Source organism: Phascolarctos cinereus, unplaced genomic scaffold (assembly GCF_003287225.1).
Source record: "Phascolarctos cinereus isolate Bilbo 61053 unplaced genomic scaffold, phaCin_HiC Scaffold_7;HRSCAF=346, whole genome shotgun sequence".
Taxonomy (NCBI): domain Eukaryota; kingdom Metazoa; phylum Chordata; class Mammalia; order Diprotodontia; family Phascolarctidae; genus Phascolarctos; species Phascolarctos cinereus.
The window spans coordinates 87,737,565-87,809,653 of NW_027556180.1; the positions used below are offsets into that span (position 1 = coordinate 87,737,565).

General features: G+C 39.4%; 1 protein-coding gene across 1 annotated transcript; it reads right to left on the reverse strand.

Moving 5' to 3' along the window:
* Positions 1-6,901: 6,901 nt before the first annotated feature.
* On the reverse strand, positions 6,902-42,878 carry CBY2 (chibby family member 2). The gene is given in 3 exon segments (XM_020971278.1): positions 6,902-7,653; positions 7,656-8,316; positions 42,783-42,878. Coding segments are annotated over 3 exon segments (1,278 nt in total). The 5' UTR covers positions 42,801-42,878; the 3' UTR covers positions 6,902-7,054.
* Between the last annotated feature and the right edge of the window lie 29,211 nt (positions 42,879-72,089).

Here is a 72,089-nt window from a genome sequence, read left to right on the forward strand (position 1 = left end):
GGTTCCTGTAGGAAGTGGACTCTAATTGTGACTTAAAAGAAGCCAAGGAAGTCAGTAGTTGGAATGAAAGAGGGAAAGCATTCCAGGCATGAGGGACAGGCAGCCCTGCAAAAAAAAATTTTTGAGGGGTGGGGGGAGAGAAATTGAGTCTCTGAAGTTTCTTCCAGTGCTAGATTTACGATCCTATGGTATCTTTGGACTGGTTGCCTTGTGTATCATCCCAGCTCTCATGGCTTAAAGACAAAGGTATATTGGTAAATGTTTAACAACCAGCTTTCTGGGAGAAAATGTACCCTTGACATAGTTTTAAATTTAATCTGCATTATGAAAATGTTTTCATCTCTTTCTTAAATCAACAAAATAATATATTAAACTCTGATTAACAACATTTACTCATTTCTGAGGCCTCTGATGAACAGCATTTGCTCAATTCTGAGGTATAAATGCTCACAGTGACAACTTAACTAGTAGGATCTGGCTCTAACGTACCCCTGCTAAAAGCCGATAATTTCTGAGGATGATGTATCAGGGTGTTGTATTGTTGCTCTTTCTTTATGACCAGACCTTTTGGCTGTTTGACATAATAAATATCAGTATATAAATCATCCTTTTTTTGTGAAATGCGACACATTACCACCTACATTGCAAAGGGGACAGGAGTCTAAATAACCCTCCTTTATGGTGTGAGAGATAGTATGGTACAGTGGAAAGAAAATCTGAATTTGGATCAAAGGACCTCGGTTCACTCTCCACATCTCCCACTTGGTACCTGTATACCATTGGGCAAGTCCCATAACCTCTCTGGTACTCAGTTTCATCCTTTATAAAATAAGAAGGTTGGACTAGATGATCTCAGAAGCTCTTTATGGCTCTAAATTAGTGATGTCGGCAGTATTGCTCTAGTGAATTTCCACTTGAGTTATGGTGAGCAGCTATTTGGTCTACTCTTTAAATATGGCATGTATGAGTCTAAACATACTTTTGATAGTTCAACAGACTTGCATTTTTTTTCAGTGGAGGAAATTACTTCATCAGTGTAGACACGTCCTCTGCTAGTATAGATTGTGGCCCCTCTCTGCCCTAGCAGGTCATCTCTGTGTGTTGTCAAAGTGAAGAAAGTAAAGTATTTGGTGGTCCAGCTAGTGATGAGTTATGTTATCACCATTTATTTAGGCTAATCTTCACATGACAGTCTGTTGTAGGAGTTGCTAGAACTTTTCTTGTGCTGTCATAGCTCTAGAGAATGTAGGCTCAGCTCCTTCCTCCCCCCCCAACCCCCCACCATTGGAGCAGGAGTTTCATAGAGGTGAATGTGAGAACTTTAAAAGATGGTTTTGTTTTAGAAATTCACTTTCTGGGGTACAGAAGTCTATCCTGCCCTACAGGAAAATAGAAGGGGAAGGGGATAGGAGAAGGGGGGAGAGATAGAAGAGAGGACAGACTAGGGGAAGGGATATTCAGAATGCATGCCATCTTGGGGTAGGGGTAGGGGTGAGATGGGGTGAAAATTTGGAACTCAAAAACTTGTGGAAGTGAATGTTGAAAACTAAAAATAAATAAATTTATATTTTAAAAAGTTCTACATAATTAAAAAAAAAAGAAGTTCACTTTCTGGACTATGTTAGGGGGCAACTTTCATTTTGCCATTCCTCTAAATTTTTCAATTCAAAGCCACCAAGTTCAGGACCCAGAGAAACTTTGCTCTGGGTGCTAGACCCCTTATCTTGAGCACTGAAAATTAAGTATATTGTTTACCCCCCTCCCTTCTTCTCCCCCCCCCATGCTCTTGAACATCTAATGGGGGTGGGGAACCTGCAGCCTCGAGGCTACATGTGGCCATCTAGGTCCTTGGGTGTGACCTTTTGGCTGAATCCAAGTTTTACAGAACAAATCCTTTTATTCAGGGGATTTGTTTTGTGAAGTTTGGACTCAGTCAAAAAACTGCACCCAAGGATCTAGAGGGCCACATGTGGCCTTGAGGCCACAGGTTCCCTACAGCTGATCTAGAATATAGCATGCCCATTTTTAAAAGGATGAAAATTCTCTGTCCTGCCTCCCCCCACAATTTACCCTGGGCAGAGCAAAGCATAACTTCTTCTTTGAAAGATGGTCTAAAAGAGATTCAGTCAACTCTGTAGGCAAAGGTGATTTATTCCAACACCATCCAGAAACCAGAGGACGTCAGAGCAGGCTAGATGGCAGAAACTATCATCCACCCAGACCTCAGTAGCACAAAACTCTAGGGGAAAGTAGAGTTGAGAGGCGTGCACAGCTACATGGTTTGGAAAGAAAGTTGGCGGGCAGGAGATTTAAAAAGGGTGAGTTCGAATGTGGGTAATTAAACTGGGAAAATGGTATTCTGCTTGCAGGAGCTGGTAACTTTCCCCTTTCTGGTCGCCTTGAATGGACTATAATAGCCGTGCAACTTGCATCCTGTAGTTGGGGAAAATCCCTCTCATTTTAGTCTTATTTAAAATAGAGACACAAATTAGATTGTGCACCTGGTAGGTATGTGGGGCTTGGGAAGTGGAGACATGGCCTTGTGACAGTGAAACCTTGGTGTTATAGGAAAGGCCAGCAGCATCATCCTGATACAAATACCTACATCCACATTTTATTTAGAATGCTAGAAATGAATCAAAGTAGGTTAACAAAAATGCACCCATCACGTCTGTTCACTGTCATGTGGTCAGCAGTATCGAGTCTCAGGAGCTGGCAACCCAGAATCCCAGAAGCACCCTGCACTGATTTACCACAGAGGTTTTGGCATGAGCAAAAAGTCCTGAGCAAACATCCTTTATTGCTCCCCACTGGGAATGATGAGGACAATTGAACTCCAGTGATTCTGGCTTAACAGGTACTGGGGATGAATGCTATTGTTCATGGACTGGGGAATACATACACTTTGGTACTTGGGTCGACCTGCTTTGATTCATTTCTACCATTCTAAGTAAAATTTATATAGAAAATGCCTTGTACCTTAAAGAAATCACAGTAAAGGAATAAAGAGAGGAGTCAGATAAATAAGAACCCACAAAAGGGTGGAATCAGTGGGTGTGGGGCAGCCAGCTGGTCTGAGAGCTGGAGAGAGGCACAAGGGATTTGTTATGAATTATAGGTGGACGTGAATGACAGATTGATAGCCAGATGCCTGGGACTACCCTTCTAAATAGGGCCAAGTACTGCTCCCAGCTCCCCTCCTCCTCCCAATCAGTCTCATGAAGATAAACTGGCCATGTATCCAGTCAACATCCTCCCTGTTTCTGGATAAAACTCTGTGGGAGACTGATATATTTGATCGGGGGAGGGGAGAGATGGAGAACTTTAAAAATGGAGATCATTCACAATGGAAAGATCCACTTTAAAAAAGAAAGAGAAATTTCACTGTGTCCTACAAAAGGTTAGCAACTCCTCTCCCTCCTCTCATGCCAAAGGTAACTAATGTATACACGTTGTACCATACAATAAGAGATTGTTTTGAAATAAATCCACCTAGTCCATAAGGGTGACATTTATGGTTTATCTTGCTAATTTTTCACCTGCTTAGATACTGCCTGACAAAGAAAGTTGACACTGTGAAATAGGAGTCCCATCTCTGAGCTCCCAAGGCTGGCTGAGAAAGTGTCTGGCTGCTATTATGTAGATTAATTTGAGTTAGATAAATATTTGTAGCACCAATTTCAGGATATTGAGTCTTCCGTCTGCTCAGCTGTCTGGAAAACACTGAAGTCAATTTGCTTTCATCACAAAACTGGGCAAACCTACATCCCTGGGGTGGCTAAAATGCCTTAAATAGAGGTGTTCGTATTGCAGTGACATTTTGAACCGGGGGCATTTACCAAATTTGGGAAAGAAAACCCTGGAAAGGGACAGCAACCTGCTAGCAGCAAACTGGAATTAATCCTATTTGTTCAGATTGCCAGAGCAATGGGGAAACAAATGACTGGGACCCTGTGTGCACATCAGTCACCCCCCCACACCTGTGGCAAGAGTAAATGGACCTAAAGGGGAGATTTTTCTTTTAGAGTCATGGACTTGCCAAGAGAAATGATCCCCTTTCAGCTTGCTATTCCTCATTCAGAGCCACAAGGCTGGCTCTGGATCAGACCTGACAAGCTCAGAAAGGAGGCAACCAGGATAGTGATCTGTGGACAGGACTTTCTGTGGAGCAGAGAAGAAGCAGGCAGTGTGACTGCTTGGAGCAGTTACCTCTCAAATAAAATGCTTTCTGAGCTCAACAGCATTTGTTCACATCCAAAGATGCTATCTCAAAATGCTTGCATTTTCTATCAGGCACTGAAACCTTTTTGCCTTTTGGAAAGGTGTTTCTTTGACATGGCTGTCTGAGTTTTTCACTTACCACGTTAACATAACATGGGCTAATAGGAAATCAGAGGGGGCTAAAAAGAGAGAGAGCTGGGGCAATGGACTTTGTTCCCTAGGGAAAGTGTGATCACTGGCCATTCTCCTTGCGGGTTACTGTCCAACAGAGGCTTTGAGAAACTTCATTACAACCTATGTGACGACTTCTGGCAAAATCATTACCTACAAAAAACAGGGAGAGATTTTCTGGCATTTAAAAATACATACATTTATAAAAAGTAACACTTAACCCTACACATTGCACCTTAAAGGGTAATTGCCTACTTTATCTACCATTAGTGTTGGCGCTGAACTAAGAGTAAGGATACCTGGATTTCAGTCTCACCTCTGTTACTTGGTTTCTCCATTTGTAAAATGGAAATGAGGTACAGTGGAGTTCAAGGACCTAAATTCCCAATCCTAGCTCTGCCATTTACTGACCTATGTGATCTTGGGCCAATCAGTTAACCTCTCTGGGCCTCTGTTGCCTTATGTATAAAATGGAGAGGTTGGCATCTGTGATTCCAGAAGACTGATGGTGAAGCATGCAACCTACTTTTATGAAAGAGAGGTAATGAACTCAAGATGCAGAAGAAGACATATTTTGTATTTGTAGACACAGCCAATGTGGGAATTTGTTTTGCTTGACTATAAATATTTATTTCGAGGGCTTTGTTTTTCTTTTTTTTTCCTATAGGGAGAGGGAAAGGAGGGATAGGAAGAAAGGGGAAAAAAGAAGGAAAGAAGGAAGGGAGGGAGGGAAGATGAAAACAGAAAGAAAAAAAGAACAGAAAGGGAGGGAGGTAGGAAGGAAGAAAGAAAGAAAGAAAGAAAGAAAGAAAGAAAGAAAGAAAGAAAGAAAGGAAGAAAGAAAGGAAGGAAGGAAGGAAGGAAGGAAGGAAGAAGAAAGAAAGAAAAGAAAGAAAGAAAGAAAGAAAGAAGAAAAGAAAGAAGGAAAGGAAGGAAGGAAGGAAGGAAGGAAGGAAGGAAGGAAGGAAGGAAGGAAGGAAGGAAGGAAGGAAGAAAGGAAGGAAGGAAGGAAGGAAGGGTCATTGAGCCTTTTTTTTTTTTAATTCAGAGAAGAGCAAAAGAAAGGCCAGAACTTGGAGCAAAGAAGACATGAGTTCAAATAAAGCCCCAGATACTTACCAGTTTGGTGACTCTGGATAAGTCACTTAACCTCTTTGTGACTCTGTTTTCTTATTGGTAAAATAGGGATAATAATAGCAGCTATTATATGGAGTTTCCAAGATCAAATGAACTAACATTCAAAAAGCTTTGCAGACCTTAAAGCACTGTATAAATGCTAACTATCACCATTATTACTCTTAAGAAGCACAGACAGGCAGAACAGCTTTGAAGGCTACAGGCTGAGCATGTTAAATACGTCAAGAAAGAAGCAAATTGTCCATAACAGAGACCTGCAGTTTCATGCACAATCCTCTTATTCTGTTCTGTTCTGCATATGGAAATGCCCATTTTATTTGGTGTTTGTTAAGTTCTGAATTTTTTAAAATAAACAAATGGGGATTAGATGGCCTCTCTGAGGTCTCTTCTAGATCGAAATCTATGCTCCTCTATTTCTAATAATCTCTGCTACCACTGGCCATCTGCTTATTCCCATCACTTGATGGAACTAGGAATAAGAAATTTAGGTTTTGCCTTTTTCTTCATGAACCCTCAGGGGTGTCTCCCAATTTATGGGGTCCTATAATTTCTATGTCTGTAAAATGGGAATAATAGCTCAAATTTATATAGGGCCTTAGGATGTGCACAAGTGCTTCATGTAAGTTGTCTTATTCAATCCCTCACAACAAAATCGAGGTAGATGCTGTTATCCCCATTTTACACAGGAGCAAACTGAGGGTCAGAGGGAAGTGACACATCCAAACTCAAACAGCTAACAAGCATCAAAGGTGAGATTTGAGTGCAAGGTATTCCTGATTCCAAGCCCAGCACTTAATTTCTGTAAATTCTTTTGTTTGCTGAACTGTGCTTCCAGGCATCTTCCAGTCAGCTTGATTGCTTGTTTATTCCAAGGATTGCACCCTCCCAGCCATCAGGAAGATGCCCTGAGTTGACAATGAAGACGACCTGCATCGGGGGCTAGTGCTAAGAGGAGGACAAGATAGGACAAGAGAAAGGAGGTGAACATGTGTGAATGACTAGCAGAGTTCTAACTAAGTCAGGGCAACTGGGGCTCCGGAGGGAGCTGCCAAGACCCTCGGCAGCACAAAAATGGCTGAGTTTAGCACCTAGCTGGCAAGAATAATTATAAAATAAGAAGCTTCATAGTGGCTCATTTCCTACCGTTGGCTGCTCTCTCCTAGGTGAGGCTCATCTTTCCATCTCCCCCGCCTCCTCTCTACAGAGCATGGGGGGGGGGGAGAGGGTGTACCTCTGTATTCCCGTTTCTTCCTCCCCCAACTAAATTGTCTTTAAAATTTGTGACATTTTGTGAAGCTCGCCCCAGGTAAGGAAAATGGTAGTTACAACTCTAATCGTGAAATAACTCTCTCAGGCCAGTCTCCCCAGCTCTTCCTCATGCCTTTTATTACTTCTCTGACATCAGGGGGGCCAATAATGCTGCTCTTTCCATAGGCACCAAGGCGTCAGGGGGAAGGGGCCGGGGAAAGGAGAGGAAGTTTCCAAATGAAGCTCTATAGCTGGGCCCCCCCCAAGCTCTGGGCCTTCAGACCCTGCCGGGCTTCTTCAGCTCCTTGTTCTTGGGGGGCATGTGGCCATGTAACTCTTCCACCAACACCCTCATCCTCGCGGTGATTTCCGTCACCGTCTCGATCACCAGCTGCTGCTGCAGCTTCAGCTTGTTGTTCTCCCACAGGACCTTGTTCTCCTCCTGGCAGGCCCAATGCTCCTCTCTTAGGAGCTCCAGGGCCCGGTTCTCCTCGTGAAGAATCCGGTTCTCCTCTCTCAGGGCGCGCAAGCTCTGGTTCTCCTCCCGCAAGGCTTGCAGGGCTTGGTTCATTTCCCGAAGCACCTGCAGAGACTGGGCCTCTTCCTGGAGGCCTGGCACGGCCTTGACGTCCTCGAGAGGGATGGACAGGTTGTTGACCATCTCCCGGAGGGACTGAAGGGCTTTACTGGCCTCGTGGAGGGTCGCAGGCGCTCTGGGTTCTTCGCACGGAGGGATGGTGCTCTCCCCCGACTGCCTTAAAGCGCTGCGGACGCAGTCTGGAGGGGTTGGGAGGCCTTTACATTCATCATGGGGACGTGCGTTTTGCTCGGGACGGGGCCAATGGGCCTCTCTCTGCTCTAAAAGGATCTGGAGGGCCGATTCTCCTCCCGGAGAAACTGCAGGGTGGCGCTTTCCTTCCTGGGCGTCTGCAGCGCTGTGCTGTCCTTCTTCGGGACCTGGAGGGCTGAGTTGTCCTTTGGGATCAGCACCGAGGAAGCCGCGCCGGCCGCTCTCCCCAGCTCCCCTTTGTTCTCTTCCTTGTTCTCCTCCCAGAAGGCCTGGAGAATTTTGTTCTCCTTGCTCAAGATGCGGTTGTCCTCCCGAAGGGCCTTGTTTTCTTCGCGAAGGGCCTTGTTTTCTTCGCGAAGGGTCTTGTTCGCCTCGCGAAGGGACTTATTCTCCTCTTGCAAGATGTATTCCTTGGCCAGCCTCTTGTGATGCAGCTTATGATGGAAAGAAGAGGCAGGGGAGAAGTGCTGGGATTGCAAGCGGCAATTCTCATTCACCCATCTCCCGTCCTGGAAGACGAACATCTCATCGCTCAGCTGAACCCGGGGAAGGTTATAGTCCAGCTCCAGCTCTGCCTGTGATGGGGGATGCTCCATGGTGTCACAGATGGGCACAGAGGAGAGTCGGTTCAGTGGGTGTGAGTGTTGACTTACAGTTCTTCGGTTTAGTCTTGGCAGGGAAGCCTGTACAGGGCACCTTGGCACGGAGTGCAGATTATGGATCTGGAGACAAGGCTCAACTGAGCCCCGCTGTGGAAGAGAATAGGGGGACATATAAAGCATTGGTAAGGACATCTGACCCACCCAGAACTGACATAGAGATAAATCAGGATACCCAGATATAGGAGTACAGAGGAGAAAAAAAATGCTAGACTAAGACTGGAGATCTGGGATTTCGGTCCCGGCTCTGACTCTTGGGATTGTAGGATTTAGCTCTGGAAGGGTCATTTGAGGTTGTTTAGTGCAATGTACTCCTTTAACAAATGAGGAAACTGAATGCAAGTACTTGGTCCTACCCAATGCTTCCTCATCCTCTTCCTCAACAGGCAACCGAGCCACTTCAAACTAAATCCAGGATGTCCAAAGGAGCAGGAACGGAGCCTTGGCCAGGGGATACTCACCTTTTGCATTGCATTCCCTGTGGCATTTAGCAAGGTGTTGGGGATTTGAAGCCCCATATAGTAGAGTTCCATTTTACTTCTCAGACTTACATCCATCACTGCACTCCCTTCTCAACATTCTGTATTCTAGGAAATGGAACTCTTCACCTATCCCTGACCTCATTCTTCCATTTCCCACGATCGTGATTTTGCTCTCCCCCATTTTTGGAGTGAATTCTCTCCACATATCTGTTGAAATCCTTCTCTTCCTTTAAGGCTTGACTCAAGTGCTAATTTCTTCATGAAAACCTCCCTAATCTCCTTACCTAAGGGGACCCCTCCCCCCTTGAATATTTAATGACTTGGTTTCACTTCTATGCACTTTCAAAAAAATCATTCTAATTTGTATTATAATTATTAGTGATTGTGGTTCACCAACCACCACTACCCCATTATTCTGAGCTCCTTGAAGGCAGGGACTTGCCTAGCACAATGTCCTGTACACAGTAGGAAGTAAATGAATCCTTCGGTAGTAAGTAAACTTTTTGAAGGTAAGGACGGCTAGAGGGTTTTGTCTTTGCATCTCCAGTGCCTAGCATGTTCCTCGCATGTAGCAGGTACTTAATAAATGCTTTTTGAGTAGAACAGAATTTAGTTCAGTCAACCAATGTTATGTGTCAAGCACTGAACTGAATCCTGAGGATGCAAAGACAAAAGTTAAACAGTCCCTACCCTCAAGGAGCTTATATTCTCATATAGAAAATAACATTAACATACATACATATACATACACAACATATTATATATAAAATGACATCAGACAGGGCTTTGCTGCATGTTGAGATTACCTTTGATGGAAGCACTTACATTGGAGACTCCAGCACCTGTTTCCATTTCACAACCATATGACTTTAGTGAGAGTAACCCTTTTCTATTGGCCACAGAGCTAGTCTGTCTGTCTGTCTGTCTGTCTGTCTGTCTGTCTGTCTGTCTGTCTCTCTCTCTCTCTCTCTCTCTCTCTCTCTCTCTCTCTCTCTCTCTGTCTCTCTCTCTCTGTCTCTGTCTCTCTGTCTCTCTCTCTCTGTCTCTTTCTCTGTGTCTCTGTCTCTGTCTTTCTCTGTCTCTCTGTCTCTTTTTCTCCCCCCTACCCAGTGGTATCCAGGAGTAAAGGTTTTGGTCTTATTCACCTGCAGCACGAACACATGCTGAGTTGGGTAGAGGTAAGGGTCACCTTTCCCTTCCTTTTAGACTCTGTGGTGGCAAGAAATGAATTTGAGATTTGGGTTTGTTTCATTTGTTCTTTTCAGGTCTAGCTACAGGGACTGGAATCCCCAGATCCGTGAGGTCGGACTGTTGTGAAAGTATATACAAATCATCATATGCAGATGGGAGGCATTTACAATTACAGGGATCAGAAAAAGCTTTCTGCAGGAGGTGGCACTTGATCTTAATGAGTTTTGAAAGAAACCAGGAATTTTCAGAGGCATAAATGAGGAGAGAGAGAAAGAGCATTCCTAGCATGGAGAATGAAAATTGCAAAGTCTCAGACATGGGCAATGGAGTGTCATGGTTGAGGAGCAGCAAATACACCAAGTATAGCTGGATTGTAGAGTGCATGGAAGGGGGTACCATGTAAGAAGGCTGGAAACACAGGGAGGTTCCAACTTGTGAAGAGCTTTAAATGCCAAACATAAGAGTTTACATTTGATCCTAAAGATAATAGGGAATTGTTGGAATTTATTGATGGGGATGGGAGGCAATCAATATAGTCAGATCTACACTTTGGGAAAAATCATTTTGGCAGATAAATAGAGGATGGTTTGAGGGGAGAAGAGACTTGTGGCAGCAAGTCCAATTGCAAAGCTATTGCCATAGTGCAGGTGAGAGGTGACAAGAAACAGAACTAGCAAGATGGCTGCATGAATGGAGGAAAGGGGATGTTATACTGTGGACAAAGAAACTGTAATATCTACCACTGATTAGGTATAGGGGGTGTGTGAAAGTGAAATGTCAAAGATGACACTGAGATTTGGATCCTAGGTGATTGGAAGGATGGTCATGGATGGTTCTTCAGCAGAACTAGGGAAATCCAGAAGAGAAGAGAAAATAGGGAATTCAGAAGAAGTGGATTTTAGAGAAAAGATAATAAATTCTCTTTTGGAAATCTTCAACTTAAGATGCTTAAGATTTTCTAGTTCAAAATATCTGATATGTAACTGGTAATATGGGGCTAGAGCTCAGGAGACTAGGGCTAAATATATAGATCTGGGAGTCATCTGCATAGAGATGGCCATTGGATCTATGGGAGCTAATAATATCTCTAAGCTAGATAGTATAGAGTAAAAAGAGGAAGCCCAGGACACAGCCTTGGGTGACAACCAGTGAGTGGGCTTGACATAAATGAAGATGCATCAAAGAAGCTTGATAGTGATCTAACAGGTAGGAGGCATGAAAAACTCAGAGGGGAGAGAGTAGCCAGGGGGAAAAGTCAGTCATCAGTGTCAAAGACTGCAGAGAGGTCAAAAAGTATGAAGATTGAGAAGACGCAGCTTGATTTGGCAATTAAGAAATCATTGCTTGCTTTAGAGAGAGAAGTTTCAGTTGAATGATGAAGTCAAAAGCAAGATTGCAGAGTTTAGATGAGAGTGAAAGAAAATGGAGGCACAGAATGTAGATAGATTTTCCAAGGACTTTAGCTGAGAAGAGAGGAGAGATATAGAATGAAAGTTATTGGGGGAGAAAGGGAGCCAGGTCTTGGTAAATTCCAGAAAGTAAGAGGAGCAATAGAAGTGCTATATGAAGTCTGTTGATTATGGTGCAGGAGCTCCAGAGACTACTGTAGAAAGAGCAGCTAGATCTGGAGTAGGACTTCAGGGAGGGTTGAGGTAGGATGAGAACAAGGGAACTGGCAGCTGGGATTAGGGAGGGGGATGTATTCTTGAGAAAGTCAGAGGTTTGGTTTCACTGGGTTGAGAAGAGAATAAAAGGAACAGGAATGCTGTCACCATTGGAGATTGAGATCAGGCAGAGTATCAGTGAGGTCTCTCATGAACCTGGTGGTTAGAAGGCTCAAGGTCAGCTCTCTGACTTCTGCACAGCCCTGTCCTAGGAGACATCTACACATTTACTTCACAGCAGGAATGACTAGGTGATGATATGTTCTGGTAGTGCAATGGCCCTACCACTGGTGGGGGGGGGGATAGGGAAGGATTCTTAGGAAGCCTATTAAGAAGGCAGGATTCCTACTCTTGCTCATGCTAGTCCTGAACAGAGTCTGGCTGAGTTGTAGTCCTTAGGTTTTAGAAGCCTAGAGATGAGGCAGGAAAAGTCAGCTGCAAGAAAGGCCTGGTCTCATTGATAGAGTTTATATGTGATCCTAGAGGTAATAGAAAGTCAGTGGTGTTTATTGAGAAAGGGAGTAACGGGTCAGACACACATATTATGAAAAACACATTGGCAATTGTTTCGAAGATGGATTGGGAGTAGGAAATGATTTGAAGCAGAAAAATCAAACAGAAGGTCATTGCAGTAATCTAGGCCAGTGGTGTTATAAGGAGAATTCTGGGTCATGTGCCCAACAATATGGAGGACAAGACACTTTTTTCCATCCTTACAACCTTTCAAACCTCTTAAAAATAGGAATTCTGTATAATTCTTCTCCATAGTCTAAGACATCAAGAAACCCAAGGAGGTAACATCCCAGTGAACTAACAGTAGAGAATGCTAATCCCTAAACCCAAAGACACTCCCTGACTCACCAGCAACCTCACTGGCAGAGCTGCACCAGGTAACTCATTGCTTGCAACCGAACTCAGTTCTGCCCCAGTCCTCATCTTTGTGCTGCAGAAAGCCAAAAGCCGGAAGCTTGCTTTGGCTGGAATGGCAGTATGGCAATGTTTTGTGCTGTACCAGTACTCACCGAGAGAACTGAGGAACAAAAGGGATTAGAGCAAAATGCCAGTGGGGGTATCACTCCACTAAACCCAGCCAGGACCAGTTCTGTACCTACAAAAGTCACTTGTTACAGAGCCTGAAGCTGGTAAAATATGAATTCTCCAGCATGGGAGAAGGCTCAGATAGTTTTGAGATCCATCCTCTGGAGATACTGCCATCAAGGGGAAGGAGTCAGAAAGTGAGTGAAGGGGGATAAATTACTAAAGATCTCAGGAGGAAGAAGGAAGAAAACTCAGTTAAAGACCTTAAACATAAATAGATAAACTTACAGAGAAGATGTGAATAAGAAAGGAATATGACCGCCAAATCAGGTAAATGAGTTAAAAGAATCTGTGAATAAATATTATAAGATGAAATAAGAAAGGAAAGAAGGAAGGAAAGAGGGAAGGAAATAAGGAAAGGATGCAAGCATTTATTAAAAGCCTACTATGTACCAGGCACTATGCTAAGGCATTTTATAAATACCATTTCATTTTATCCTCTTACTACAACCCTGTGAGGTAGGTGCTATTATTGTTCCTATTTTACAGTTGAGGATACTGAGGCAGTTGGCGGTTAAGTGACTTACCCAGGGTCACGTAGTTTGTGAGTGTCTGAGATGGGATTTGAACTCCAGGTCTATCCTGACTCTAGACCCAGTACATTAGCCACTGCACCACCTACTTGACTCTTTCTTGAAAGAAAATGAATCAACACCTAATGAAGTAAAGGATATCAGATTCCAAAGAGAGCATGGAACCCAAGACGAATGTTCCTAAATGTTTTTTAAAAGAAATAATAATTGTAAAAGCAGTATTTATGGCCTTTAGAGACGAAATAATCAGCATAAGAGAAAAGTTTGAATTAATGATGACAAGCCTTACAAAAGAGACAAAGGAAAGAACACCTGGTTTGTGTTGCAAATACATAAAAGTGAAGAATAGTTTGGAAGAAGAAAAGTGTAAAGTAGCAATTTTAAAAGAAAACATGATCTCCATGTGAGCAAAAAATATTGATCTAGAAAGCAGGATACATAGACACAAAAAACACCATAATGGAAGAAATAATGAGAAAACTGCCCAGAACTTCCAAACAAAGAAAACAAAGTGCCAATGAAAAGAATCCACAGATTACCTTCAGAAAATAAAAAAACAATTAACAATAATAAATATAATATATAACAAAACATACTATAATATGTTAAGTATAATAAGTAAAAAAATAAAATAATAAAATAATAAAAATGAAAAACCTTCTGTGGTGCAGTCTCCAAGATGGTGGTTAAATTGGACAAAACAAAAAATTCTACAAACAACCCAGAGAAAGAAATCCAGATATGCAGGACAGGAAATTTGAATGACGCAAGATTAATCTTCACCCACCAGAGACTACAGGAGAGAAAGTATTAATGAGTCACTAACAGCAAGAGCAATTTACAATCTACGGTGGCACCTTGAGCTTAGTCATTGATGGAAAAAAATGGATGCCCTATAAAAAGAGATATCTGAAGCATTCTTAACAAAGAAAACCAGATGTGAGCAAACACTCCCAACAACAAAAATACAAGAAGGGAAAAGAAATGCAAAAGCCAAGGAAGACACAAAGAACAAAATTAATTATCCCAGGGGGGAAAAAAGAGAAAAAAAACTGAAAAAAGAAAGACATATACAAGGTTAATGAGAACAATACAAACAAGAACAAAGCAACAACACAAAGATAATTGAGAGATTTCCTTCCAGCAGAATATGAAGGAGACCAGAGTGAAAGTGGAAGTCAAATAGAAGTGGCAGTGAAGGAACAAGACTAAACCATCATAGACTAAACTTCACACCTACAACACACTGACCTACAAGTGAATCAATGTTTATAGAGGGACTAAATTGTAGAATGGGAGGGCATATAAAAGGAGAGAGGAGAAGAAGATCCCAGAAAAGAATATGTGGTGTAACCTAATTAAGTCAAAGGTAAACAATGAAGGGAAATTCACTCCCGTATTCTCTCATGAAGAAGAGAGTTGATAGGAGAATGGGTGAGGAGGCAAAGAGTTGGATTGGAAAACAGAAGAAAAGAAACAGAGAAATCTTTTTTCAGTGGCAGGAGGGGGTCCCACCAAAAAATGCTCCCATGGGAGAGCAAAGATAGTCTATAAATGGACCATGGAATTGATATAATTTGCTTAGTAAGACCTCTGTCTAAGACCTGTCTCAGGAGAAGAGGAATCAGAGCCTCTGGGGGCAACTGACACCCAGAAAAGTGGGAAGGAATTGATCAGAGAGGAAATTTCATGATATATATGTGAAGGGAGGGAAATGATCATGGGGGAGGGAAAAGCTAGAAAAGCACAATTAGGCACATGGGAAAATTCCTAACATGGGGCAGTATTTCTGTCCTTTATTCTGGTTGAGTCATTCAGTAATGTCCAACTCTTCATGACCCCAGTTGGCAAAGATACTGGAGTGGTTTGCCATATCCTTCCCCAGTTCATTTTACAGATGAGGAAACTGAGGCAAACGGGGTTAAGTGACTTGCTCAGTCAGGGTCACACAGCTAGTAAGTATCTGAGGCCAGATTTGAACTCATGAAGACAAGTCTTCCTGACTCTAGGCACTCTATCCACTCCACCACCTAGCTGCCCCATCCTCCATGTCAGAGACATCAAAGACACGCCCATTGACCTAAACCAATTAAAATATAACTGGGAAATATTTAACAAAATAAATAAATATATAATAGAACATAATGTTAACATGTGATTTTCTAAGTAAATATGTGGTCTGTAGGGATTCTTATGTATAGTTTAGCGAGTCCCATTTTTATTTGAGTTTGACACTGCTGCTCTAAATCACCTGCAGGAATTGATTTTTCTAAGAGTGAATCACAAGAGAAAAAGGCAACCGGAGGCCAAAACTATTTAGAAGAGAGAACTCAAAACAGGTACCTTAGAAGCTTTAATTCCACAGAGAATACAAGACTAATGAAGGAATAAATAAGTTTAAGGGTCATTAATCAAAGAATAAAAATCTAAAATAAATTGAAAAGTTAATACAAATAATGAAGAGGAAAAGGGAAAGAAATCCTTTTTAGGAAAAAAAAGTACAGAAAATGAAAGTGAAGAACTAATAAAACAAATTGAAAGGGGAAAGAGGCAAAAGAATTTTACTTAACTAAGAGGGGAAAAAAAGAGGGAAGGAATTAAATAACTAGATCAAAGGAAGAAGGGGAAAAGGAACTAATAAGGAACTCTGAAAACTAGGGGAAAGGGTAACAAATGGGAGAAGGAGAAGCATTAGGGGAAGAGCCATTGGGAATAAGGTTACCTTAAAGTAGATTAGGTTAAAATAACTGAAGAGACAAGGTACTATCTTTATAAAGGAAAAGAGGAAAAACACTAACTTGAGGGGAGAAACAATATTAGAGAAAAATGGAGGGAAATCTAAATCTAACTCATAAGTTTAAATGTGAATGGCTTAAACAATCTAATTAAATTTAAAAAAGTAACAGATTGAATAGAAAACCCAAAACCTCGCAATCTGCTGCTTATAAGAAATACATCTAAAAAGCAAAGACATATACAAAATAAAAATGAGATCCAAGAACAAAATTTACTATGCATCAGATGAATCCAAAAGAAGCAAGAGTTCTAATTATGTTATCAAAGTAAAAAATAATAACAACAATTCATAACATAGAAAGAGATAAATAAGTAAACAATGTTATGCTGAAAGGAACCCTAGACAATAAGTCAATATAAGTATTTAGCTTATGTGTTCCAAATTCCTTAAATTCATAGAGGAAAAATTAACTGAATTACACAAAGACATAGACAATAATAAAAGAGTGGTATTTAAGGTCCTTCTCTGTTTTGGACAAAACTAATAGAAAGGTAAAAAAATCCAAAAATATGGAATTGGGCGAATGGTGGGAGAAATTAAAGCTAAAACAATTATGGTATCTTCTGAGTGAGACTGCTTAAACATATGTATATATATTGGGTAGCTATACATATATATGTATATATTCTCAACACTACATGGAACTTTTACAAAAAATGACCATGTATTAGGGCACAGAGATATTGCAAATAAATGTTAAAAGACAGAAATAGTAAATATATCCTATAGACACCATAACACAATAAAAAGAGTAGTCAGCAGTTCAAGGAACAAAAACAAAAGACACAGACCCAAAAGGAGACTTAGCAATGTAATACTGAATAATTAGTGGGTGAATAAAAAAAATCATTAAAAACAATAATTATGTGGGAAAATGATAATGATTAAACAACACACCAAAATTTTTGAGTTGCAGCTAAAGCAGTCTTCAGAGTAAAAATTATATTCATAAAAACATGCATTTAAAAAGGAAAATATTAATAAATTAAATGTGCAATATAAAAATTTAGAAACCCAACAAATAAGCAAACCTAAAATAAGCACAAAGGAAGAGATACTAAAAATTAGAAAAATAGATATACTAGAAACCTCCCCCAAAAAAACAACCTGTAGAGATGATTATTAAAACTAAAAATTGGTTTTTTGAAAAGACCAAAAAAAGATGAACCTTTAGCTGATAAAAAAGAGGATAGAAAATAAAATCAACAAAAGAGCAAACCAACAAAGTGAAATAACAACAAAACCAGAAGAAATGAAAAAGAGTTATCAGAACCAGCTGCCGACAATTACATACTACCAAAATTGAGAACATGAAAGAAATAGAGAAATGCTTTCAAAGATACAAAATACTGGGGCAGCTTGGTGGCGCAGTGGATAGAGCACCAGCTCTGAAGTCAGGAGGACCTGAGTTCAAATCTAGCCTGAGACACATAATATTTACTAGCTGTGTGACCCTGGGCAAGTCACTTAATCCCAATTGCAAAAAAAAAAATGATACAAAATACTAACAGAAAATCAGAGATCTTAAATTATACAATCTCAAAAAAAGAAATAGAACTAGCTTGTAAAGAACTACCAAAGAGGGGGGCGGAGCCAAGATGGCAGAGTGAAAGCAGTGACTTGCTTTAGCTCTCCCTCAAACCCCTCCAAATACCTACAAAAATGGCTCTGAACAAATTCTAAATCAGCAGAACCCACAAAAAGACAGAGTGAAGCAAATTTCCAGCCCTAGACAACCTGGATGATTGATCAGAAAGGTATATTGCACCAGGCCATAAGAGGAGCACAGTGTGGCGTGGGTGTGCAGCCTGCAGCGAATCCTGGAGCTGGCCTCAGAGGACTGAATTGCCAGCAGCTGTGGTGGATTCCACACGTCTCAACCCAGCAACACCAAAAACAACTTAGAAGGTCAGTGGGAAAAGTCAGTTTCTGCAGTACTGAGAAAGAAGTGCAGGGTCTCAGCTCCATTCCCCAAGCATGGCCTGGGATTGGGGATGCCTCCTGAGCTTCTGACCCATGGACTGAGAGGGAATCCAGTGGCTGATCAGAGGAGGATTGCAGAGATCTCTTTGCCAGTTCTGACACAGGAATCTCTTGCTTTGCCCATGCTTGGATCTGGGTCACAGTTCTGGGCGGTGGTCCTGGGGGCGAGGAGGAGCACTGGTATGGTGGAGCTTGTAGTGGCAGAAGAGAAAAAACCCTCCTCATAGTTCCAGGAGAGAAAGGAGTGCTTGTGGTCACTCATAGACCAGAGCACAGGCCAGGAAAGCAGTAAACACCTCTCCCCTTTTCATACAACCTTGGAAGAACTGAAAATTTACAGGTCCCTACAAGTATCTCTGAAAACAGCTATACAAACCCCTGAAGCTTGGGATAGTACATTCTCTACATTGGAAGCACACTCTTACCTTAACAAACAGTTTAAAATTCAAGTAGTTGGCTGGGATCATGAGCAAACCTAGCAAAAAGAGTCAGACTATATTATCTTACTTTGGTGACAAAGAAGATCAAAACATACAACCAGAAGAAGACAACAAAGTCAAAGCTCCTACATCCAAAGCCTCCAAGAAAAATATGAATCAGTCCCGGGCCTTGGAAGAGCTCAAAAGAGATTTTGAGAAGCAAGTAAGAGAAGTAGAGGAAAACTGGACCAGAGAAATGAGAGTGATGCAAGAAAATCATGAAAAACAAGTCAACAGCTTGCTAAAGGAGTTCCAAAAAAATACTGAAGAAAATAACACCTTAAAAAATAGCCTAACCCAAATGGCAAAAGAGGTCCAAAAAGCCAATGAGGAGAAGAATGCCCTAAAAAGAAAAATTGGCCAAATGGAAAAGGAAGTCCAAAAGATTACTGAAGAAAATACTTCCTTAAAAATTAGAATAGAGCAATTGGAAGCTAGTGACTTTATGAGAAATCAAGACACTGTAAAACAAATCCAAAAGAATGAAAAATTAGAAACAATGTGAAATATCTCATTGGAAAAACAACTGACCTGGAAAATAGATCCAGGAGAGAGAATTTAAAAATTATTGGACTATCTGAAAGCCATGATCAAAAAAAGAGCCTAGACATCATCTTTCAAGAAATTATCAAGGAAAACTGCCCTGATATTTTAGAACCAGAGGGCAAAATAGAAATTGAAAGAATCCACAGATCTCCTCCTGAAAGAGATCCCCAAAGGAAAACTCCTAGGAATATTGTAGCCAAATTCCAGAGTTCCCAGGTCAAGGAGAAAATATTACAAGCTGCCAGAAAGAAACAATTCAAGTATTGTGGAAACACAATCAGGATAACACAAGATTTAGCAGCTTCTACATTAAAGGACCGCAGGGCATGGAATATAATATTCCGGAGAGCAAAGGAGATAGGATTACAACCAAGAATCACCTACCCAGCAAAACTGAGTATAATCCTTCAGGGGAAAAATGGTCATTCAGTGAAATAGAGGACTTTCAAGCATTCTTGATGAAAAGACCAGAGCTGAATAGAAAATTTGACTTTCAAATACAAGACTCAAGTGGAACATGAAGAGATAAACAGGAAAGAGAAATCATAAGAGACTTATTAAGGTTGAACTGTTTACATTCCTGCATAGAAAGATGATATTTATAACTCATGAGACCTTTTTCGGTATTAGGGTAGTTGGAGGGAAAAATATATGTATGTATATGTAGATAGATAGATAGATAGATAGTATAGATAGATAGATAGATAGAGGCACAGGGTGAGTTGAAGATTAAGGGTCATATCTGGAGAATAAAATTAAGGATGAGAGAGGATTATACTAGGAGAAGAAGAAAGGGAGAGGTAGAATGGGGTAAATTATCTCAAAAAAAACAAAAGAAAAGGTCTTACAGTGAGGGGAAAGGGGAAGGTGAGAGGGAATGAGTGAATCTTATTCTCATAGGATTTGGCTTAAGGAGGGAATAACATACACATTCAATTGGGTATGGAAATCTGTCTTACCCTACAGGAAAATAGGGGGAGAAGGGGACAAGAGAGCAGGGGATGATAGAGAGGAGGGCAGATTGGGAAAGGGTAATCAGAAGCAAATACTTCTGAGGAGGACGGGGTCAAAAGAAAGAATAGAATAAATGGGGGGCAGGATAGGATTAAGGGAAATAGAGTTAGTTTTTCACAACATGTCTACTATGGAAGTGTTTTGCATAACTGCACACGTATAACCTATATTGAGTTGCTTGCCTTTTCAATGAGGGTAGGTGGGGAGGGAGGAAGGGAGAAAGTTTGGAACTCAAAGTTTTTAAAACATACGTTTAAAAAAATGTTTTCACATGCAACTAGGAAATAAGAAATACAGGAAATGGGGTACAGAAGTCTATCCTGCCCTACAGGAAAATAGAAGGGGAAGGGGATAAGAGAGGGGAGGAGAGAAGAAGAAGGGCAGACTAAGGGAAGGGATATTCAGAATGCATGCCATCTTGGGGTGGAGGGAGGGGCAAGATGGGGTGAAAATTTGGAACTCAAAATTTTGTGGAAGTAAATGTTGAAAACTAAAAATAAATAAATTTGTATTTAACAACAACAACAAAAAAAAGAACTACCAAAGAGGTGATAAAGGCCTGAATTTAAGTAATGGCTGCATGAGTGGAGAAAATTGGTTGTATGTAAGACATAAATGCTGTAAAGATAGAAAGGACAAAATTTGGTGACTTGATTGGATATGTGGTAAGGAAAAGGGAGGAACTGAGGAATGACACAGAGGTAGCAAACCTGGGTAACTGGAAAAATAGTAATTACCTGGACAGTATTAGAAAAGTTCAGAAAGGGGTACAGAAAGATAATGAGTTCTATTTTGGACATGTTGAGCTTGAGATGCTGATGGGACAATGTATAATTTTAAGTGTCCAATAGGCAGTTCATGATGTCTACATATCAAGAAAAAGACTAAACAAAAATATTTATATCAGCTCTTTTTGTGGTGGAAAAGAGTTGGAAATTGAGGAGATGCCTATTAATTGGGGAATGGCTGAACGAGTTGTGTGGCATCTGACTGTGATGGAATACTATCATGCTATGTAAGAAATGATGAGAAAAATGGTTTCAGAAAAACCTGGAAAGACTTATATGAACTGATGCAAAGTAAAGTGAGCAGAACCAGAAGACTATTATACATAGTAACAGCAATATTGTAACAATGATCAACTTTTAAAGACTTAGCAACTATAGGGAATACAATGATCTACCTCCAGAGAGAGAGAATTGATAAATTCTGAGTGCAGAATGAAGCATGCTTTTTTCACTTTATTTTTCCTTTTTTTCAACATTAGTAATATGGAAATATTTTACATGACTTCACATTTATAGTTGATATCATATTGCTTACCTTCTCAGTGGGTGAGGGAAGAACAAAAGAGAGAAGAGAATATGGAATTTAAAATGTTAAAAAAAAAGTTTAAAACAAATATTGTTTTTTAAAAAGAGACTAAACCTGGATATAAAGATCTGGGAGCCATATGCATAGACATGATAATTGAATCTGTGAGAATAGGTGAGGATCACCAAATGAGAGAGAGTAGAGAGAAAAAGGACCAGAATACAGCCATGAGATACATGCATGGTCATTGGGCAGGACATGGACACTGATCCAGCAAAATAGAATGAAGAGAAACAGTAGTCATACAGGTAGAAGGAAAACCAAGAGAAAGCAGTGTCATGGAAATCCAAAGAGGCAAATCCAGAAGAATGTTAACAAGAGTGTCACCTGTTATAGATAAATCAATAAGGATAAGGATTAAGAAAAGGCATTGTGCATGAATGAGATTTAAGTGAGGTAGAATTGCACAAAGTTGCAGTCTCACTCTCTGTTCCAAAGTCATTGAAGTCCAGTGGCAAGACAAAGTCAAGACAAATGGTGGTGACCCAGGATGCAGTGGATGACCTTGGCATCTTTGGTGTCTGACCAAGCTCTAAGCACTCAACAGTGCCTTCTTTCACTGGCTTCATAGCCATTGGAACAAATTGCTCTCATCCACTTATTCCAGCAAGGGGAAGTCTTCATATGCTTGGGGTAGACTCACCCTTAACTCATATCAGGCATATCAGTTAAGTTCAACCTGATTTAGCCTGTCTGCTGAGACGGGTTTACTGGGGTGTGGCTACTGCACATGCTACAACCTCTTAGAGGCACAGATGAGTGTTGACTGCCAGGTAGACACCAAAGGTAGATGAACAGCCCTGAAAGGGGCTTGGCAAGCCCTCACCCCAAAGATGCTAATCCTGTCTGAACCCTAGAACCCTCTGACCATGATGCCACTCTTCTCAATAAAATCCAGTGGCTCCCTATTACCTTTAGGATCAAATATAAACTTCTGTTTAGCATTTAAAGTTTCTTATAACAATATCCCTCCCTAGCCTTCCTACCTTATTACATATTACTTCCCTCCATGCACTCCATGTTCCAGCCAATCTGGCCTTGTTTCTGTTCCTCATACGTGACATTTTATTCTCTCTTCTATGTACCTTCACCTTGACTAACCCCGATGCCTGAAATGTATTCCCTTCTCACCTCCATGTTCTAGAATCCCTTGTTTCCTCCAAAATTCAAATCAATCTCCACTTTCAGCATGAGATTTTTCCTGGTCCCCTAGATGCTAGTGCCTTTCCCCAAATGGATCACCTGGCATCTGATTTGCATATTTTTATACATACTTATGCATGTACCTTTTGTCTTCTGTATTAGAATACAAGTGCCTTGAGGGCAGGTTCTAGTTGTCTTTGTATCCTCAGCACCTAGTATAATTCTTAGTGTGTAGTAGGAGCTTCATGTATATATTTGTTGATTCAGCAGCAGGGGGATACATCCCTACACATTACCTACTCTCATTTGGTGATCTTCATCTATTCTCACAGATTCAATTAATGTCTATGCATATGGCTCCCAGATCTATATATCCAGGTTTAGTCTTTTTAAAAACAATATTTATTTTTAACTTTTTAAAAGACATTTTAAGTTCCGTATTCTCTTTCTCTCTTTTGCTCCTCCCTCACCCATTGAGAAGGTAAGCAATATGATGCCAATTATAAATGTGAAGTCATGTAAATAGATGTAATTAATACATCTATTAATCCATACATCGTTCAAAACACAGGGCACTGAGTGAACCCCCCTTGGAGGAAAGAGAGCAGTGCTAGATACTTATGCCAGATGCATCCTGGTGGTCATAATACAATATAAATCAATGAACACATCCATTGAAATAAAAGAATTTATTCTTATGGACAAAAATGATCAGACTCTTTAGCATTCTGAGCTTATTTAGACACACATCAGGAAGTTCTAACCTTCTTTAAATTAGCTGAGCATTGTTCAAAATAACTAGACACGGTAAAATAAGCATTGGATTGGTAGTTGGACTTGGCTTCAAAATCTGACTTTGCCATTTGACAACTACTAATTATTGTGGTTGTTCAGTCATATCCAACTCTTTGTGATCCCAGTTGGGGTTTTCTTGACAAAGATAGTGGAGTGGTTTGCCATCTTTTCTCCAGCTCATTTTCCAAGTGAGAAAACTGAGCCAAACAAGGTTACCCAGGGTCACACAGCTTGTAGATGTCTGAGCCAGATTTGGAGTCAGGAAGATGAGTCTTCCTGACTCCAAACCTGGCATTCAATCCACTTTATCACCTAGCTGCCCATAATAATCGCCTACCTTTATAGGGTACTTTAAGGTTTGCAAATTGGTTTTACATATGAAGTATTATCTCCTCTAATACTTACAGCAACCCTGTGAACTAGGTGTCCTAGTGGATAAAGTGTTGAATTTAGAATCAGGAAGACCTGAATTCAAATCCTGCCTCAGACACATATTAGCTGTGTGACCAGGGCAAGTCCCAACCTCTTTTTGACTCAGTTTCACTATCTGGGGATATATAATAGTACGTGCTTCCCAGTGTTAATGAGCTAATATATGTAAAGTGCTTTGTAAATCTTAAAGAGCTATATAAATAGTCGCTATTTCCCCATTTTATAGATGACAAAACTGAGTCTGAAAGAAGTTAAATGACTTGCCCACAGTCAGATAACTTGTGCATGTCCTAGGCAGGATTTGAATTTAACTCTCTCTGACTCCAAGTCTGGTACACTATGAGTACCACTTAGGTGAATCACTTAATATCACTGAGCATCAAATTCTTCATCTTTCTTTACAAGAAAGATATCTGCCCCACCTAGCTCACGGGATTGTCATGAGGAAAGCCCTTTATAAACTGCAGAGTACTATAGAAATGTGAGTTATTCTTAGGGGGAAACTGGGCCCAAGTTAAGAGAAGTGGATTTAAATGACAAAAGGATTTTGAGAGGCACTCAAAAGAGTGTTGAACAGGTGGGATAGGATGGAGAAAGGAGAATACAATTTCTATAATATATTTAAATAAGGAGATGATAATAATTATTGTTACTTTATACCTAGTACATGTCATCTAGATATGAAGAAATGCTTCCTGTGTATCAATTCCTTGTTTCTTCTGCTACTTTCACAATTTTAAAGATAGAAAAGATGTGAAATGACTCATTATCTATAATTATACATACTACACACACATAAATACATATATATACACACATACATACATATATATATATATATATATATATATATATATATATATATATATATATATATATATATATATCTAGTGTCCCAAAAGTCATAGTGCAGTTTTACTCTGTAGAAGGATTTGTGTGTGTGTGTGTGTACACTTCATGGTATATAAAGTTCTCTAGGATCATTTAGAAATAAAGGTGCTAGATAAATAGAAAGCATTGTAATATGCCATTAACTTTGCAATAAAAGTATGTCATTAACTTCGCAACGACAGGCTTAATCTTCCAAATAGCAAGGGTAAAAGGGGTATTCTGCAATCAGCATCTTATTTACTTCAAATAAACTCAGCATTCATGCTTTTCAGGCTTCACAATCAGTGAGATGCACACTAGATTTTGCAGTCAGGAGAGTATGTCATCACATTGAAACTCAGGGTCAACTTCTCTAAAAAGCATTTTCTTTAATGGCGGGAAAGGGGGGAGGGGAGGGGAATGAGGAAACTGACCAAGGCAAATGGCTAGCAAATCCAGGTATACTTGTGCTGGTGATAGTTACCCCCAAATCAGGTACAACTAGAGTCCACTGAGTCAACCCTTTCACGTATGGTATATCACAAGAGCAAAATGTTTTGGAAGCTGGAACCAGCCCAGGGAAACCTATACCTACCTGTATGGGGATTAGCATGAGCTCTGGGAGATTGTATCAAGCTTACGTGGTTTGGAGTATGGTACAGGTGTCAGGGACAAGTCGGTGGTGCAGTGGATAGAGCTCAGGGCCTGGAGTCAGGAAGACCCGAGTTTGAATATGGCCTCAGACACGTACTAGCTGTGTGACCCTGTCTGCCTACCTTACTTTCCTTAATTGTAAAATGGGGATAATAACAACACCTACCTCCCAAACTTGTTGTGAGGATCAAATGAGATAATATTTTTAAAGTGTTCAGCACAGTGCCTGGCACACAGTAGGCACTTAATAAATGCTTGTTCCCTCCCACTAAGTGTAGAGAGTTTCATCATCTGTAAGATGAGTACAGTGTGATGAGCTTTGGGCCACAACAAGCCATGGGGAAGTTCCACACATGTGAGTAATTGCTAGGCACATATGGAAATGGGAGAGGCCTTAAATAACTGTGGCTTCCAGTCTCTTTTCTAGCTCCTAAGAATAAGAGATTAACTCCAAAGGCTAAGAAGCCACATGGAGTAGTGGAGACAAAGATTCTTGGAGTCAGGCAGACCTTGGTTTAAGTCAAGTCATTTAATCTGCCAGAGCATCAGACAACTCTCTAAGACTCTAGGGTGAAGTTTAGTTGTAGAGTTGAGGAAAAGTCCTCAGTAGTGAGGTCCCAATGATGGAGTGCTTGGATCCCAGCCCTAGGACCATACCTCTCCCTAACCCAAAGACCCTATCTCTGGCAATAACTCATGAGTGGGCCCCAGTGAGGCAAATTCTCTCTCCCTGTTACAAGAACAGGCTGACATTTGTAGAATTTCCCTTGCATGAACAGGACTATCTTGTACCAGCAGAACTATCATATACTGATATTGTCTACAATACAGAGGTCAAGCTATAGACATTAACCTCTGAGGCTATCTCGTTACAGATATAACAGACCAAAAGCACACCCCTTAGAAGTCCCTCTCCGCCCCAGGCTGTGCCAGTTGTGAATGACACCTGTGCCCAAGGTACAGAAACTGCATGTTCACCTTCTAATTAGCCTCGTTGGCACGCAATGCACTAATTTTTTCCTATATAAGCTTTAGCATCATCCTCATTAAGTTGTGAGTTCCCTAAGGAGCTCTGCCAGCTTTATTAGCACTAATAATAAACTTTTTGCCACTTGACTGGAAGACTGCTTGAGTCCACAGATTCTTTCCAGATGACCTGGCCCTATACCTTGATAGTTTTGGAGTCCCTGTACCCCTAAACCACATCACCAATATGGATAGAGTCAAAGCATCTAGACCAAAAACAAAAAAGAGGTTATCTGTTATTTTTAACTTATCACTGATGAATCCAGTCACTTTATTGCTTAAAAAAGAAAGAAAACAAAGGTTGGTGCCCAAATTGATTCCTACGTTTTCTCTTCACAGTGGAATACTAAATAAAAATTTGACATGCAGAGAGAAAAAAAGCACTAGACCACGTGTAGGAAGCCTTGGATTCTAGTCCCACGTTGCCAATTGACTGTGTGATCTTAGACAAGTCACTTACCTCTGGTTAATGAGTCAACAAGCATTTATTAAGCTCCTACTGTGTGCCAGGCACTGTGCTAGACTCTGGGAATACAGAAGACAGTCCCTGCCTTGAAGAAGCTCACAATGTAATGGGAGAAACAACATGCAAATAATTCCATACAAATAAGATATATGGAGGGTAAATAGGAGATAATCAACAGAGGAAAGACACTAGAATTAAGAGACAGAGAAAAGCTTCCTCTCAGTGGAATTTTAGCTGGGACTTGAAGGAAGTCAGAGAAGCTAGAAGGCAGGGATTATGAGGGGGAGCCTTCCAGGAATGGGGGACAGCCAGTGAAAATACCCACAGTTGGGATATGGAGTGTCTTATTTGAGAAATAGCAAAGAAGCCTATACATGGGGGAGGGGAATGTAAGATATAAAAAGACTAGAGAGGTTGGGGGTAGGGGTAGGGGGACTAGGTAATGAATGGCTTTGAATGCCAGAGAATTTAATGCTTGATCCTAGAGGTGATAAGGAGCCAATGGGGTTCTCAGTTTCCCTATTTGTAACAGAAATGGATGGTACCAGGTGATCTGCCTATATACATGTGTATTCTTATCCAAGAAGTAAGAGATGTGGACCCACACTAAGAGGAAGAGATAGAAATGACTGAAGGATTTTGAGCAGTGTAAAAAGAGGGGGCAGTGTTTGGAGATGCCTCCCAGTTCTAAACCCCCAGACTCTTAGGATTTTATAGATTCCATTCAAAATAACAAATGCTTTAGTCACGTCTATGACTAACCTGGGACATTCTGAAGCCACAGCCTGGTGGTCCTAAGTCAGTTAGCCTTCTCTCTCCATCTAAGTTCCACTCATTTTGGGGACCTCTGATATGGCTAACTCCTCAAGGGCAGGGATTATAATGTTCTTTTCTCATCTGTGAGCTCTGCAGTGATCAAGCAGTGTTCTATAAATGCTGACTTACGGGGATATTACTTTTTCAATCAAGATACCAAGCTTTTTGGAGTTTATCTCTTTCTTCCAATGTGCTTCATTTTAATCCTGTCTTCTCTTTCTCCTACCCCAAAATGAAGTAGAGTATTGATTAAGCTATCCCTGGTTTGGGCTCTGATAATTTGCTGGCTATTTGATTTTACCAGACACTGAGGACATAAAGACATAAATTAAAATCCCTGCCTTCAAAGAGCTTACATTCTATTGGGAAATAGTCACTTTAGGGTTTGTTTGTTTGTTTGTTTTTTCCGAGGGGGGAAATGGAGGAAGAATAAGCAAGGTGTGGAAACTCATGAAAAGCCTTAAGAATTAGTCTTTGAGCTGAATGACCAATCTCTCTTCTTCTCAGTTTCCCCCACCTGTAAAGGCCGGAGGGGGTGGGGTGGAGGGGGGAGGTTGAATTAGATAGCAAAGTCCCCTTCAGCTCTAAATGCTTTGATGAATCAATAAATGAGTGAGTGAGTGAATGAATGAAAAAGCATTTATTCAGTACTTAACTCTGTTCAAAGCACTGAGCTAAACACTGGGGATACAAACAGAAAAAGCCAGATAGTCCTTTCTCCCAAGGAGCTTACATTCTAACAGGAGACAACTTTTCAACTACAAATCTCATGGTGTTCAGGATGCAACTGCAAAGCAGATGGTAATGCATCTTTCTTTGTGTCATTTCTACTAACAATCATATATGTTTCTATTGTTGAACCACTTGATATGGCCAAAGACTTTGGTGGCCTTCAGAATTTTATCCTCCTGATCTGAGTGGCTATGTAGGTTGCTGAGTAGACAGGGACTTCCACACTTGTAGAAGTAGCTGTTAGTTCACATCTCCAAAGGAGTTGCTTCCTGAAATGATGGATGGTTGGGGAGAGCTAGAAGTAGACTGATGGTCTAGGGATGCTGACAATCCTGAGCCTCTTGAACTTTTACCTGAAGTTGATGTTGGTGACAATGAAAGTGAACCTCTTCTCCACAGTGATCACTCCCTTCAATAATGACTGTGGAAACCAGACTGTAAATAAGCAGGGTCCAGCCAGAGGAGGTAAGCATACCTGCAGAATGCTGGTGCACGCTCCCCCCCCCCCCCCCCCCCCCCCCCCCCCCGTAGGGAACAGACACCAGGCAAAATGAAAAAGCTCCTGCCAAGAAGGCAACAATTTGTAGCAATCTGATATGAACTGTCCTGATGACCTTGAAGAATTCAGTATACTCTGTATCCAATGGGCAGGCCCGGGACCTCCCAGCACGTCATGTCCAGCAGACATCAGCAGAAGGGAGGGCCAACAGCATAACCAGTACCAATCAGGGCCTATTAGCCTATCTAAGAGTGTGGGGCCAGTCGGAATTGGTCCTTGACAAAAAAAATCCCAATTCAGGATGTAAAGTTGGAATATAAAGAAACAGAAGACATCAGTAATAAAGAAAGTTTATGCATCTAGGGACACCCAGGACAGCTAACTAGAGTGTCTCCATAGCCACTGTGCCAGAGCCTCAAATAGATTTATGGCTTGGCCACAATGTCTATTAGGATTCCTGGAAGAGATAAAATAAGAGATTAAAAAAGATATCATAAATTAAATGAGAACTCTAAAGGAAAGAATTGGAAAGATAAGTTGCTTAGTATAGGATGTGCAAAACCCTACTCAAGTAATAGGTGGCCTGAAAATTAGAATGGGCCAAACAGAAATCAATATTCTATGAGACAATAAGAAATACTGAATGAAATGTAATATAAAATGTAAAATATCTCTTATTAAAAATAGACCTAGAAAACAGATCAAGGAGAAATAATAGATAATCTAAGAATCATCAGATTACCTGAAAACCATAACCTCAAAATAGATCTGGATACTAAAGAAATCATGAATGAGAACTCCTTAAATGTTTTAGAACCAGAGATTAAAGTGGGAAAGAAAAAACCAATAAATCCATTAGCTGCCTCCTGAAAAGAGCCCTAAAAGCCCTCAAATGAAAAGTCTCAGGACATCATAGTGAAAATCCAGAATTTTCAGGTTAAAGAAAGAAGAAATACAAACAGGAAAAAAGTTTAAGTTCCAAGGAACTGTAATCAGGATCCCATATGATTTGCAAGCTACAATTATAAAAGAGAGGAGAGATTGAAACATGATATTCCAAAAGGCAAATAAGAAAGGCTTATAACCAAGAATAACTTACCTGGCAAATTTGAGTATAATATTTACAGGCAGGGAAGTGGGCATTTAATCAAATAAGAGTATTTCCAGGCAGTCATGATGAAAAGAACAGAAGTGAACAGAATCTTTGAAATGCTAACATACAACTCAAGAAAAACACAGGGAAATACATGGGAGCAATTAAAAGAACTATACAGTGAGAAAGTGTTTACATTCCAATAGAGAGAGAAAAAACAAATGTCGCTTCAAAAACCTAATGTCTTCAAGAGACATCGAGAAAATTAAGTAAGATAAACAGAGGCTAATTTTGCTCTTCTTTGGTGAAATTAAATGAAGAAACAGTAGGGGGAAAAGGGATGGCCAAAGGAAAAAAAGAGGCATAAAGGGCAGAACTTATTATCTTAAATAATTCTGAGTGAGGAAAAAACTACAAACTTGGAGGAAGGAATCAGGGAAGACCAAATTACATGAACTTTACTTTCATATGAACTGAACAGAAGAGTTACAAAGACACACGAGCACATATGCACGCGCGCGCGCGCACACACACACACACACACACACACACACACATACAAGAGTTTAGTATAGAAGAATATTAAACTCAACAGGAAAACAGGCAAGAACAGGGAAGGAGGAGAGAGGAAGGGTAGGATAAGGGAGGAATCAGTCATAAGCAAAACTAACTCCAACTTTGGAGGGTGGATCATGAAATAGGGATTAAAAAGAAAGAATAAAAACCAGTAATAGTAGTCTGGTCAAAAAGAAGAGAAGGAAGACAGTAGAGCAGACACCAACCACTAACTAATGTGGTGCACGTTCTTTCTCACTACTTTCTCCTTTGTAAAAAGGGAGATTTAGGACAGGGAGAGGAAATAGTAACAATCATACCCATGAACATGAATGGAATGCACTCTCCAACAAAATGGAAGAGAATAGATGAATGGATAGGAATGCAAGATCCAACAATGTTGTTCATAAGAAATGTATTTAAAACATGAACATACAGAGTTAAATTAAAGGGCCAGAGCAGAATTTATTATGTTTCAGTTGAATTCAGAAAAGCAAGAGTAGCAATACTCATCTCAGATAAAGTAATAGTAAAAATAGACATGATTAAGAGAGAAACAGGAAAACCACATTATGTTTAGAGGCACCATAGATATTGAAGTGATATCAAGGCTTAATATGCAAGCATCAAATGACACAGCATCTAAATCAAAGGTTTTTAACTTGGTATGTATGAACTTTTTTAATATGTGCTTTGATAGTTGTATTTCAGATAAAATTGGCTTCCTTTTCAATGTTGCCTATTTTATTTTTAGCTTTTAAAAATATTACTCTGAGAAAAAGCCATTATATTCCCAAGAATGCCTAAGTTCCATGACCCCAAAAAGGTTCAGAACTCTGATTTAAATATGTAAAGGAAAAATTAAATCTATTTAATGGGAGATATAGTAAACTTTTAATAATTAAAGATCTAAGAGTACCTCTTTCAGATTTAGACAAAAAAAGAAGCAAGCTAAAAATATAAATAAAATTTTAGAAAATTTAGACATAATAAAGCTTTGATGATTAATGAATGGAACTAGGTCAAGATATTTTTAAAGTTATGTATGTCACCTATGCAAAAAATGACCATCTATTAGGGGATAAAAAAAATTCACAAACAAATGCAAAAAAACAGAGCTATCAAACAAATCCTTTACTGGCCAAAATGCAATGAAAATTACATTAATAAAAGACCTTTGAAGAAAGGATTAAAAATCAGAGACTACTTTAGTCCTAAAGCATTGGTAGGTCACTTCTGAGGAGGGACAGGGTCAAAAGAAAGATTAGAATAAATGGGGGGCAGGATAGGATTAAGGGAAATAGAGTTAGTTTTTCACAACATGTCTACTATGGAAGTGTTTTGCATGACTGCACATGTATAACCTATATTGAGTTGCTTGCCTTTTCAATGAGGGTGGGTGGAGAGGGAGGAAGGGAGAAAATTTGGAACCCAAAGTTTTAAAAACACATGCTTAAAAAAAAAGTTTTCACATGCAACTGGGAAATAAGAAATACAGGAAATGGGTACAGAAGTCTATCCTGCCCTACAGGAAAATAGAAGGGGAAAGGGATAAGAGGCGGGGTAGAGATAGAAGAGAAGGCAGACTAGGGAAAGGGGTATTCAGAATGCATACCATCTTGGGGTGGGAGGAGGGGCGAGATGGGGTGAAAATTTGGAACTCAAAATCTTGTGAAAGTAAATGTTGAAAACTAAAAACAAATAAATTTATATCAAAAAAAAAGAAAAAATTGGTAGGTCAAAGAACAAATCATAGAAACAAGGTAATTCATAAAGAAAATGACAACAGCCAGGACTGGTGACACACACCTCTGATGCCTGCTACTCAGGATCTTCTGGGCTTGGGAGTTCCAATCTGCAGTGGCCAAGCTAATCAGGTGTCTGTACTGAGTCTGAAATAAAATATGGTGACGTCCAGGAGCTGGAAAGCCACCAGTGGACCTAAGTAAGGGTAAACCAGCCTAGTTCAGAAGGTCAGCGTTCCTATGTTCATCATCATCATCATCATCAGTAATATCAGATTCATGACTGGCCCCTGCTCTTCCAGTCTGAGGGAGATAGGGACACTCTGTCTCGAAAAAAAAAAAAGACAACAACGAGAGAACGTACAAAAATTTTAGGGCTGTAGTCAAAGCAGTCCTTAGAGGAAATTTTATATCATTAAACACCTTCATCAACAAAAGAGAGAAAAAATAACCTAATAAATTGAGAATGGAACAACAAAAAAAAGCAACACAAAAAAAATTCCTGAACACAAAACAAGAGATTTTAAAAATCAAAGACTAGATTAGCAACAACAGCAATAAAAAGCCAGAGATATCGTTGAATTGATAAATAAAGAGCAGTAGATAGAATCCTGAGTTTGGACTCAGATCTGCATGACTTCAGATCTGGCCTTAGACACTTACTAGCTGTGTGAACCTGGGCAAGCGTTTTAGCTACTGTCTGCCTCAGTTTCCTCAACTATACAGTGAGAAGGATAATAGCACCTACTTCACAGGGTTGTTGCAAGGATCAACTGAGATAATGTCAGCACAATGCCTGGCACATAGTAGGTACTTAGTAAATTCTTATTTCCTTTTCTTCCCTCTTTAAAAAATAGGACCATCAATTAATCTGATTTCTAAAAAGAAAGGAAAATCAAACTGTCAGTATCAAAAAGGAAAAAAGAGAATTCACAATAAATGAAGATGAAATAAAGGAAATTATTGTCCCTAATTATATGCCAATAAAATCAACAACTTAGGTGAAATGGATGAATGGTTACAAAAATATAAAAGTGTATTAACAGAACAAGAAGTAGAGAATTTTTTAAAAATCTAATTTCAGAAAAAAAGAAATTGAACAAACCATAAATCAACTCCCAAAGAAAAAGGCCCCAGCACCAAATGATGGATGTTAGCAAATTCTACAATACAATAACCACGAGTCTTGGGTCTTGATGCCCAAACTAAGAACAGAAAAAAAGAAAGAAAACTGTAGGCCAATATACCTGATGATTTATGATGCAAAAATACTAAATAAAATATTAGCACAGAGGCTACAATGATGTATTTTTTAAATTATTCACTGTGATTGGTTTGGATTTATGCTTGGAATACAAGGTTAGTTCGATATAAAAAACTGTAAAGATAATAGACCATATTAATAACAAAATAACTGAAACCACATGTTTATATTAACAGAAACTGGGAAGGCTTCTGAAAAATCCAATACCTACTTTTACTAAAAATCCTAGAAAGAATAGGAATAAACATACCTTTCCTTAATATGGCAAATCTATTTAAAAGCAAGGGCCACCATTAAATATAATACAGAAATCTCATTCCAATAAGATCATAGATAGAGCAAGGCTGCCCATTATCACCACTATTATCTGGTATATTCCTACAGATACTAGCTATAGAAATAAGAGAGGAAAAAGAAAGGGAGAGAATAAGCATAGATAAAAAGGAAACAACACAATCCCTTTTTGCAAATATTGTGTTCTATTTTTAGAAGTTCAAAATTTCAATGAAATAATTCACAACTTCAGCAAAGTAGCAAGAAATATAATTAACCCATATGAATCATCAGTTCTTCTGTATGCTACCAGTCCCACTCAGAAGGAATAGAAAGAAAAAAATTCGCAAATTTCAATAAAATATTTCAGAGTCTACCTGCTGATAGATACACAGTAACACTGTATGTATACAACTACAACATACCCTTTACAGAAATAACAACAGACCTAAAGAATCAGAGAAATATCCAGTTAGGCTGTGCCAATATAGTAAAAATGGCAATACTGCTACCTAAAGTCATTACCTATTCAGTGTGCCATACCAACTGAATTATTCAGGAAATTTTTTTTAGAGCTATAAAAAAAAATAATGACAAAATTTATGTGAAGGAAGAGAAGCTCAGGAATCTCAGGGGAAATAGTTTTTTTTTTAAGTGGGAAAGAATTATCTGCTCCACTTTATATATGCAAATGCTCATTTTAAGTTTAGAATTTTAAAAAAAAACATTTTAAAAATGATTAATCCTATGATCTAAGCAACTCCTTAAATGGAGATTTCACTCATCTGCTTCTATTTTAACTTGAACTCTAGACAGTGCTGACCTCATTTAGTAAAGTCTTATGAGGAGCCACTCAGCCAGGCCCATTCACAACATCAGTTTGTCTAGAGTAGTGGGATTTAATATACTTTCTTATTTATACTATTTCACTGACAGTCTGTTGTGTACAACTTCTTAAAGATTTTTTTCTCTAATGATGTATTAATAAGCTAATTTCTTATGATATATCAGCAATCTGTGATTTCCTTGGTATGGGAAAGTCTTCCACAAAACCTATCTCTAGCTATGACATGTCTTAGAGAGTTTAGTTAACTGAGTTGCTCAAAGTCTTAGGAAAGACTGAGGCTGGATTTGAATTCAGATCTTTCTGAGTCCAAAGCCAACCCTCCCTGCACAATTTCACCATGCATCTCCATTGGTCATATTAAGAAAAATGAAGATATCTTGAAAGAAAAAATAAATTCAGAAGGCTGTGTAGACCAGAGAAGTCAGGCAGACAAGAGCCTTTTTTCGCTCTTAGAGGGGCAGTGGTGGGCAGTTGAAAGGGCACTGGTTCTGGAGTCAGTTTAGGTCCAAATCAGGTTTTGCTACATATTATCTGCATGGCCTTAGCAAAGTCATTTACCTCTCTGGGCCTCCTTTGTGAAGTAAGGGGATTTGGACGAGATAGTTTTTAAGGTCTTTTCCACTTCAAGGGTCCTTTTCTATGTTACTGTTTTCTGCAAGGCAAAGAGTCTTTTTTTAAAAAATGTTTTTAATTGTATTTTTATCCTGAACTAAATAGGTACCAAATAAAACAAATAAAATGAGCATTTCCATATGTTCTAATATATTTGTATATATGTTCTAACACATGTATGTATATAGTATATATTAGAACAGAAAAAAAGATTGTGCATGAAACTACAAGTCTCCATTACAAACAACTTGCTTTTATTTTCAGATATATAACATGTAACTTTCAAAGCCATCCTGCTTGTCTATGAATTCTTCTGTTCTCTTCTGTGTATTAAAAAAAAAATCCTTCAATGATTTCTTTTATCTGTCTTTCTTTCTTGACAACCCCATCCCTTACACCTTTCTCTCCCATTCCCTGAAAACTGGAGGAAGAAAAAAGATACAAAAACCTCATAACAAATATGAATAATCAAGTGAAACAAATTCCTACAAAGGCCATTCCTGAAAATATGTCTTATTCAGCGTCTTAAATCCTTTACTTCCATCAGAAAGTGGGTCGCACTCTTCATAATCAGTCCTCTGGAATCACAACTGGTCATCGAGTTATTCAGAGTTTTTAGGTCTTTCAAAGTTGTTTGTCTTTACAAGGTTGTTGTAATTGTATAATTTCCTGGTTCTGATCACTTCAATCTGCATCAATCCATATAAGTCTTCTTCCCAGGTTGTTCTAAAACTGTCCTTTTCATCATCCATGATGATATATTTTGGTTTTGTGTTCATGTTCCCAAAGTCTAGTACAGTATCTGATATGTAACAGTCAAATAATAAATGCCTGTTAATTGCCTTGATTCTCATTTTATAGAATACTAGATGACCTTGCTCAGGGTCATACAGATAGTAAGTGTCAGAGATGGGATTTGAACCCAGGCCTTTTGATTCTAAGTAGAATATTTTTTCCACTGCTGCTTTTTTATTGCTCTCATATGTCTGTTTTTTCTGCCTCAATTAAATGGCAAGCTTCTTGAGGGCAAAAACATTGTCATTTATTCATTCATCTATCTATTAATTTATTTAATTTAAATTTGTCTCCCTCCCATCCTCCACTGAAGCATTCTGCTAATTCCTCATGATGGTGTGCTGGGAGCTCTGAATTGCTTAAGACTATTACAGCACAACGTCTGTCATGTCTTACTACCAAAAGGAAAAGGGTTCAAAATTTACAGGTTGAGTTATGAGTTTTTGTCTGTGGACCAGACTACCTTTTTTGAAAGGGTGATTTACCCCCAAAATTGTCCACAACATGACTTTTTTATCCCCACAGAAACTCACGAAACTGTCCATTATAGTGTGGTAAAATTGTAGCCCAAATATATGGAGGGAAAACCCAGTGAGGTCTCCTATATTTTAAAGTATTGTTGTGTTTTTGGTGTTCCTGTTCCCAAAAGTCAATACCGTATTTTTCACACCCAGCAGGGACTTCAAGAAGTCCTTGGTATCTAATCCAGAAAAGTACATTAAGGAAAGAGGAGTCAAATGTATTTTTATGCTACATTTGAGTCTACATTAAAATTTCATTTTGTATAGATCCCATTGTATATCAAAACATATTTAGTAGACTATGATAATAATCACATTGCAGTATCATGCTCATATTTCAATGTCTTTCTATCTTCATTCTATAAAATACACATCTCGAGGGTTCCTTAAAGGAATCTGCAGTCCAGGAAGACATATTTATTCTGGGTCTATATTCTAATACTTCTAATATTCTGATACTCAAATTCTCAGGGTGGCATTCCAGGATGGATTTTTTTTTAAAAAAAAAAGCTGCTTCAGAACTTCGGAGAGTTTGAAAATCTCTGATGCAGTACTTTGGAACTGTGTGTGTGTGTGTGTGTGTGTGTGTATACACATGTGTGTGTGTGTGTGTGTGTGTGTGTGTGTTGTGTGTAATTGCACTGTGTTAGGTTTTTTCCCTTAGAGGACTTTCTGCGAGTCAAAGATCCTAAAAAGCATTCCACAATTGCTCATAGGGACACATGTGCAGCCACAGCCATAGCAAATTACAGAATGTTTGGAGTAAATGCCACCAGGATAAACCTCTTAGCCCTAGGCTTTGAGTGAACACTGAATTCTGTGTATTTCTGGCACACAGGCTAGCACTGGGCATGTTTTGTAGCTGGAGTCATTCTACCCTGGATATTTATTTAATCCCAGGAAAAGCTTTGTGGTCTATCACACTACCAGAGCACCCGTTCATCACAAATGTTCCCATGCAACAATTGATCAAACATCCAGGAAGTTAGAACCAATTGCTTTGAAAAAAAAAATCCTAAAGCAAGATGAGCCAGTGTTCTCTGTTACAGGTAAGAGAAGCTAATTCACAGAGAAAAAAGACTGTGCCAAGCAAAGTGCTATACAGGTGAATGAATGCTCAATATGGGTTCCCCAATTTGGAGAAAAGAAAGAATAAGATTACGAAGAAGAGGGGTATTGTCAAATATATTAAAACTATGTGTTTCTAAATATAGTCATATATGTACATATACATGTATATACGTGTATAATAATTTGTGCATGTATGTAGATATGCACATGTGTATATATGTGTGTTATATGTATGTGTATCTGTGTGCTTGTGTGCATAAGATTGATTACTACCTGGATTTTGGATAGTACCATGAAAGAGACGAGCATACTTTTATGATGCCAGATCCAATCAGCTTTCAGCCAATCAGAATTATATAATCATAGGTTTTAGTGGGAACTTAGAATTGGAAAGAGTTGCCTGTATGATATGATTTGAAGGATGCTCAGAAAGTTCTGCCCAAACCCTGACCTACACACACTTTAGCAAGGGCTGAAAAAACCACCATTAGGAATTCATTCCTTTGAGTCAAAGAACACCATCTTCTTATAAAATAAGGATGGGGAAGCCATTAAGTGACTAACACCTTAATGTGAATGAGTTATGTGAGTCTCTGTCCGTTTATGGGGTTAGAGACATCAGGGAAAGAGTAGAGTCAGAAAGGATATGACAAAGGACAGGGTGGGGCTTCAAAGACAAACTCCACCCACTTCACAATTGTTCACAGAGCTGGTCCTGATGCCAGGTCCTTTGGTGAGGTCGCTAAGAAGTAGGACTTTTCAGGAGGGTTTCTAGAGCTAAAATTTCCAATGAATAATTAGCCTCCTGTTTAATATCAATAGAGGGTGGGACGAGGTGCTATTTGAGGGTAGAGCTCAGTAGCCAGATGCCAAAGATTTTTCTTCTCTCTACTCTTGGGAAGCTGTGGGCAACCTACTTTTAGGCCATTCGGTAAAATGTCCCAGTGTCCCCTAGAGGAGAGTCATGGCATCGTAGATTTAGAGGTAGAAGAGACCTTAAGAAATGTTTGTTGATTGATGGATCTAATCCACCTTTTACAGATGAACAAAGAAATCAAGTGATTTGCCCAAGTGACAGAACCAAGATTTGAACCCACATCCTTTGATTCCAAGGCTAGCACTCTTTCCCCTGTACCACACTAACTTTCTCTGGCCAAATCTGCCAACTGATATCTTTAAACTACTATTTTACAGCTAGACAGCACAGTGAATAAATAGAGTGCTGGGCCTGAAGTCAGGAAGACCTGAGTTTAAATCTGGCTTCAGACACTTACTAGCTGTGTGACCTTGACCAAATCACTTAACCTTGTTTGCTTTAGTTTCCTCATCTGCAAAATGAGCTGGAGAAGGAAATGGCAAGCCACTCACTCCAGTATTTTTGCCAAGAAAACCCCAAATGGGGTCACAAAGTGTCCAAGATGACTGAGCAACAGCAGTTAGAATTATGAAGATCCCAGCTGCCAGCTCAATACTATTCGGACATCAGCAACATTGGCCTCCTGTATTTACATAGTTCATATGGATTATGCCTGGAATGCCCTCTTGGCTTATTTAAAACCCATTCAAGGTCTAGTTCATATATTATTTGCTCTAGGAAGCCTTCTCTGGCACTACTTTCTTCAACACCATCCTTTTCCCTACCTCCATGAAAGTAATCTCTTCCTTCTAAAATGTTTCTAGAGCACTTTGGATTGCTCCTAATACATTCTACCTAAAGACAAGCAGATTGAGCTTAATGCAAGGAAAAACTTGCTAATGATTAGAGCTATCCAAAAATGGAATGGGATGTCTCAACCAGTAGTGGATTCCTCTTTCTTGTTGTTTATTCTGTCTGAATTGTCACCACTCTATTTGGGTTTGTTTGTTTGTTTGTTTTGCAAAAATACTGGACTAGTTTGCCATTTCCTTCTCCAGCTCATTTTACAGATGAGGAAACCAAGGCAAATAGGGTTAAGTGACTTGCTCAGGGTCACATAGCTAATTAAATGTTTGAATCCAGATTTGAACTCAGGTCTTCTTGACCTAGCTCCTCTTCACTGGAAGCCTTCAAAAGCTTCTAGAGATTAGCTTAATAACCATTTGTCAAAGACTTTAAAAAGGGGAATTTTAGTTAAGTATAGTTTAAGCATTTTTAAGCTAAATTTTTTAAATTGCTTATCTGCTTTACTGTAGAGTTACTTCATTGGGAGCTACCTATAACCAAGGAAGTCACAGATCTCAATTAGGAAAAACACCTTGGACCAGATGACCCCTGAGATTCCCTTCCAAATCTGAGATTCTATAATATCATACTTATGTAATGGGGAGATGTTGCATTCCCCATTAGACTGTAAACCCCTTGAGAGTAGAGACCATAAGTAGTTTTTCATCTTTTTTCATTCCCAGTTCAAATCACACCACACATGCTTGATACACATCTATTAAACTGAATAAAATTGAATTGTAGAACTAGACAGCTGGAAACTCAGAAAGAAAAACCAAAGAAGGTACCAGTTTTCACTCTGGATAGGAAGAGGGAGAGAGAGCAAGAGAGCATGAGAGAGACAGAGAGACAGAGATAGAGAGAGAGACAGAGACAGAGAGACAGAGACAGAGAGATCCTCCCTTAACACAAGTTTTTAAATGTAACTCGGCTCCAGGTACAATAACCATGTCTATATATTAGCAGAAGAAAAAAATTTGCTGACATGTGAAGGATAATAGGCAATAAACAGCATGTGTTCATAAATCCCAGGAAGACAAATTTGATTGCAGGATGTGTTTTTTCACAGAGTTACAACATAAGCAGACAGAGGATAAAGGAGATGTCATATATTGTAGTTTTAGTTAAGCATTTGACACAGAATCTCATGAAATCTTACTCCAAACATTTAAATTGGCATGGATATGAGTACTGTCAGGGGGACTCCACGGTGTCTGAAGGACAAACACAAACAAAGGGTAATGAGAAATGGAAATGTGTCAGGAAGCAGCCTAGGAGGGGAGAGCTGGTTGTGTTCATTCCAATTTTATTTAGAATCTTCATTAAGGATCTAGGAGTAAACAATGCTTTAATGAAATTCGCAGAGTCTCCACCAATTGGGAAATGTTGCAAATACCAGGGAGAAACGAAACTGCCGGTCTACAAAGGGAACTCACAGGTCAGGCATCCAGGCAAGAAATAACAATGACAGCTTGGAAAAAAAAAATACTGTGAGTCAATGCACTGGGGGGAAATAAATCAGAAACACAAATATTTAATGTGAGAAAGAAAAAGTGGAAATCAATAAAGCCTGAATAGACCTAGAGGTGATAACAAATAGCAAACTGTGTGAATTTGCAGTGTAATAGAGGAGAAAGAAAAGATCTGATGGGCCATAGAGCCAGAGGCGCTTGTATAGTGAAATGGAGCACAAGCCCTGTAAATCCTGTTGACAAAATAGTGGACACTCCCACCCTCCTAAAACTCTGCTGGGCAGACTCTAGATCCAAAGCTGAACCAGACCTCAGAAGCCATTTTGTCCAGTCCTTGCATTTTACAAGTGAAAAAACTGAGGTCCAGGGAAATTAGCAACTTGCCTAAGGTCACAAGGGCAATAATATCAGAGGTAGGATTTGAACCTTTTATTGATGGAGCCAGGACCAGAAATTCCATTCCAGATCTTTCCATACTTTAGGCAATTTTTTGCTTAACATAACACAGTAGGAGTTCAAAGCACTTTGGAAAAGAGTAGGGGTAGCTAGGTGGTGCAATGGATAGAGAGCTCCAGCCTCAGAGTAAAGAGGACCTGAGCTCAAATCCGACCTCAGATATGTGACACTTACTAGCTGTGTGACCCTGGGAAAGTCACTTCACCCCAATTGCCTCACTGAAAAGAATAACCTCTCTTTTCTTTCTTTTTTTTTTTTCTAGGCAATGGGGTAGGAGAATACACAGAAGTATTCTAGAAGTATTCTTTACGCAGCAAGAAAACAAATGATTACCAATTTCTTGAAAGAGAACTTGGATGGCGTGGGAACATAATGTCTACTCCCCAGGACACCTCCTGTCCCCTCAGCCAGTGAGACCTTGGGAAGATGTTACCCCATCTTCAACACACATCATTCTATGTGTCCCATGCCTAAACCCCGACTGACCCCTCTACAATGCAGAAAAAGGATGAATACTCTCCTCTCCCGAAGTACAAGATCAAGTTTGGTAAATATTCCCTCCCCTCGCACTCTCGCCGCCTCCCATTCTTCTGCCTGTCCAACAATTTGCAACATCCTTCCCCAAACTTGAAGCCTTACTTCTTATGAACTGGCTGCCAAGTCACAGAGGTAACTATCCATCCAGGACAGCTCTTTCAGGGAAAAAATTCTTCTAAACCACATCATTTCCCTTCCTTTCCTCTCCTGGTTTTCCGTATCTTGTACTTTGGTCACCTGTCAATAAGTTTTTTGGGGTGTATATATGTGTGTGTTTTGCCAGACCTGAGGGGACTTTCTCTATTAACGTCAGTAACTTCAGAGAGTTGATCTCCTTGGGGATACTGGGAAGTTAAGTGACTTGCCCAGGGTCACACCATCAATTTGTTTCAGAAGCTGGACTGGGACCCATCTTCCTCAATCTGAGTCTGGCTCTCTACTCATCACACCTTGCTCCCTCTCACAATACTAATGCAGAGACCTAATGGGGCAGGAAGACAGGAACTCAAACGAAAGAGCCACCAACAGAAATAGATTCTTCCAGGAGCTGCTTGCCACCCCTACATCCACCCACACCACCGCCACGCCAACACAAAATAAGCAAACAAACAAAAAACTAGCAGTATTTGAGTTCTACACATGAATCTCCCCACACTCATACAGCCATGATGGTCATTCCACCGCCAGAAGCAGCATCTCCTCCTAAGAAGATACAGATTTAATTCTGGTTAATCAGCGGGCACCAAGGTCGTAGAAAATTGACCGTTCAACGTGAGATTATAGACACAATCTGAATCTGAGGGTCCTGAATTGCCAATGCTCTGTCAGTGTGTTGTGCAATCCAGCTGATCACACTCACCCCAGATTGTTACAACTGCTTCTACTAAGACAGAGAATTCCAGTCATTTCCTCCCATTCTCTACTTTCCTTCTGAAAACCCTTCGAATGGGTCAGCTATAGAAATAGCTCTCTGACCACTTCACCCCAGTCATTCCTGTATCAAGAATTTTAGGCTTTACCTCCACATTTGACTCCATTCCACATTTCAGCCTGAGTGGCTGAAGTTTGCAAACAAGGTGGAGGTTACATCAGACAAATAAGGCAGCCCCCATTGTGACAACCCAAACCTCTGGTATCACCTACCAGCAACCAAATGAAGAGTGATTTGGTAAATGGGGAACCAGGAGTTGAAAGCTACTATCATACCTTTTACCAGCTCAACAATCTTTGTTCTCTCTACTGGTGCCAGAGAATTTGTAACCCCCATCTTCTTCACCTTTGGTAAGTAGGCATGGAGACAGTGACTGTTGTCTTGACCCATCAAAATGATGGTCCCTTTAACACTAGCTTTTACCTTGTGTTTCTAAAACATCTTCACATCTATTCATTCTCATGTATTCAGACTAAGGACCAGTCCGACCCCCTCCCTCAAGCCTCAGGTAACTGTTTTGAGATGGTGGACCATTTCATAGAATGATTAGAAATTTAGTTCTGGAAGGGGACTATAAAGAAAGATCATCTTTATAGCCAACGAAACATGCCCCTATCTAACAGCAGAAAAGTGATGGACTCTGGGAAAGAAATAAAGCATGTCAGATGTGCTCTCTACATAGGGATGTTTTATTGATTTGTTTTACTTAATTGCACTTCTTTGTTACAAAGGAGAGTTATAATTCGGGGGTGTCATTAAGATGGAACAGTGATGTTTAAAAAATATTAGATAAAACATTTATATTTTTAAAATAAAGATTATCCAGCCCAATAGTTTCCAAACTTTTTTGACTGCACTCTTCTATCAGTAAAAAATTTCTGTGCATGCCCCCATAATAGTTACACATTTATAAATTATATACATGTTACTAAACTGACAATTATATACACTAGTCCGTTAATCAAAAAGCATTTACTAATCACTTACTGGGGATACAAAGAAAGGCAAAAATAATCCCATCCCCAAGAAGTTCACATTCTTATGTAGAAGGCAGAGTGTACAAAGAAGACATACACAGAATAAATATGTGGTCATCTTAGTAGGGAAGACACTAACAACCTAGAGGACCAGGAAAGGTCTCCTGCAGGAGGTGGGAGGTATGCTGAATCTTGAAAGATTTGGAGATGAGGAAGCAGAATATTCTAGGCATAAGGGTCCACCACCCAATACAAGGAGTCTCTAAAGATGAAGTATTATGTATGAATAGATCAACATAGCTAGATCAAAGAATAGAGAATTAATTAAGTGTAAAAAGACTAGAAATGGATGAAGGGGCCAGGTAATGAAGAGATTTAAATGCCAGAGGATTTTATATTTGATCCTTGAAATAATAGGGAGTCAGGGAAGTTTAATGAAGGGAAGAAGGGGAGAGGAAAGATGCATAGACTGACCTAGAAGCTTTAGGAAAAACACTTTGGCAACTGAATAGAGGAGGGTCAGGACCAAGAAGTGGCTTGAGACAGGGACACTAATTAGAAGGCTATTGCCATAATCCAAGCAAATTGATGAGAGCCTATATGTCGACAGTGTGAATGGAAAGAAAATGAAATATATGAGAGGTGTTGTTGCAAGGGTAAAAACAAGATTGGCAACGGATTCATATGTGGGTGAGTGAGAGCAAGAGGTCAGGATGTCACTAGGGAAGTGATCTCAGGAGACTAGGGGGTGGATGAGACAGACAAAATAACGTTTGATCCTAAAATCAATAGGAAGCCACTGGAGTTCATGAACAGTAAGGAAGTGACATGAGCAGACCTGCGCTTTAAGAAAAAGTCACTTTGGCTGCTGTGTTGGGAATGTATTAGAGAAGGGATAGACCTGAGTCAAAGAGACTAAGTTAGGAAACTGTTACTTTAAGTGAGAGGTTATGAGGCATTGAACTAAGGTAATGGTTATATAAGTAGGGAGAAGAGGAAAAATACAAGAGGTGTTGGGGAGGTCAATATGGCATGACTTCAATATCTGGGGTGAGAGAGAGCGAGGAGAAATCAATAACAGCAGGGTTGAGAGCCTGAGCGACTAAATGGATAAGATGGTGTGCTCCACAGAAATAGAGAAGCTCAGAAGACAGGTGGGTTGGGGGAGAACGACATAAAGAGGAAAGGTAATGAATTCTCTTTTGGTCATGTTGACTTTGAAACACCTATGGCACATCAAAATATCCCATAGGCACTTCATGATGTATGACTGGAGTTCAAGAGAAAGAGTATGGCTGGTGACTATATATACACATGTATACATACACACATATATGTATGCATACATATGTATGAGATACAAATATATAAACACACATATATGTACACATACACATACACGTGTGTGTGTGTGTGTGTGTGTGTGTGTGTGTGTGAGTGTCTGTATTCCACATCGAGAAAAGGGAATACCTACTATTGGAGGGTGTGATATGAATAAGTAAAGGAAATTAAGGGGTGGTTATTGAGATGGGAGAGCCAAATGCAGCAGTGTTAGGACAATCCAAAGAAGAGAGAATAAGTATCCAGAAGAAGAGGGGTGGTCAGCGTGGTCAGAGAAGGATGAGGACGAGAAAAGGCCATCGGATCTGGCAATTAAAAGACCGTTGGTAACTTTGAACAGAACAGTTTCAATAGAATGAAAAGTCAAGGATAAGATGGAGGTGGAGAACCTGGGTTACAGGAAGCATGGTGGTGCCCTCTCCAGAGATAAGGAAGTTCAAAAAACGGGTGTATTGGGAGTAAAAGATAATGTCATTGTAATCCATCTATATCTGTTCATTCTATGCTACTCACTCTTTCCCACTGAAAAATGAAGAGTTTGTGCAAGGTTTTCCCCAGAGTTCAAAGACTGCAGTGGTCACAATCCAGAGAATATTGGGTGAAGCCAATGGGTGATAAGGAATGGTGGAGTTTTGCCAACACAAATGCCATCTGGTGCCTAGGTCAGAAGTTAGGTTATGATATTATAACCTCTATGAAGGACCAACACATTTGTGTACAACCATTGAAAGCCAGATGTGCAAGGGAGTGCAGAGAAGTGTTAAAGGAAATGGTTAAGTTGTGCTAGAGACAAATCCCACCAATAGCAGGGAGTAAGGGGAGGCAAGGATGGGACCCATCTTCTAATTTGATAATTGGTTGATCAACTCATCCCTTAGGGTCAAGTCACAACCCCCTTGGGGTCATTCCAATGCCCCCACTTTGAAGACAACTGATCTGAACTAGCTGCCCTCATTTTACAGATGATGAAGCTCAGAATCAAAAAGATTTAGTCCCTTCCCCAAGGTTACAAAGTTAAGTAGTGGCAGAGAGATCTAGGGCTAGAGCCTCAATTTTCTGATGCTATTCAACTTTATTTTCATGATACCACACAATAATTTTGGGGAAGAAGTTAAGTGTGTCTTTAACTAAAACCACATATTGCATTTTCCTTTGATATGCCAATCATAGACTTTTGTATTTTATCTTTGTTCAGGCTGAGTTAGGTTTGGGATCCTTCCTGAGCTAACCATCTCCAAGAGACATAAACAAGATTCCCACATAATAAATAAGCTTTAGATATATGAGGTGGCTTTAAACCCACCTTGCCAGAGGGGGAAAATTGTCCTTTGTCAAGTAATCTGGGACCTTCCCCTATAACTCCATCCCACTCTGAATTTTAATTCGGCCAAGAGAGATGCTCAGTAGAGCAAGTGTGATATACTTTTGCTTCCATATCCACACTCGAACCTCAGTTCCCCACAGAAGAAAAATAACATAGCTACTTTGCCCTTTTGCTTACCATCTACACCCTCAATTATTTGGGCCCTAAGATAGAAAATCTGAGTGTGAAGGAACATGTACATCAGTGTGCCTCATCGTCCAGGCCCTAACTCCAAATAATCAGATGGTCTAGAACAGCATTTCCTCAAGTGATTCAGCCATGGACTGCTTTGAGGCATGAACTATATGAATTCAAATCTTAAGGGCTGGTCCAGGAGACAGAAAAAAGGCAGAGCTTGGGGAAAGTAGAGTGTTAATTAGAGGGAAATAAGCTTATTTTTTTAAATCATTATGTAAAATATTTTTATATACATAATTTTATATTTCATATATCAGAGGAAAAATTATCACCAGCATTGAAATTTTCTTATGGGACTCTAATGGTTCCCTTTAGGCAGAACACCAGGGTTCTGGTTTGGATAATGCCGGTAAGCCTATTTTTTTTCCTATACTTGTATTATATTTTGGAGCAGCTATCTGGATGCCTACGTGCTTATGTTTTAGATAATCTTTTTTTTTTTCAAAATAAAAGATAAAATCATACCAAAGTGAAATTCCAGGTGTAGGTTCTTCGCAGAAGTCGGTCTCCAAAACACTTGGAACATTCCAGAGGTGACATCACAAAAGACTAGCGCACATTCTCAGGGGACATTGTTGCCTCAGAGCCACACAGACTCAAATATGGCATTTCAGTTTAGTGATAGGCAGACAAGTAAATTACTCTTGGCCATCTTTGTCTACACAGTTCAACAGAGCAGTATGACACATAATGAACCCCAACAAATGTTCCCCTGGTTTGGTCATCCTTGAAAAAGGACAATTTCCCCCCTCTGGCAAGGTGGGTTTAAGGCCACCTCATTTATCTAAAGCTTATATATTATGCGGGAATCTTGTTCATATCATTTGAAGATGATTAGCTCAGGAAGGATCCCAAACCTAACTCAGCCTGAACAAAGATGAAATACAAAAGTCTAAGGTCCAAAAAATTAAATTAAATTATTTTAAAAGTCTAACATCTACACCACACTATTAGGTAATTGGGCTTTGTGACAAAGCCCCAGGCTTCCCAAGCTCCTATTCCTTCAACTTCCTCCTCAATTAATCAGTCCGAGAGAGGAACAAACCATCCCATTTAAGCCCTTTCGCTGTTAACTTACTTAGTCATAGAATGAGAGAAATTCAGAGCCAGAAAGGATGTGGGGTCATTTAGTCTCAACCTCGGGAAGACCTAGGGGAAGACCTCCCACATCATAACCCCAGAGACAGCATAATCACGATGAATAAGACTCCCGGTGTTTTCATATGACTGATCCCTTTGCTCTCAGGCAGATGTCAAATCAAATCCCAGGAAAATTGGGTCTTATATAGTATTAGGGTTGACCTTAGAATGCTATGATCCTGCAGCTCATTCAGAGCTGTTTTTAGAGACAAACTGAGTCATTTGAGGGGTATCCCAACCTCAGTATAGGCATATCCAATCATTCATCACCTATGTTCTTTTCCCTACTGGGAATCAGATACCCCAGCACTCAGACGCCCCAGCTTTTGTCTTATACTTAATAATTCCCCTATTATTCTTCATACTAACGTTCTCATCACTCTATGTTCTGTGAGTAAGCCCTTCTAAATTTGAATTGTGGGCCTGACACTGAGCCTTGAATTACACATGCCTAGTAGGTATAAATCTAGGCAGGCAGGAACAGCAGAAGGAAAGGGAAAGATATCCGTCCATTTCAGGGGCACCATACTTCACCCTCAGCCTGGGATGAAAGGATTAAGATACGTGCAAAAAATTCAGCCTTGTTTATGATTAGGTGGGAACATGTCAGAGGATTAGACTTCCACCATGGAAGGATTGCCAAAGATTTGTCCCAGAAGCCCCAGTGAATACTTATAGCAACCTGCAACCAATTCTCTGGAAATAAGGCGCAGAGTTAGTTGGTGACCTTTTTCCTCCTTTGCTTTGTGGATAAAATGGTGGCTCAGTTGTAATAGTAACTTGTCAGATGCAGTCTAGTGCAATGGAAAAGACCATTCATCAGACCAGGCAAGGTACCTGGGTTCTAATCCATGTTCTCTCGTTAACTCTTTGTGATCATAGGTAGGCAGTTGACTTCTTTGAGACTCCTCATCTATGGAAACAGGAGATTAGATTAGATGATTATCTATAGAGTTCTCCAAGGTATAATGGTCGAAGATTCTACTCCATCCTTTACTAAGTCTCTTTGTTCCCCCGATTTCCAAACTATACACAAAAGAATGGGGAGCATTTGTTACATTTACTTAGCTCATTGGCTTTGTAAGGACAACATTGGCTTTGCAAGGAGGGCAGGCAACCAGAACTCTCTGATCCTAGGGTCTACAATAAACAGACTTGTCTATCAAAGACAAGTGTTCTTAGGGAAACACCTAGCTTCTACTCAAACTTTGACTTTCCCTTTTAATAGTTATGTGGGGAACATACTGAGATAAGGGGAAGTTAGGCTGGCTCCATAAAATGATGTATAACTGACTGTGTTCATGCTGAATTCATCAATCAATGTAGTGAGTGACCATATATTCTCAACACCATGATAAGCATTACATAGAATACAGAGAAAATACAAGTCATGATACCTGACTTCGTGGAGCTTCTAATTGGGGAGAGTTCGCATCCTGCATCACCAGTAGCTATTGGACATTTCAAACTAGATGTACTATAGATATCTTAAATTCAACATCCTATATAGATATCGTTATCTTTTCCCAAAAACTCACCCTTCTTCTGAATTTCCCTATTGATACTAAGGGTACTATCATCTCTCAGGTTCATAAACTTTGTATTAATCTTTGACACCTCATTTCACTTAGCCACTCCATAGCCTAGGTATATCTAAAATAATTGGTGACAGTACAAGAAAGTAAAGAATGAAGGGTTAAACTATGTGGTACGGTTCAAATCTGATCTCAGACACTTACTATTATGACCCTGGACAAGTCTCCCTCAGTCTCAGTTTCTACATCAGTAAAAATGGGGATAACAATAGCACCTATCTCCTAGGGTTGTAATGGGAATTACAACCAATTAATAAGAAGTAATGGGAAATCAAGGTTGTATATAAGGATGGGGACTGATTGTGGAAGACCTTGGTGGGATGGGAACTGTGACTATAATAGGACTCAGAAAGGGTCTACCTGATTCAAAAGGAACAGAATAGATAAGAGGTGAGATCGAGTTTCAAGAAGATCTATTCATGAGATGAAATTCAAAAATCAGAGAGGAGGGCCATTTGAATCAAGGTTAATGGAGGGAGAAATAGAAGCACTGTTATCACAGATTTATGCTTCAGACCCCTGGATGGAAGGAGGAAATAGTCCAGTTTGAAGAATAAATTACAAACTTGGAATGGAAGAACGATGTAGTAGTGATACTTTTCTTTGCCAAAAGCAGAGTCACTACATTCCTAGATTGCCATAATTATAATTTCATTCTTCAAAAGGACATCAAGTGACAAAGAGAAGTGCTATTCTGAGCCTAATTCTGGACAACAAGAAATGATTAATAAAATAGAAAAAAAATGGAGAATTTGAGGACAACTGACCATTCTATTTTAAAATGTGTTATTATAGAAATGGAAAGTCAGGCGTGGTCTGTGTAGTATTGTAAGAAAAAACATTGAAATGACATTCATGATGGACAAGTTGAGTATGTTCAGATTGCTGTATCTATAATTTTAGGGAGTTAGCAATCCATCTCTAGCACTTTCTCTCACTCAATGTCTTTTGGTACCACTGTTAGAGATGTGAACTATTGACCTGACCCCATGTGCCAGTTCTTATGCTTCCAGGTAAAATTAATCATTTTAAATGTTGCTTTTGTTGGACCTCTGTCTTTTAAGAAACTGAAGAATATAATTTAAAACCTTTATTAGTGGACAAAAATTATACGTAGGAAGTCTTCCTAAGGGAGAGTAACATGTATGGACCCAGTCTGCCATCAAGCTCCCAATCCTATTTAAAGTACAATCAATCAACAATTATTTACTGAGACGTACGTAAGATACTGTCAGTGATGGTAGGAGTATGAGACATAGTGTTTGCCCTCCATGAATTTAAAGGAGAAATAAGATCTATATGTCCTTCAGTCACTTTTCTTCTAGCCCACAGATGTGGGCAGTCTTAAGATTCAGGCTCACATAAAGAGAAGACTGTGGATTTGAATTGGGGTCTGTGGATAGATTTCCAGGATATGAAGAGGGGAGGTCTATGAACTTGGCAGAGGGAAAATTGCGTCTTTATCTCAATATAATTAGTTTTCTTTGTAATCCTATACACTTTACTTAAAACATTTTTTTTCTGGAAAGGGGTCCTTAGCCTTGACCAGACTGTTAAAGGGCTCTCAGACAAAAGAAAGATTAAGAACATCTCCTGCTGTAAAGAGAGGAGAGTGGTACTGAATCTTAGGGAATGCCCATATTACGGGTAAGTAAGAGTATGAGTAAGAAAAGGCCATTTGGAGGCTAGGTGGCACCATAGTGCACAGAGCGCCAGGCCTGGAGTCAGAAAGGCTCATCTTCCTGAGTTCAAATCTGGCCTCAGACATTCATTAGCTGTGTGATCCTGGGCAAGTCACTGGACCCTATTTGCCTCAGTTTCTTCATCTGTAAAATGAGCTGGAGAAGGAAATGGCAAACTACTCCAGTATCTTTGCCAAGAAAACCCCAAACAGGAGTCACAAAGAGTCAGACATGACTGAGAAATGACCAAATAACAACAAAGAAAAGGAGTTATTGAAGGATACAGATGAGTAGTAATGTAGCATCATAAAGGCCAAAAGAAAAAAGTTTCCAGAAGAAAGAAATAATCAACAATATCAACAAATCAAATTCTGCAGAAAGTATACAACGAATGAGACTCGGAAAAAAAGCCGTCTGGTCATTAGAAAGGCATCAGGGGAAGTGGAAGCTGTATTGCAGATCGAAAGTGCTTAGTAAAAAAGTAGAGGCAACATAAGTTGTTGTTCAATCATATCTGACTCTTTGTGACCTCTTCTGGGATTTTCTTGGCAAAGATACTGGAGAGGTTTGCCATTTCCTTCTGCAGCTCATTTTATAGATGAGGAAACTGAGGCAAACAGGGTGAAGTGACTTGCCTAGGGTCACACAGCTAGGAAGTTATCTGAAGCTGGATTGAAACTCCGTTCTTCCTGACTCCAGGCCTGGCACTCTATCCATTGTGCCACCTAGCTGCCCATTTTGTAGAATGCAAATCATTCATTCAATCAAAGAATCACAGACCCTTTGAGTAAGAGAAGTCCTTTTCCAATTTCTATCTGGATAGGACTCCCCTCCCCAATGTTCTTGACATAGTCCATCAGGTGTTTGCCTGGAATGCTTCCAGTGACAAAGGGATCACTTCTTTCTAGGCTGCGTTCCTGACTCTCTTATCTTTCTCTATCGTGTTGCAGAAAACTGCTTTCCCCTGAAGTTCACTCTGTCCCAGGACTTGCCCTTCTTCTGATTGGCTGCTTCCTTCTAGAACATATACATTAAGGAAAACCACCCAGACCGGCCATGACTCCATTCCTCTCCAGGCTGCACATCTGACTCATCTCCATAGGACTTTGTCTACCGTGTTGCCATGCTACGTGCCTTCATTTTCCCCCTCTCATCCACCCCTTTATCTTCCCCTTCTTTCATGAATTATCTTCCCCAATGTAATTGGGAAATGTTTAATAAAAAATAAAATACAACATAGATAATGTTGATCTGTGGTTTTCTAAATAAATATATTGCCCATAGGGAAAGGATCTCTTTCTATTTGAGTTTGACACTACTGGAGTAAAGCACTGAGAAAAAGGTCCCTGTCCTCAAGAAGCTTATAGTCTAGTGGAAGAGACAACATGTCAATAGCTTGGTATGTGTAAGATAAATAAGGAATGTAGATGGAAGGTAACTTTAACAGGGAATTCCTAGGCATATTCTGGTAAATGTTAAACAACCAGGGGGCAAATGCGCACAAGACACCTTTTTAAGTTGCATTACTCACATTTTCCCATCGTTTTCTTAAGTCTAGATAATCAACAAGACAATAAATCAAAATGATTTGTATCATTTATCGATTTCTGAAGTGTAAATGCTCACACTGAAAATTTACGAATCAGCCCTCACAAGTCTGTTCAAGCTGGTTCCACATCATTCCTGGAAAGACCTCTAAGGCAAAAGACCTTCAAAGTTGACATGACCCAGTTATTCAATTTGTGGTTATTATTTTAAATTAATAATATAAATAAATTACAAGCTATTAGAAATATAATAAATAATTATAAATTAATATTATTATAAATTATAAATATATATTATAAAAATAATATAAATTATAAATAAAGTAATGATGATAAAAGCCAGGATTTACATAGGACTTTAAAGTTTGCTGAACACTTTACAAATATTATCTCATTTGATCTTCATGAAAACCCTGGGAGGTTAGTGCTATTATTATCCCCATTTTATAGGCTGAAAGGAGTTAACAGACTTACCCAGGGTCACACAGCTGCTAAGGGTCTGAGGCAGAATTTGAACTCAGATCTTCCTGACTCCAAGTCCCCCACTCTTATTAATAGAACCACCTAGTTTCCATAGACTTTAGTATGGAATCCACCTAAGGATTTTGACTAGAAAAGGAAAAAAGTTATAAGATAAGAGGGGACAGCACAGCCAATCTAAGGTCTTTTTAAAGTCCCAGTTCAACACTTATTAAGTCCCTACTATGTGTAAGGCGCTATGCATAAGGCTAGAGATACAAAGATTGAGAATAACACATTCCCTAACTTCACAAAGTTTACAATCTGAAACAGGAAATTAGGTATGTTCACAAATCAGTGTGATGTCAAACTGAATGTGACAGAGACAAAGGAGAGTCCCAGATGAAGGAATAGAACAAATTTGATGAGGGAGAGATTACTTCCAGCTGAAAGAAACAATTAAGGCTTCATTGAAATAAAGATAATTTTTTTTTCTGGTCCAAGTTCACAGACTCCATGAAATCTATCTATAGACCACAGGTTAAGGAATTCTCTGCCATAAAGGATTAGAAGCTTCTGAGAAGCTTCAACAGCAGATGAAGAATGGAGTGTGACTCAGCTGTGGAGCGTGGCTCCACGCTTGGGGGAGGGCAGGGACAGGATGAGTTCAATGAACAGTTTGACAGGAGCATAGAATACATAAAAGGGAGTAGGGCAAAGAAAGGAAGGGGGAGCTGTATATTTCATTTTCTTTTTTGGCTAGAGCAATGGGGTTAAGTGACTTGCCCAGGGTCACACAACTAGTAAGTGTTATGTGTCTGGGACTGGATTTGAACTCAGGACCTCCTGACTCCAGGGCCAGTTCTTTATCCACTGTACCACCTCGCTGATCCCAAGTTCTTGACTTTAACCACGCACTCTTTTAGCAGTCTGGTGAAGTCTATGGACCTATTTCTCAGAATAATTTTTTTTATTCAATTCATAATTGAAAGAAATGTTCCATTCTGTTAAAGGTTAGTGAAAATAAAAATATTTTTCTTTTCTTATCTAAGTTCACAGACCCCCTCTCCCCTCTGAAATCTATCTCCAGGCTAAGAATCTCTACTTAGTATGACCTTCCTTAATTCAGAGTCTGGACTCAGAAACCAACCAGAAACTCCTCAGATTTTGACTGTTCTCTTCCAGATTTGGTCCTTTTGGTTTTCAGAGATCTAAGAAGAATTTCCCATGGAAGGCACTGAGTGTCAGGGACATTAAATGCTCTTCTGTTCAAGAAAGTCAAATAGGGTCACCAGGATAAAACTCAAAAAAATTACACCTAGGAGAAAATAATTGGCAGAGTAGAGGCAAGATCAGGGATGTTATGTCCAGTCCAAAGCTCTAAACAGGCTGCCTACGGGGATAGATATGTGTAAATGACGAGCCAACCCTCTGCTCCATTTCTGAGTGACAAGGAGAAAATTGAGGGTTTCGCTTATTAGGGCCAGCCTAATAGTGATTTATGTGATCCTGTATATTTTAATCTAACCAAAATTAAAAATCATCAAATTAGCTAAGTGTATAATCCCTTAAATTAATTGCCCATTAGTTACTTCTTAATGATAATGGAACACTTACCAAATAACATGTGATCTCTGGATAGTGCCAAATGAATTCATTAAATTATTTCTTGAAAAAGCAACAAGAATCCCATTTACTCCAATTTAATCATTGGCTTATAGGAGTCCCATTCTCAGATAAATGGCACAAAGCTGGGACTGCCATCAACCTGGTGAAGGACAATCTTTTAAGGTTTACACAAAGGGCAAAATATCTCACCTCCACACCTGTGCACCACTGGAGAATCAAAGAACAGGGGGAGAAATCACATTGAACAGGGATAACAAAGGAAGAAAGAGGAAAAAATAGGCACCTAATCTTTGAGTGACCAATTCGATGCGTTGCTGAACCGCAGTTAGAGAAACACATAGTATATAGCAGAGAAATGTTAGTATTTTTAATATCTCAAGGAGTAAGAAAACCTGGAGCTCATCAGAAATTATAGCAAGTAGTGATGAGTATTTTCCTACAAATTTTGCCCTCTTTATGGGATCAAATTAAAAAGTGAGGTTATAAAAATCATAACAATTAGAATCTTTCCCTCTACTAAAACTTCCCTTAGATTTCCCCAGGTAAATATTGTATTCTCAGTAGAATGTAAACTCCTTGAGGACAAGGATTATTTTATTTTTGTTTTTCTATCCCAAGGCAGGGTGCTTTGAAAACAGGCGCTTAGTAAATGTTTTTTAATTGAATGGAATTCATCTCCTTCATAAGCAGCGCTCTCTCTTCTGGTCACTGAATCTCAGAGTTAGTTGCTTATACTTTTATGGAAATTATCATATAATCATTCAACTGATATTTATTAAGTGTTGACTGCGTGCTAGGCATTATGCTTAGCACTGGAGACAAGAGAGGGGGAAAAATGGCGCCAGACTTCAGGGAGCATTAGGAAGACAATGCGTAAATAAGTAGGCACAGAACAGACATGTATTGAGCAGATGAAAGGTAATGTGAGAGGAGACATCACCGGCCAGGGGACCAGGAAATGCCTGCCGCAGGAGGTGGGATCTGAACCAGGTCTTAAGGAATCCGGAGAAACGAAGAGGTGGAGGTGAAGGAGCCGGCCATTCCAGTGCCAAGGTACCGAGACAGGAGCTAGAGTGCCCTGCTCATAGGCCAGCCTTGTCAGAGTTTAGCCTACGTATAGGGAAATAAAGCATGAGAAGATTGGCAAAGGCAGGAAAGGGCCTGATTACAAAGAGATTTAAATGACAGTTGCTGTTCAGTCACATCTGACTCTTCATGACCCCATTTGCCCCCCCAAAAAAAAACCCAGATGGGGTCACAAAGAGTCAGACATGACTGAAACAATTGATGGATAGATAAAGCAAACAAATGGATAGATATAGATATATGAACAGAGATAGATACGAAAATTATCTGCATGGCTAGGGAAAATATATATGTGTGCGTGTGTGTGTGTGTGTGTGTGTGTATGTGGAAATCATTTGCATAAACATACAGTTATTTGTACAGATTAATGTCTCCCTTATTACATAAGCTTCTTGAGGGCAAGAACTCTGGCTTATTTATCTTTGAAATCTGCCAGCCCAACTTGGTAGTAGGCATTCAAGAAATATTAGTTGAAAGAATAAATGAATGAATCAAAAAACATTGTCAAATGAAGTAGAGACACTGTAATGAAATTCCTTCAGCATCCTAGCCAGTATGCTTCTGTAAAAATAAATGAATAGCTAAATAAAGAAATGGATGGATAGATATAGAGATAGATAGATAGATAGATAGATAGATAGATAGATAGATAGATAGATAGATAGACAGATAGATAGATACATAGATAAGTAAATAAATAAGTGTGCTAGGTTTGAATCTCAGCTCTGCCCCCTTATTGCCTGTGAGAACTTGGGCAAGTTACTTCATGACATCATAGACTTTGCCAAACTGGAAGAGACCTTAGAGGATATCAAGGCGAACAACCTCATTTACAGATGAGGAAATTGAATCCCAGAGAGGTCAAAATCATAGGGTTGAACTAGATGATTCCCAAAGTATGCTTTAGCTCTAATTCTGTGGTCCTAATATCTGACGTTTTAGGACATAGCGGTTAAGTTTATGCTCGCAGTGAAGAAATTTAAAAAAAACCATGATTAATTTTATTAGAAGCACTGGATAGATTTGTTCCACTCTAAAAAAAACCCACCTCAATATATTAAATAAAAGCCAGAAACAATGGATAAATTAGTTATTATTCATATTACAAAAGGATGCTTCACTTTTCAAAATAATTTCCCACCGTTCCTTCAAATAATGAACTATATTCATACATTTAAAAGATTATTTGATTTTCCAAAATTCAGTTTTATACACAACTCTTTATGAACATATCTACTGTATTGGAGGGTTGGGTTCAAGTCTTGCCCCTGACATATACTGGCCATGTAACCCTGAGGAAAGTCACTGAATCTATTAAGTTACCAATCTGCATTGGTAGAGGGAGTTTCCACTCCAGAAATTCCTTAACACTAATGAACACACGGGTGCAGACACTGCTCTCCACCCTCTCCTCCTAAAGAAAAAAAAAACAACAAACCACCATTGTGTATAATCCGAGATATCTCTCTCTGTGTCAATATTGATGTGCTTTGAGAGCCTGGTTTAAGTGATGTTTTAAAAAGAACCTGATGAGGCAGCTAGGTGGCACGATGGATAAAGCACCAGCCCTAGAGTCAGGAGGACCTGACTTACTAACTGTGTGACCCTGGGCAAGTCACTTAACCCCAATTGCCTTGCCCCCCCCCAAAAAAACCCACAACAAGTACCTGAGACAATATTCACTGGGGGATTACTCAGGGTAAATATAGGAGGAAGCAAAGAAGGAAACCAAAGAAAGACAGAGACAAGGGCAGCTAGGTGGTGCAGTGGACAGAGCGCTGGACTTAGAGTCAGGAGGACCTGAGTTCAAATCTGGATTCAGAGACTTGACACTTAGTAGCTGTGTGACCCTGCGCAAGTCACTTAACCCCATTGCCAAGCCCCTCTCCCCCCCAAAAAAAGACAGAGACAGAGAAAATGATCAGCAAGAAACTTGAGTGAACCCTAGATTTGTTTCAATTCACAAAGTTGACCAAGACACATAGTACTGAATTTTTATTCTGTGGGACATTCTGACTTAAGGGCAAACAGGAAAAGCTGTTTTTTGTTGGGGGGGTAACCTGCCACAATGAAAAGAATCCTGAACAGAGTCAAAATAGGTGGGTCTCAGTTCTGCCATTCGCTTCCTTTGTGACATTGGGTGAATCACATAACGTCCAGAACCTTGGGATAAAAATATCAATGCTGTCTACTTCACAGGAATGATGTGAGGCTAAGACAGCATGGATAATGTCTGCTCCTTGATATGTTCTTCTCTTTAAGTTTTCCTGAAAGTGCTCTCTGCTGGTTCTCCTCCTACTAGGCTGACCATTTCTTCCCAGTCTCTTTTTCTGGCTCTTCGTCCGACTCACGCCCACTAACTGTGGGTGTCCCTCAAAGCTCTGTCCTGGGCCCTCTTCTCTTCTCCCTCTATACTATTTGCTTAGTGATCTCATCAGTTTCCATGAATGTAATTACTATCTTTGTGCTGACAATTCTCAGATCTTTTTATTTAGACCTAAGCTCTCTCCTGACCTCCCACCTCACATCTCCAACTGCCTATTGGATGTCTCATAGACATCTTAAACTCAACTTATACAAAACTGGACCTATGGTTTTTCTCCCCAAAAACCTCCCCTCTTCCTAACTTCTCTGTGACTGTCAAGGGTCCCACCATCCTCCCAGTCATCCTGGCTGACACCACCTAGATGCCATATTGACTCCTCACTCCCAACCCCTATATCCCATTAATTGCCAAGTTACATCGTTTCTGCCTTTGTAGTAACATCTCTCCCATACGACCCCTTCTCTCCTCTGGATGGGACTATTACAATAGCCAGGTGTGGTGTCCTTGACTTGTCATTCTCCACTCCAATCCATTCTCCACTCAGTTGTCAAATTAATCATCCTAAAGTGAAAGTGTGATTCTTATCTCTCTCTCTCTCTCTCTCACTCTCTGTCTTGCGCGAGCGCGCGCGCGCACACACACACACACACACACACACACACACACACAGCCATTCAATAAACTCCAATGGCTCCCCCAGTACTTCCAGGATCAAATTAAAAATCATTCGTTTGGTTTTTCAAGCCCTCCTCAGCCTGTTGCTTTCCTACCTTTCTAGTCTTCTTATACCTTATTCCCGTTCACATGCTTTGCAATCCAGTGACATCAGCCTCCTTGCTGTTCTCACACATGGCACTCCATCTCCTGACTTGGCATTTTCATTGGATGTCTGCCATGCCTAGAACTTGCTGCCTATTTATCTCTGCCTCCTGGTTTTCTGGCTTCCTTCAGTTCTCATTTTAAAGACCTACCTTCTAGGAGAAGTCTTTCCTGGCCTGCTTTGATCTTAATGTCTCTCTCTGATGTTATCTCCAACTTATCCTGTATGTATCTTGTTTGTATATAGTTGTTTGTATGTTATCTTCCGCATTAGACTATGAGCTCCTTGAGGGCAAAGACTTTTCACTTTCTTGTTTCTCTAGCACTTAGGATGATGAATGCCAGGAACATAACTTAATAAATGCTCCTTGACTTGAAACATCATAAAGCACTTTGTAATCAACCATAAAGAATGTATGTAGGTATAAAGTTATATTATCATTACATTCCCACATCCAAATATCTTGTGTGGATGGTCAATTCAAACCCTTTTAGCAGCTACGGCCTAATCACCCACATAGGAAAAATCAAATGGTTGAAGAAAGTCTATCGTCCAAATTTTATGGCATGGCTTATGATCTTTAGAGCTTATCCAGCAGTTTATGTATATGTATGTGTATATGTGTATATGTTGTGTGTTATATATATATATATATATATATATATATATATATATACAAATACATACATATATGTGTATATGTATGTGTGTGTGTGTGTTGTATGTATTTATATACATACAAACTGGGCTGTTGTTTCGTTTTCAGTCATTTTCAGTCATGTCTGACTCTTCATACCCCATTTGGGGTTTTCTTAGTAAAAATATTAGAGTGGTTTGTCATTTCCTTCTCCAACTCGTTTTACAGGTGAGGAAATGGAGGCAAACAGGTGATTTGCCCAGGGTCACACAGGTAGTAAGTGTGTCTAAGACTAGATTTGAACTCAGATCTTCCTGACTCCAGGCCCAATGCTCTAGGCACTGTGCCACCCAGCTGTCCTACATATTGGGTACAAATGGTGTAAATGGACAATGAGTTAGGCCTTACAAGAGTGGGGAACCTATGGCCCTTTAGGTCCTCAAGTGTGGCCCTTTGACTGAATCCAAACTTCACCAAACAAATCCCCTTAATAAAAGGATTTGTTCTGTAAAACTTGGACTCAGTCAAAAGGCCGCACACAAGGACCTAGAAGGCCTCGAGACTGCAGGTTCCCCACCCCTGAAACGGGAGGAGGAGAGCAGAGTGGATTGACTTCAGGAAATCATAGAGCTCAGTGGTCAAAAGACAGGGTTCAAACTCTAGTTCTGCCACGTTCTACTTCATTCAGCTTGGGCAAGTTATTTAACATCTTTGCCTCAGTTTCCTTACCTGTAAAGTAAAGGAGTCATAAAAGACTAGATAACATCTGAATTCCTCTCCAACTTTAAATCTATGATCCAATGATTTTAGGACCCACATTTCTCCCAGAAACAAAAGCCCCTATTTTGAAAATACCAACATTCCACCCAGAGTGGTTGAGAGTCATGGAATCCCAGTGTTTCTAGGGATCGGAAAATGAATATCACCTGAAAGAGACTAAACTGTCTAGGTAGATGAGAATTTAGGTTTGCAGCCTCAGTAGAAGAAAGGATGAGCAATGGGGCACACTTACTGAAGTGCTTTAAAATTTCCCATGTGGTCTTCTTCTGATTTGCACTTTTTTTCTTTTTTTGGCACTTGGGGTTGAGTGACTTGCCCAGGGTCACACAGCTGTTTGGTCTGAGGTCAGATCTGAACTCAGGTCCTCCTGACTTCAAGGCCTGTGCTCTCTCTGCTGCTTCTCCTAGCTGCCCCTGTGATTTGCACTTTCAAGCATTAATTACTCTTGAGACCAATGATACGTGGGGTGACTATATACATGGTGAAGTGAGCAACAATTTCCCTACTATGCAGGTAGATTGATATGAGACAAAGAAAGGTCTAATATGGTTCACATGCTATATAGAGCAAATGTTAATAAAGTCCAATTAATTTGTGTTGTCATGTTACATTAATATTGATTAACATTCAATAAATTGGGATGATGAAAACTTTTATCTCTACAATGAATGTTAGACTAAGAACCACAAAATCATTCAGTAAGATTATTGGAGCTCACCTGAAATTCATTTGGCTAATTTCCACATAATTTCAAAGACTCAATTATGATCATTGGGCTCTATACTCCTGGTGTGGGGAAACTCTACTACCAATTCATTGACAACCATTCTGCAGTTACAAGTTGGGCTTGGAATCAGGAAGACCTGAGTTCAAATCCTGATTTAGACATTTGCTAGTTTGTGTAACCCTGACCAAGTCACGTACCCTGCCTCAGTTTCTCCACCTGTAAAATGGGGGATATTATTATCCTCATTGGGGAATATATTGCAGTATATGCTTCCCAGAGTCTTTGTGAAGATATAATGAAGTGATATTTATAAGGACCCTCATCACAGTGCCTAACACATAGTAAGCACTTTTCAAAAATGCTTGTTTCCTTCCTTAATATTCTTAGAGAGTTGCCTGGAGCCCTAAGAGTTTAGCTGACTTGTCCATAGTCACCCAGCTATATGTGTCAGAGGTCAATCTTTTTATTTTTTTTTATTTTTTTATTTTTGGCTAGGCAATGGGGTTAAGTGACTTGCCCAGGGTCACACAGCTAGTATGTGTTATGTGTCTGAGTTTGGATTTGAACTCAGATCCTCCTGAATCCAGGGCTGGTGCTCTATCCACTGCACCACCTAGCTGCCCCAGAGGTCAATCTTGAACACAGGTTTTCCCTCTATTCTCCACACCACCTTGTGTTTCTATAATGTTGAATTATAAACTTGGGCTCCTGTCTTTGGAAAGCTTCTCACAGACTTTTCAAACTGAAAGTAAATAAGCATCCCATTATCACAAGTCAAACATTAGCTGACCGTCCCTACCAGAAGTCCCATCTGATTTTATTCAACAGCATAGAACTAGAAAAACGTTATACACAATGCCTCCAACTGCCATTTTTTTAGGAGCAAACACGTATCTGCATGTGAACGAATGATCAGTAGGATTGGAGAGAAACGTAGAATGAGTAGCTGATAAACTGTCATTATTTGTATGTTAATTTTTTTTATGAATGGTTTTGAAAGTATATTCAAATGGAGGGATTTTTTGTTATGTCAAGTTAAATCTGGGAGGAGAAAGCATCTCTAAAATAATACATAAACATTTTTATTGAACACCAAAATAGGCAATTTCCCCTCAGGGAGAAGCTAGGAAGTTAGCAAGGAAGTTGTTCTTGTCTCCCCTCACTTAGAGGTAATATACCATTGTTTCCATATGAAGTCTGAGTTTTGAGATGCTGGCAAGACAGCGATTTCCCCTCGCGCTACATCCCCTTCCAAATTGTTTGGCGGGAGATCGACAAAGGCAGTTCTTTAAATGCAGGTTCTATTTCCCAATCATCCCTTTCTCTTCCCAGAAATGAAATGCTCATAGAAACTTTAAACTAGAAACACATTCAACAATCTGCTTGAAATTCTTTTGTGCCATGCTCAAATGAATCTGTAAGTGCCCAATCGTTTGGAATTCATTATACAGCACTCGTGCTGAATTAATTTAACATCCAAGTGAGTCACACATCTGTCCAAGTTTTCTCTTTGCAGTGGAATTAGTTGATTGGACACACAGGGATAAAGTTGTAATGAGCAGCCGGAGGCTTAGACCACCCAAAGCAGGGCACAGGAAAAACTTGCATAGCAAAAGCCCCCACAGACCAGCAGGGTAAGCTGAAAATATAATTGTGTACAGGTAGTGTACATCCCACTAAATTCTGTTCAGGACTATGGGATCTCAGTGGTTTTTTTTTTTTAGGCTGGAATGGGACTGAGAGATGATCTAGTCCCACCACATAGTTTTACCAAATGGCATAACTAAGCTGGAATAACCTATTCAAGATGGCCCGGCTGGTTACCGTGACCAGGACTAGAACTCAGGTCTCCTACTTCCAGTAAAGTGATCTTTCTACCAAACTAAATGTCTTAGACCCTTTTTATTCACCAAGATCTAGCTTTTACTTCTCAGAGCTGCTTCTAGACTGATGATTTTCATCAGAGACTCTAAAATGTCAAAGACATCAAAGTGCTTTAAAATGCCTGTATTTGCATTCAGAATTAAATTCTTGAGAAGCATGTGGCATAATGGATAAAGAGGCCATTTTGGAGTCAGGAAAACCCAGGTCCAAGTTTTGCCCATGCAGCTTTTTAAGGTATAATTACAGAGAAGTTGACAATCTGCCTCTTTGGAGGGACTTTGATATGGGTTAAAATCAGAGGTCTGGACCCTTCCCCACCCTATTCTATTCCCCCAACCAAGAAAAATGAAATCATTTTGGAGACTTCTATGCTCTTAAGGGAAAGAACACATGATACAAGTAACCACAGAACTCTCTATGAGCTTAATAATAATAGCTAACATTTACATAACACTTTAAAATTCGCAAAGCACTTGATATATATTATTTCATTTGACCTCCCAGCAACCCTATAAAGTAAGTGCTATTATTATTTTTCTTTTCAGATGAGGAAAGTGAGTCTGAGAAGTTAAGCACCTTGCCTGGGATCACACACATAGTAAGCACCTGAGGCAGAATTCAAATTCAGGTCTTACTGACTCCAAGTCCAGGGCTCTATCCATTACACTACCCAGCAGACTTCATATGCTTTCATATACTGTTCATTCCATGGTGGGGCGAGGGGGGGAAGACATATTAGGAAAAAAATTAGTACAAGTACCTTTGTGGTATGCATGGCTTAGCTTATGTAGAGATTAAAAACAATGCACTGCTTAAATTACTAGCTGTATGACCCTGGGCAAGTCACTTAACCTCTGTCTGACTCAATTTATTCATCTGTAAAATGAGGATAATAATAGCACCTTATCCCAAGGCCTGTTCCCAGGGCTGTTGTAAGGATCAAATAAGAAAATATTCATAAAGTACTTAGCAAATTTTAAATGGCTACACAAATGCTGGCTATCATTATTATATAGGAATATTATAATATATTTTGCATGTAATAATTATAATTAGATATATAATACATAATATTATATAATTGTGTTATATTATATTGGTTATTATAATGTTGTACATGTTGTGATTGTGTTGTATATATTAAGATTGTGTTATATAATATTATATATTTATATTAAAATTATATACAGAATGTCATTTTTATTGGAGAACTAATATGTATTATGTAATGTATAATATGTAATATGGCATGAAATAATTCTGCTACTTAGGAGGTTTACCAAATTGCTATATAAGAGTTTTAATTTAATAATTATTTAATTTAATAATAAAAACTCTTTAATAAATCTCATATATTAAATATATGAGATTTAAATATATATTAAATCTTTAACAATTAAAACTCTTATATAGCAGTTTGGTAAACCTCCTAAGTAGTAGAATTATTTCATGCCATATTACAAAGAAAATATTATCTGTTTTTCTCTCCCACTTGGGAGGATTGGGAGTGCATAGAAAGTATCTGTGGCCATGGGTGGAGCCAAGAGAAGCTTGTTGTCCTCCAGGGCTGTAAATAGGCTCAAAAAGCTAAAAGTGAAAGACTGAGCAAAACAATGGATTATTACCACATATGCAATTAGTCTAAGACATATAGACCATGCTCAAATGTGCTTTTTCTTTTTCATTTTTAATATCTTTTGCCTTTACATCACCTACATTTCCCAATGCATTCCTTCTCCATTCTCCTTCCCGAGAGTTAATCTATCATCTCATTTATCTCATTTAATTAAATTAAATGAGACAATATTTGTAAAGCACTTAGCACAGTGAATACTAGGCATTATATAAATATTTATTCCCATTCCTTTATGGTAAAGAATAAAAATAAGAGGGGGGGACAGTTTCACAAAACTAAACAACATGCCATTCAAGTCTGACATTATGGTTTTTTTTGTTTGTTTGTTTTTGTTTTTTGTTTTTAGGCAATTGGGGTTAAGTGACTTGCCCAGGGTCACACAGCTAGTAAGTGTCAAGTGTTTGGTCTGAGGCCAGATTTGAACTCAGGTCCTCCTGATTTCAAGGCCGGTGCTCTGTCCACTGCACCACCTAGCTGCCCCCTAAGTCTGACATTATGTACAGAGTTGCACACTCATAGTACTCCATCTCTGCAAAGATGAGGAAGTGCATTCTCATATCTCTTTGCTGATGTCAAGCATGGTCATTACAATTTCATAGCACCCAGTTCAATTTGTTTTGTGCTCATTGTGTATACTGTTTTCCAGGTTCTACTTACTTCACTTTGCATCAGTTCATACAAGTCTTTGTGGACTTCTCTGTTTCATCTTATTCATCATATCACAGAGCACAGTGACAGTCCATTTAATTCATGTACTACAACTTGTTTAGCCATTCTCCAATCAATGAACAGGAAGATGACTTTTCAATACGCAAAGCTGAAGGTTGTAAACCCCACCAGCTTCTCCAGAAACAATGTCTTGCCATAAGATAAACACTTGTAAGAAGGACAGAGTGACATGCCATAAATCAAGCAGGCAGAATGGGGCCAAGGGACTAGGGGGAGGGAAAGAGAGAGGAAATCTTGAATTGGGAAAGAAGTAAGGATTTGCAAAACAGGGAAGCAAATGAAGATGAGAATAGCTCTGGATCTGGAGCAAAAGCACTCTTAAGCAACTGAAGAAGAACTGGTCATACCTCAGCAGCCTGCCCCAGTGGAATGAAAAACACAGTAGTCTTAACAAGATTTTCAAACATTCTCAATATCATCTTCAAATCAATTTTTCTACCCACTCAGAGTTCATCTAAGCAACTAGTTAATGGAATCTCCTTTCCTAATAGACAAAGCAAGTCAAGACTGCTAGACCATAAGTGATTATTTTAAGACCACGTGATCATCATTATCATCATTAAGAACATACTCATGTCAATATTTTATCCTGAGCAGTTACTGCCATAGCAGAATATATCCCTGGTGTTTATGCCATATACCCTCTAAGGTTCTTTCCTATTCAAGATTTGTGGATTATTCTTTAGCATTTATCCAGGGAAACTTGTCCTCTAAGGTCACCTTCCACCTGTTTTGTATATATTTTATAAATAAAATGTTTGCTTCTTGAGTTTTGAGTATTTGTGTGTGTGCATGTGTGTGCCTTTCCTTGTACCCTAAGCACTTCACACAGTGCCAGGCATAGGGTAAGCTTGTTGATGAATTGATTGATTTGCCTTTTACCTAAGGCGTTTAAATAGAGGCAGCACTGGATTGTGAGTCAGGAGATCTAGTTGCAGCTTCTAATTGCTGCTAATTAACTAGTTGACTTTGAACAAGTTGCTCATCTTCTCTGGACCTTAACTTCCTCATCACAAAATGAGAAAATTGAATTAGATGGCTTTTCTTAGAGGTCTACAAACATGATTTTAACGTTCTAACCTCAGTCAGCTCTTTTCAGATTCAACAAAGCCTTTCCCTCTTGGTGACCACCTCGTGGTATCTGGTAGAATAGTCTGGGTTTGGGACTTTGGAGAAAGGGGAAGCCTAGCTCTTTCCGAGTATCAGAACTGACTTAGTACATAAGAGTTCCATCACACCACATGATCCCCTGTGGACCTAAAAGAATTCATCTGCTTAGGAGCAAACAATTAATTCCCTTCTCACCAGCAATGTCAAGCCCTTATACAAAGATGTTGCATCCCTGAAACAGTATTATATTGTTATTATGAAGTCAGCTAAAGGTGGAAGGACTGAACACCAGGCCTACTGCCTAGTGGTCCAGTTGGGAAGAACTGTTATATCCAAACACTATTCCTGCGATAGGCAGGACCATGGGCATGTTATTCAGCTTTTCTATCTGTCATTCTTGTCCTTTTAATTTCCCACTGAAAAATCATCTTTGTCTCCTTAAGAAAGAGAAGGAAGCATGTAGAAGAAATCTTATCAATAAGCTGGCCCCGAACTTTAATCTGTGATCAGGCCTGAGTGGTTAAGGAAAACCCATTTTCCATGAGAATCTCTCATTGGCATAACATATGGCTCAAACATTTCACTTAAAGATAATTTTTTCTCGTTGTGATCATTGAAGTGAAGCCAGGAAGAAGAAAAAAAAATGATCTGAGCTCTAGAATCTTGACTTCAAAAATGTCTATTAATTCAACACAATAAAACTTACAAACTCCTGGTAATTCTCAAGGTGCTTCTAAAATTGAAATTGATTCTGTGAAATTGCTTTCATCTACCATCATTAAGGAAAATCCCTTCTTAACCCTTAACAGGGAGAGCTCAGTGCACAGGAACATCTGCAGGCGCAAGGTGGGGGAGGAGATAATATAGTTGGGAGCATGGATGATGGGCACTCTCTCAGGACTTTGAGCTTGACTGAATTTCCTTTAAGAGCAAAATTTAATTTGTCTTTGCACATCAAAATGCCCTCAGACCCTGGGTCAACCAACTGGTCATTTTCCTAGGGAATTAAATGGTAGCCACCTCCATTATTTCCAAGACACATTATACATAAATGACAAATTTCTATCTGCAATTTTACTTCAAATTTAACTCCAAAAGGATCTCTTTTTTTTCTTCAGATCAGAAGACATTTTATTTACTGGTGTAGCTAGCAAATAACAAAACAAACAACAAAATTCAGATTTTGAAAAATAAAGAAGATAAAGCTGAAAAAACCATAGCTTGGGTTTACTCAGATTGGAAGCAGATCTCAAAGACTGTTGTCTGGCATCTAGGACCCTTGAGTCCTGTTCTCAGACAGGCCATTGATTTACTATTAGACCTCAGGCCAATGCTCTTAAATGTTTCTCTCCATCAACTTCCCAATATACTAAATCAGAATAACAATATTACTTACTTACAGGCCCCATTTAGATATAAAGTCATGTCTCTGAGGATGTTGTTTCACATTTTTGATCTAATTTGTTACAAAAATCACAGGATGCTAGTACTAGGGAGGACATTAGAAGACTTCTAATTCAACACTCTCATTTTACAGATAAGAAAACTGAGGTCCACTGAAATGAAGCGAGTTAAATCACTAGTTAGTGGAAGAACCAGAACTAAAATCCAGATATTCATACTAGGTTACCTCTCACTTACTTGAAAATCAAATTTTATAAATCAAATCATACCTCACATGATAAATCACCTGGCTGTGATTCTGCACCTTCTGCAAAGTAAAGGATCCCCCTAAAGCAAGTTGCTATATTCTAATTGATGTGTTTTGTAAATCTGGATTTTTTTTCCTGCCATTGTGTGTTCTTAGCTATTGAAAAATCTGTTTTAAAAAAATCCAATCATGTCAGAAGACCTTGGTTCAAATCCTGGTTCTGTCCCTGTGTGAAATTTTGGGGAAAATTATTTTTCTTCCCTGGGCCCTCATCTGTAAAATGAGGACTTTGGGTTATATGATCTCTAAGATCTCTGTTAGTATTAACTCTGTGATCCCATTATCCACTTACTTCTACTGTTGGGAATGGGAAGAAATAGTTCTTCAAAGAGGGGCCATACTATCTTTGGCAGGGGTGTGGGGAGGATATTATGCCATTGATTGAGGAATAGATGAATAAACTGTGGTATGGGAATAATATTATCCCTGTTTGTGGATGGCAATAAGTAGACAGTTTGTAATGCAGATGACACTGTAGTGATGGTATCAAGCCCTGAGACTCCTAGCAGAGATCCATAATCATTCAAAGGACTGGCCTGTCGATCCACATAGGAAAGACCAAAACGAGGGAGAATATCTATTACCCAGAGGTTAACATGCTTCTGAATGGACAGCTGCAGGAAGAATTGGAGTAAGGGAGTACTGGGCTCTAAGGGGTAAAGAGTAGGTGTAGCTATGTTTGGAGATAACCTAATGATTAGATATTAAATGAGGCATAGAGCCATGCTTTGGAGATCACTGCTTTCCATAACTTAGCTTTCAAGGAGCACTTCAATGCTAAGACATCTTTAGAATCCTGCCAGGTTCGAATTTTGTTGTTGTTGCTGTTTCATTCTTTAAACCCCTCCATTTAAGCAAAGACTTTGGACCAACCTAGAAGAGGTGGGATTTCCATACCTGAGGGAGGAGTTAATCAAAGAATGAATTTCACAGGTACTCTATGTCAAAAGGATCGTTGGCCTCCAAGTGTTCTTTTGTTTTCCAGTAACCATTTCCTTTCCCCCCAACTCGAATTATAATCATTGAAAGTGTCCTTTTTGAAAGCTTAGAGCAATTTTTAAGTGTGTGAATAGACAGACCCCCCCCAAAAAAAACAAAACAAAATAAAATAAAAATCTGTTTCAACTGAATTGCTAAGGAACTTTTAAAATACTAATGAATTACGGGAGCAGGGAAAATTTGACCAGTTAGATCTCTGGATAAGGAAAGAATTATGATCAAACAAGAGATGGAGAGGAAGCAAAATGGATAATTTTGATTACAATAAATTATAAAAAGTTTTGCACAAATAAAGCCAATAAAGCCAAGATTAGAAGGAAAGCAGGAAACTAGGAAAAGATTCTTTTTATCAGAGCAATTTTCTCTGATAAAAGCCTCATTTCTCAAATATGTAGAGAACTGAGTCGAATTTATAAGAATACAAGTCATTCCCCTATTGATAAATGGCCAAAGGATATGAACAGGCAGTTTTCATTTGAAGTAATTAAAGCCATCTATAGTCATACGAAAAAATGCTCTAAATCACTACTGATTAGAGAAATACAAATTAAAACAACTCTGAGATACCACCTCACACCTATCAGATCAGCTAATAGAACAGAAAAGGAAAATGACAAATGCTGGAGGAGATGTAGAAAAATTGGAACTATTGAGACAGCTAGGTGGCCCAGTGGATAGAGCTCCGGCCTTGGAGTCAGGAGGACCTGAGTTCAAATTTGGCCTCAGACACATGACACTTACTAGCTGTGTGATCCTGGGCAAGTCAATTACCCCCGATTGCCTCACCAAAACAAACAAAAAAAGGCAAAAATAATTTTTTTTAAATGGGAACTATTGCACTGTTAGTGGAATTATAAACTGATCCAACTATTCTGGAGAGCAATTTGGAACTAAACCCAAAGGGTTATAAAACTGTTCATACCCTTTGACCCAGCAATACACTACTAGCTCTGTATGCCAAAGAGATCAAAAGAGAAGGAAAAGGACTATATTTACAAAAATATTTATAGCAGCTCTTTTGTGGTGGCAAAGAATTGGAAATTGAGAGAATGGCCATCAATTGGGGAATGGCTGAACAAGTTGTAGTATATGATTGTTATGGAATACTACTGTGCTATAAGAAATGATGAGTAAGATGGTGTCAGAAAAACCTGGGAAGATCTATATGAAGTAATTCAAAGTGAGCAGAACCAGGAGAACACTGTACATGGCAACAGCAATATCCTATGATAATCAACTATAAATGACTTAACTATTTTGATCAATATAATGATCCAAGATAATTCCAAAGGATTTATGATGAAAATTACTACTCTCCTCCAGAGAACCAACTGATAAACTCTGAATGCAGATTGAAGCAAATTTTTTTCAATTTCTTCATTTTTCTTGCTTTTTTTTTTGCAACATGACTAATATGGAAATGTGTTTTGCATTATTTCATCAATTAAATTTGCCTCATTATACATTTATATATGTATAAACTGAGGCATATATGTATAATATAATGTATAATTCATGTATGATTGATATCACATTTCTTGCCTTCTCAATGGGTGGGGGAGGGGTGGAAGAAAGGAAAAGAATTCAGAATTCAAAAAAAATTTTAATGAATGTTAAAAAACAATAGCATTTTTTTAAAAAAAATAAAAATGCTGATGATTGATATGAAGGAAAAGATAGGATTCCACACAAAGGGAGAGAAAGATACAGAGACAAAGATACAGCTACACAGACAGCCAGATAGAGACACAGACACAGTCAAACAGAGGCAGAGATCAAGAGAAGACAGAAACAAAGACAGAAGTAGATGAAGATGCAAACAGATGAGGAAAGGACAGAAGACAGAAGAGGAGAAAAAGGAGGAGAGGGGAGGGGAGAAGAACTGCGAGAGAAAGGGGGGCAAGAGAGAGAGAGAGAGAGAGAGAGAGAAATTCTAATGCTTTATGCTTCAATTGTCTGTTTCCCTAGCTGTGCAAGGAGCTTCCATTGTGGTTAGTAATATGTTTGGTGAAGTCACTAGAAGAATGATGAGCAGAACTTGGAAAGTTCAGTCCCCAAAAAGACATTAACTCTCTTCTGACGAAGAGACTTGAAGACTGATTTTGACAAGCCATTGTGCACCTGCTATTGTGGTCTTTTGCTATAGCTCCCTTGGCCTTTCACAGTCCCTGGGTTGCCTGAGGCAGCTGACTGTCTGTTTGGAAACCTCTGTGCAACGTTTAATCTCCTGGATGTTTAGTCTCCCTCTAAGGAATTACCCTCCAGTTGGGAAACCCAGTCTCCCTCCAGGTTTAGTCAGCTTCCAAGTGAAATCACTCCCTTGCTGCCCACTCCCAGCCTCCAAGCTCATTGTGCCATATTCTTGACCTACACCCAAGTGGACTGGCTATATTCCCATGAAAGTACCCATTGTCCCCTGCAAAAACAGCCCCCATATGCAAACCTTATTTGTTCCATTACAGGAATACACCCCATCCATCATGTTCCCTTCCCAAAGGGACTTACAAACTGTCTGTCTCATTGATTGCTAGAGAAATTTATCAGGTATTGAATTAGAGTTATGGGTTGCTGATTTCCTAGACCCTTCTTTTTCCCCTTTCTTCTCTTGAACAGGTACTAATTTTATCCTTCTAGTAGCATTGTCTTGGTTGGATGCCCTGACGGTGATTAGAGAGTCCTAGTTATTTATTTGTTAGACTTAAAAAGTACACAGGTTGCCAATATGCCTCTGGCTGGTGTTCAGAAACAAGATAATGCAATAATAGTCTGTCAAAGTGAAGGCAAAGGCCAGGGAAGGAAACGGGAGTCTACTAAGCAGAAAATGCCAGACCTGAAAAGAGATTAAGTCTAGCATTGTGCCCTGAAGGACGGCCGCTCTGGACTTAGTCAGTAGTGGGAAGGGAGGAGAGGGAATTCCAGAAATGAAGACTATATAGAGGAAAAGTGTCCCATAATTCAGTTCCACAGGCTGTGTTCCATTCTATCCGAAAGCATTAACAGTCAAATGTGCCCTGCCAAG